The sequence below is a fragment of the Mustelus asterias genome, chromosome 26 (assembly GCF_964213995.1).
Source record: "Mustelus asterias chromosome 26, sMusAst1.hap1.1, whole genome shotgun sequence".
Lineage (NCBI taxonomy): Eukaryota > Metazoa > Chordata > Chondrichthyes > Carcharhiniformes > Triakidae > Mustelus > Mustelus asterias.
In genome coordinates, this window is record NC_135826.1 from 43,317,405 (window position 1) to 43,374,503 (window position 57,099).

The 57,099-nt window shown below is 47.4% G+C and overlaps 2 protein-coding genes across 13 annotated transcripts; one reads left to right on the plus strand and one right to left on the minus strand.

Annotated features, from left to right (window-relative positions):
- Positions 1 to 7,197: 7,197 nt before the first annotated feature.
- On the plus strand, positions 7,198 to 29,006 carry tmem221 (transmembrane protein 221). Its single transcript, XM_078198630.1, has 3 exons — positions 7,198 to 7,514; positions 19,990 to 20,075; positions 28,031 to 29,006. The coding sequence occupies exons 1-3, from the start codon at positions 7,201 to 7,203 to the stop codon at positions 28,525 to 28,527; spliced, it is 897 nt and encodes a 298-aa protein (XP_078054756.1). The 5' UTR covers positions 7,198 to 7,200; the 3' UTR covers positions 28,528 to 29,006.
- On the minus strand, positions 25,690 to 46,920 carry borcs8 (BLOC-1 related complex subunit 8). Of its 12 annotated transcripts, none has more exons than XR_013495551.1 (7): positions 46,847 to 46,920; positions 45,286 to 45,398; positions 40,284 to 40,348; positions 37,359 to 37,466; positions 34,038 to 34,065; positions 30,921 to 31,000; positions 25,690 to 26,328 (listed from the first exon to the last, which is right to left on the minus strand). XR_013495551.1 is itself a non-coding variant. In XM_078198633.1 (6 exons), the coding sequence occupies exons 1-6, from the start codon at positions 46,911 to 46,913 to the stop codon at positions 26,242 to 26,244; spliced, it is 462 nt and encodes a 153-aa protein (XP_078054759.1). In that variant the 5' UTR covers positions 46,914 to 46,920; the 3' UTR covers positions 25,690 to 26,241. The 12 variants fall into 12 exon arrangements, 8 of the variants coding, with proteins under 8 accessions (XP_078054759.1, XP_078054764.1, XP_078054762.1 ...); XR_013495550.1 differs by having other exon boundaries at positions 34,038 to 34,123; XR_013495549.1 differs by having other exon boundaries at positions 34,038 to 34,150.
- Positions 46,921 to 57,099: the final 10,179 nt, after the last annotated feature.

Below are 57,099 nucleotides of genomic sequence, written 5' to 3' on the forward strand. Positions count from 1 at the left end.
CGTCAACTCTGGAAGGAACTCTGTATCATTTCAGCAGCCTGGTCACAAAGAATCAGGCTGTCACATTTGGGGATGTGGGCAGCATTTAATGCCCATCCATAATCGATCTTGAGAAGATGGCAGTCAGCCGCCTTCTTGCACCACTGCAGTCCGTGTAGTGTAGGTGCACCCACAGTGCTGTTAAGGAGGGAGTTCCAGGATTTTGATTCAGTGAAGGAATGGTGAAATATTTCTAAGTCAGGCTGGTGAGTGGCTTGGAGGGGAACCTTCAGGTGGTGGTGTTCCCAGGGTATCTGCTGCCCTTGTCCTTCGAGATAATAGTGGTCGTGGAACATAAACAGAAAATGCTGGAAAATCTCAGCAGGTCTGACAGCATCTGTGGGTTGAGAATAGAGGCAACTTTTCGAGTCTAGGTAACCCTTCGTCAGAGCAGTTTGAGAAGTGCTGCCTAAGGAACCTTGGTGAGTTCCTGCAGTGCATCTTGTAGATGGTACACACGGCTGCCACTGTTCGTCGGTGGTGGAGAGAGTGGATGTTTGTGGATGGGATCAAATAGACCATTTTATCCTGGACGGTGTCGAGCTTCTCAAGTGTTGGAGCTGCACCCATCCAGGCAAGTGGGGAGTATTCAATCACACTCCTGACTTGCACCTTGTAGAGGCTGGGCAGGCATTAGGGAGTCAGGAGGTGAGTTTTACTCGCCCCCAGGATTCCCAGTCCCTGACCAGCTCTGGTAGCCACAGTACATGGGGCGATACAGTGGCACAGTGGTTAGCGCTGCTGCCTCACATCTCCAGGGACCCGGGTTCGATTCTTGGATTGGGTCACTGTCTGTGTTGAGTTTGCACATTCTCCCCATGTCTGCGTGGGTTTCCTCCAGGTGCTCCGGTTTCCTCCCACAGTCCAAATATATGCAGGTTAGGTGCATTGGCCATTGCCCCTTAGTGTCCTGGGATGTGTAGGTTAGCGGGGTAAATATGTGGGGTTGCAGGGATAGGGCCTGGGTGGAATTGTTGTCAGTGCAGACTCGATGGGCTGGATGGCCTCCTTCTGCACTGTAGGGTTTCTATGATTTATACGGTGAGTTCAGTTTCTGTGCCCAAATGACGAATGGCCAAAGTATCTGTGAAGGATGTCAGCATTTCTGGCATCGTATACCAGGCTGAGTTAGTGAACTAAGAAAAGATCGGAATAATTAGATGCCTTAGTAATTTCACCAACAGAGAAAACTGGGAAACAAAAACAGAAAATGCTGGAAAATCTCAGCAGGTCTGACAGCATCTGTGGAGAGAGAATAGAACCAACGTTTCACGTCTGGATGACCCTTCGTCAGAGCTGATTTGGATCCAGGTTTTGGGAAGCAGAAAGATTCTGGGTTTTGGTCCAATCCAATTTGAAAGGCATTGGATTTAATTTCCATTCAGATGTTGCTGCAACAGTTCTGCTTGGGTCCTTAAACAGTTAATGAAAATTCTCTCTGCTCCTCGGATCAGGTTCCCACAGTTTGCAGATATATGCTAATCTCTGTTGCTATGGAAACTCTGGGAAACTTAGGCGATGCAAATGAGAGAAGAATGGAAACTGCATCTGGGTCAGTGGCTGTTCATCAGTAACTGGAATCGTCATAATTAACGGGGAAGGAGAAAAGAGGGAATGGGAAAAGTGGGAGGAATGAGGGAATGGAGAAGGAAATGGAGGAGGGAGAATGGGGGAAAAGGGGAATGGGGAAAAGGGAATGGGGAAAAGGGGGAGAATGAGAGAAGTGGGGTAGTGGGAAAGAGGGGAAATGGGAAGAGGGGAATGGCAAGAGGAGGGATGGGAAGAGGGGGAATAGGAGAGAGGGGGAATTGGAAAAAGGAGGAAACTGGGGAAAGAGGGAGAATGGAGATGAGGAGGGAATGGGGGAAAGGTGGAATTAGGAAGAGGAGGGGAATGGGGACAAGGGGGAGAATGGGGAAAGTGGGAGAGAATGGGGAAAAAGAGAGAGAATGGGGAAGTGGGGATTGGGGATGAAGGGGAGAATGGGAAAGGGGGAATGAGGAGAGGGGGAGAGATGGGATGGGGAAAGGGGGAATGGGGAAGGGGGAATGGGGATGGGCGATTGGGGAAGAAGTGGAATGGGGAAGGGAGATTGGGGAGAGGGGGAATGGGGAAGAGGAGGAGAATAAAGGTGAGGGGAAGGGAGAGGAAGAATGAAGAAAGGGGATATGGGGGTGGGGAAACGACAAAGAGAGGCCGACTGGGGAAAGTGAGGGATGGGGATAGGGGAGGATTGAGGAAGAGGGGTATCAGGGCAAGAGACAAGGAACATGGAAACAGGAGGAATGGGGAAAGTGGGGGAGAGGAAAGGGAGAGAAGGAATGAAGAAAAGGAACATTGAAAGAGGAAGAATTAGGGAGAGGAAAAGATAAGGAATGGGAATCTCTTCCATTTCTGCTAATCACTACTGCAGTTGAACAGGCTAATTTGCTTGATTAGTGCTAACATTTCCAGTCTGGATGAGCCTTTGTCAGAGCGTAAAGTGTCACCCAGACTCGAAACGTTGGCTCTATTCTCTCCCCACAGATGCTGTCAGACCTGCTGAGATTTTCCAGCACTTTCTGTTTTTGTTTCAGATTCCAGCGTCCGCAGTATTTTGCTTTTGTCTAATTTGCTAGGCGATTGACTCAAACGCCGGGATTCTACTGCCTTGCCCGGCACAGGAGTCGGAGCGGGCGGGAGGTGGACAATGGGAAGATCCATTGAACTCGGTGGGATTTTCCAGTTGCGGGTCGGGCAAATGCGTAAAATCCCGGCCAAGGTATGTGATGTCAGTGAGGAAAACAACTCCTGTTTCAAACCCAGTGACCTTTTGGGATCAAGCTCTCATTTATAGTTTCAGTTCGCTGGAGTGTTACAGTGAGTTTATTGATTACAATTCTCATTCTAAATCACAAAACATTCTTCAAATCAGTTACAATAACATAAAGCAAGTAAATCTTTTATATTTATTCGACAGATCACTGACTTGGCCAGCATCTGTTGCCCATCCCTAATTGCCCCTTGAGAAGGTGAGCTGCTTTCTTGAACCACTGCACTCATAGAATAATAGAACCCCTACCGAAGGAGACCATTCGGCCCATCGAGTCTGCACCGACCACAATCCCACCCATGCCCTATCCCCGCAACCCCACATATTTACCCTGCTAATCCGCCTGACACTAAGGGTCAATTTAGCATGGCCAATCCACCTAACCCGCACATCTTTAGACTGTGGGAGGAAATCGGAGCACCCGGAGGAAACCCATGCAGGCACGGGGAGAGCGTGCAAACTCCGCATAGACAGTGACCCGAGGTAGAATTGAACCCGGGTCCCTGGTGCTGTGAGGCAGCAGTGCTGACCACTGTGTCACCATGCCGTCCATCTGGTGTAGGTGCACCTAAGGTGCTCTTAGGGAGGGAGTTTAGAATGAGATTTGCTCAGTTGGTTAGGGATGCAGAGTGACACCTTGGGTTCAATTCCCGTACCGGCTGAGGTTATTCATGAAGGCCCCACCTTCTCAAACTTGCCCCTTGCCTGAGGTCTGATGATCCTCAGGTTAAATCATGACCAGTTAGCTCCCCCCACCAAAGGGGAGGGCAGCCTATGGCCATCTGGGACTATGGCGACTTTACCTTTTTGCACAAGTGCCAGGCAATGTCGATCTCCAGCATCTGCAGCAAGAAAGAATCCAACCATCACCCCTTGACATTCAATTACCATCACTGAATTCTCCACTGTCAGCATCCTGGGGGTTACCGTTTACCAGAAGCTGATCTAGCCTAGCCAGAAGCAGGGAGGTTGTTTCCACTGGCAGGTGAAACTAGAACTAGGGGGCATAGCCTCAAAATAAGAAGGAGCAGATTTAGGACTGAGTTGAGGAGGAATTTCTTCACCCAAAGGGTTGTGAATCTGTGGAATTCCCTGCCCAGTGAAGCAGTTGAGGCTACCTCATTGCATGTCTTTAAGGCAAAGATAGATACATTTTTGAACAGTAAAGGAATTAAGGGTTATGGTGAGCGGGCGGGTAAGTGGAGCTGAGTCCACAAAAAGATCAGCCATGATCTTATTGAATGGCGGAGCAGGCTCGAGGGGCCAGATGGCCGACTCCTACCCCTGGTTCTTATATTCTTATGTTCTTATATAAAAACTGTGACTACAAGAGCAGGTCAATGGCTGGGAATTTTGTGGAGAATAACTCACCTCCTGACTCCCCAAAGCCTGTCCACCATCTACAAGGCACAAGTCAGAAGTGTGATGGAATACTCTCCCCTTGGAAAATAAGTGCAGTGTTGTAAGGTGTTGGATACTGTTTGGTAGGTCTTAATGTAGTCCTCATAGTTTTAAGTAGGTTAACTGTACGTATTTATTAATGACAAGAACTGTGCACATATATAGAGTAAAGCGTTTGAGCTGGGAGCTGTCCCCATGCTTGCCTGTACACACAGCTCTGTCCAACACTAGACTGACCCCTAGGTGCGGCTCACGTATCCTCTTACATCACAGTGTGGGCGGTACTGTACTCAGTCCCATGTTAACCCTATATGTGCCAGACCCTTACGTGACATGCAGCTCCAGTAACACCCAAGAAGCTCAACCCCACCCAGGGCAAAGCAGCCCACTTGATTGCATCCCTTCCACCGCCTTCAACATTCACCCCCCTCCACCTCCGATGCACACTGTGACTATCTACAGGATGCATCGCAGCAACTCATTTCTATAGAACCTTCTGAACCCATGGCCACTACCCCCCCCACCTACAAGGACAAGGGCAGCAGATGCCTGGCAACACCACCACCTGGAAATTCTCCTTCAAAACACAAACCATGCTGAGTTGGAAATATATCAGCTGGACCTTCCCTGTCACTGAGTCAAAATCCTGTAACTTCCCTCCTAACAGCACAGTGGGTGTACCTACACCAGGACTGCAGTGGTTCAAGAGGCAGCTCACCACCACCTTCTCAAGGGGTAATTAGGGATGGGCAATAAATGCTGGCCGTACCAGCGACACCCAAATCCTCAAACAAATAAGTAAAATGAAACAGCTTTTCCAGATTCCACTTAACCAAGTTCCTTCCTCCTTGTTCTATTTTGAATATCTACTTGAGAATGCCTCCTCCACAATAATTGACGGACATTCAAAGAACAAAATACAGCACAGGAACAGGCCCTTCGGCCCTCCAAGTCTGCGCTGATCATGATGCCTACCTAAACTAAAACCGTGTGCACTTACAGAGTCCGTATCCTTCCATTCCCATCCTATTCATGTATTCATCTAGATGCCCCTTAAATGCCGTTATCGTACCCGCTCCCACCACCTCCCCGGGCAGTGCGTTCCACACATTCACCACCCTCTGTGTAAGAAACTTGCCTCGCACATCTCCTCTAAACTTTTCCCCACGCACCTTAAACCTATGTCCCCTAGTGACTTGACTTTTCTACCCTAGGAAAGAACATCTATCCACTCTGTCCATGTCACTCATAATCTTGTAAACCTTTATCAGGTCGCCCCTCAACCTGTGCCGTTCCAGTGAGGACAAACCGAGTTTATCAGTTTATTCAGTTGTTCGTCATGCTCTGTCAGGCCTGGCTCAGTGGCATCAATCTTTTCTCTAAATCCAAAGATTGTGGTTTGAGTCCCACTCGAGCACAAAATTCAAGCCTGACATTCATTTCCCAAGGAAACTCAGGGTCATAGAGCTGTACAGTACAGGAGAGGTCCTTTGGCCCATTGAGTCTGCACCAACAAAGCTACACTAAGTCTACACTCATCCCACTTTCCAGCACTTGGCCCATAGCCATGAATGTTTTAACATTTCAAATGCTCATCCACGTACTCTACTACCCTTCCAGGCAGCGCATTCCAGACTCCCACCACGCTCTGGGTGAAAAGACTTTTCCTCAGGTCCTCCCTAAACCTCCTTCCCCTCACCTTAAAACTATGTCCCCTCATTATTAGCCCTTCAACTAAGGAGAACAGCTGTTTCCTATCCACCCTGCCCGTAGCCCTCATAATCTTATACACCTCAATCAGGTCTCCCTTCAGCCTTCTCTGCTCTAAGGAAAACAATGCCAGCCTCTCTTCAGAAGTCAAATGCTCCATCTCAGGCAACATCCTGGTCAATCTCCTCTGCAATCATATTCTTCCTATAGTGAGGTGACCAGAACTACCCACGGTTCTTCAGCTGTAGCCTAACCAATATTTTGTACAACTCCAACATGACCTCCCTGCTCTCATACTCTGTGCCATGACGGATAAAGGCATGTATCCCATGAGCCTTCTTAACTACCCTGTTAACCTGCCCTGCTGCCTTCAGGGATTTGTGGACAAGCACTCCCAGATCCCCGGTTCCCCTGAGCTTCCTAGTGTCCTGCTGGTTAGGTGCATTGGCCATGCTAAATTCTCCCTCAGTGTACCCAAACAGGCGCCGGAGTGTGGCAACCAGGGCATTTTCGCAGTAACTTCGTTGCAGTGTTAATGTAAGCCTACTTGTGACACTAATAAATAAACTTTAAAACACAGCAGCCAATTTTCACGCAAATAGCTTCTACAAACAGCAATGTTGCTTTATTTATTCATTGGGATGGGAGCATCACTGACCAATCTGAGATTTATTGCCCATCCCTAAATAGTGAAGAAGAAGTTCTTAGGCTGCAAGAAGAGGGGATTACGATGGCCTAGTGCTATTATTGCCAGACTAATAATCCAGAAACTCAGCTAATGTTCTGCGGACCAGGGTTTGAATCCCACCACAACAGATGGTGGAATTTGAATTCAATAAGGAAATATCTGGAATTGAGAATCTACTGATGACCACGAAACAAGGGTGTCTTTCAGACTGTGGGAGGAAACCAGAGCATCCAGAGGAAACCCAGGCAGAATGTACAAACTCCACACAGACAGTGACCTGAGCCAGGAACCGAACCCGGGTCCCTGGCACTGTGAGGCAGCAGTGCTAACCACTGGATTGCAAAATGCTTATGTGTAGGTTGGGAAATATGCCGAATACAAGTATTTTTTAAAAATGCAAGAAGGTTCAGGAAATGTATTGTATTTTGAGTTGTCACTTGGTGCAAATGTTCTATGTTTAAAATGCAATAAGTGACCGGAAATGACAGGTTTAAAGTGGAGTAGCAACTTGAGGACAGGTTGCTGCCAAGTTGTTGCCACTGAGGCAGTGATGCAGGCAGCGGACAGGAGGACGGCGGAGGTGACAGCTCCCAGCCCGGGGTGCCTGTCCCCGGACCGCTGCCTGGCCTCGCTGCTCCTACTGGCGGCCCTGGCCGCCCTCATGTCCCTGCTGGCCGCCAGCCTCTTGCTCCGGCAGCCGGGCGAGGGTCTGTCGCCGGTGCCCGGGGCGCTGCCTCGCCGCCCGCTACGCTCCGTCTCGCAGGGTCTGGCGTCTCTCTCGGTCACTCTGAACCTGTGCTGCCTGCTCCTGGCTCTGCTGCAAGGATACCTGGCCGCCGAGCTCTGCGGGGGAGAAGCCGACAGGTAAAAGGACACCAAAAAATGCTCCCAACAAAACACCCTGCACTGTCAGTGAGCAGGGAGATTGCCGTGTGTGTGAGACCCAGTTAATCTGCCTCCATTGATGCTGCAAAAACCGATACTGGAATCATAGAACGCAGGAGGAGGCCATTCGGTCCATCACGCCCGTGCTAGCTCTTTGAAATTGCCATCCTTTTTATTTCTAATCAAAAAGGGATATAGGGAACAGGTGGGGAGGTGGATTTGAGATCAGCCATGATCTGACTGAATGGCGGAGCAGGCTCGAAGGGTTGAATTTGCCTCCTTTTGCTCCTAATTCCTATATTCCTATCCAATCAGTGCCCAGTGGTTTGCATTTCTGTAGCACCTCTAACGTTGTAAAACGTCCCCAAGTTGCTTCATAACAGCGCTGAACATGGGGTGGCACAGTGGCACAATGGTTAGCACTGCTGCCTCACAGTGCCATGGACCCGGGCTCGATTCCAGCCTTGGGTCACTGTTTGTGTGGAGTTTGCGTGGAGTCTCCCCATGTCTCTGCGGGTTTCCTCTGGGTTCTCCGGTTTCGGCCCACGGGTTAAATAGATTGGCCATGCTAAATTGCCCCTTAGCGTCCCATGATGTGTAGGTCAGATGGATTAGCCATGGTAAATGGTAAGTGGGTTTCCTCCAGGTGCTCCAGTTTCCTCCCACAGTCTAAAAGATGTGCTGGCTAGTTGCTTTGACCTGAACAGGCGCCGGAGTGTGGTGACTAGGGGAATTTCACAGTAACTTCATTGCAATGTTAATATAAGCCTTACTTGTGACACTAATAAATAAACTTTATTTTATAAAAAGGGTTATGGGGATAGGAGCTGGGTGGGATTCTCTGTCAGAGTCGGTCCAGACTCAACGGGCCGAATGGCCTCTTCCTGGAGTCTATGGTTCATAAGGAGATATTAAGGGACAAGTGATCAAAAACCTGGTCAAAAAGGTCAGTTTTAAGGAGCATCTTAAAGGAGGCGAGAGAGGGAGGTGGGGAGGTGTACGCAGAGAAATCCAATGGTGCAGCGAGATCTTGTCAGCCTGGATCTTGTTCGTCTCTCTTGTGGGGACCTTGAATTGGATTCAATTGGGTTTTGAATTTGGTTTCTGGAGGAAGCAAGGAATGGATTCAAGTTTAAAAGCAAAGTACTGCAAATGCTGGAATCTGAAACAAAAACAGAAAATGCTGGATAATCTCAGCAGGTCTGATAGCCTCTGTGAAGAGAGAATAGAGGTCAAAACTGATGAAGGGTCATCTAGACTCGAAACCTTGGCTCTATTCTCTCCCCACAGATGCTGTCAGACCAGATGGATTTGGGTTTGCCCGGTCCACCCTGTGCACTGGCTTTGTAACTTTAAGGATTGAATTAAAAATTAAAATAAGAAAAAAATCTCTGAAGAGGCCAGATCAGGAGAAACTAGGAGACTCTGGAGAATTGTAATGCTGGAGGTTACAAGTTCGAGAGGGACACGGCAGTGGAGGGATTTGAGAGCAAGGATTGAAATTCTAAAGTTGAGGTGTTGCTTAACTGGGAGCCAATGTTGGTTAGCCAGCAGGTAACAGAAGCAGGGATGAGGGTTTCAGCAGCAGATGACAGTGGGGACAGAGTTGGACAATGTCACAGAGGTGAAAATAAGCAGTCTTACCGAGGGCGTGAAAGATCATTCTGAGGTCAAATATGACCAAGGTAATGAATGATGAGTACAAAGTTGTCCCTGCCCGGGCTTTGTAGTATTATGCACAGGATTACCAGATGTGGAGATGCCAACGTTGGACTGGGGTGGGCACAGTAAGAAGTCTCATAACACCAAGAAGAAGAAGGAGGCACATAACATGCATAGGCAGCTGGGATCAACTGAATCCTTTGAAGAGTATAGTGGGTGTAGGAGTAGAGTTAAGAGAGAAATCAGGAGGACAAAAAGGGCACACGAGATTTCTTTGGCAGATAAGGCAAAGGAGAACCCAAAGAGCTTCTACAAATACATAAAGGGCAAAAGAGTAACTTGGGAGAGAGTAGGGTCTCTTAAGGATCAACAAGGTCATCTATGTGCGAATCCACAAGAGATGGGTGAGATCCTAAATGAATATTTCTCATCGGTATTTACTGTTGAGAAAAGCATGGATGTTAGGGAACTTGGGGACATAAATAGTGATGTCTTGAGGAGTGTACATATTACAGAGAAGGAGGGGCTGGAAGTCTTAAAACGCATCAAGGTAGATAAATCCCGGGACCTGATGAAGTGTATTCCAGGACGTTGTGGGAGGCTAGGGAGGAAATTGCGGGTCCCCTAGCAGAGATATTTGAATCATTGATAGTCACAGGTAAGGTGCCTGAAGATTGGAGGATGGCAAATGTTGTGCCTTTGTTTAAAAAGGACTGCAGGGAAAAGCCTGGGAACTACAGGCCGGTGAGCCTCACATCTGTGGTGGGTAAATTGTTGGAAGGTATTTTGAGAGACAGGATCTACAGGCATTTAGAGACGCAAGGACTGATGAGAGACAGTCAGCATGGCTTTGTGAGTGGAAAATCATGTCTCACAAATTTGATTGAGTTTTTTGGAGGAGTAACCAAGAAGGAAGATGAGGGCAGTACAGTTGATGCTGTCTACATGGACTTTAGCAAGGCCTTTGACAAGGTATCACATGGTAGTTGTTGCATAAGGTTAAATCACACAAGATCCAGGGTGAGGTATCTAAATGGATACAAAATTGGCTTCTTGGCAAAAGCCAGAGGGTGGTTGTAGAGGGTTGTTTTTCAAACTGGAGACCTGTGACCAGCAGTGTGCCTCAGGGATCGGTGCTGGGTCCACTGTTATTTGTCATTTATATTAATGATTTGGATGAGAATATAGGAGGCATGGTTAGTAAGTTTGCAGATGACACCAAGATTGGTGGCATAGTGAACAGTGAAGAAGGTTATCTCCGATTGCAACGGGATCTTGATCAATTGGGCCAGTGGGCTGATGAATGGGAGATGGAGTTTAATTTAGATAAATGCGAGGTGATGCATTTTGGTAAATTGAACCAGGGCAGGACTTACTCAGTTAATGGCAGGGCTTTGGGGAGAGTTACAGAATAAAGAGATCTAGGGGTACATGTTCATAGCTCCTTGAAAGTGGAGTCACAGGTGGACAGAGTGGTGAAGAAGGCATTCGGCATGCTTGGTTTCATTGGTCAGAACATTGAATACGGGAGTTGGGACGTCTTAAGTTGTACAAGACATTGGTACGGCCACGCTTGGAATACTATGTGCAATTCTGGTCACCCTATTATAGAAAGAATATTATTAAACTAGAAAGAGTGCAGAAAAGATTTACGAGGATGCTACCGGGACTTGATGGATTGAGTTATAAGGAGAGGCTGGATAGACTGGGACTTTTTTCTCTGGAGCGTAGGAGGCTGAGGGCTGATCTTATAGAGGTCTATAAAATAATGAGGGGCATAGATCAGCTAGAAAGTCAATATCTTTTCTCAAAGGTAGGGGAGTCTAAAACTAGAGGGCATAGGTTTAAGGTGAGCGATACAAAAGTGTCCAGAGGGGCAATGTTTTCACACAGAGGGTGGTGAGTGTCTGGAACAAGCTGCCAGAGGTAGTAGTAGAGGCGGGTATAATTTTGTCTTTTAAAAAGCATTTAGATAGTTACATGGATAAGATGGAAATGGGCCAAATGCAGGCAATTGGGACTAGCTTAGGGGTTTAAAAAGAAAAGGGCGGTATGGACAAGTTGGGCCGAAGGGCCTGTTTCCATGTTGTAAACCTCTATGACTCTATGACCAGGTTAAAGTCCAATAGGTTTATTTGGAATCACGAGCTTTCGGAGCGCTTCTCCTTCATCAGGATTACCAGAGTTATTCTACTAGTACCGTGGGCGGCACAGAGGTTAGCACTGCTGCTTCACAGTGCCAGGGACCCGGGTTCGATTCCCGGCTTGGGTCACTATCTATATGGCGTTTGCACGTTCTCCCCGTGTCTGCGTGGGTTTCTTCCGGGTGCTCCGGTTTCCTCCCACAGTCCAAAGGATGTGCTGGTTAGGTGCATTGGCCATGCTAAACTCTCCCTCAGTGTACCCAAACAGGTGCCGGAGTGTTGCGACTAGGGAATTTTCACAGTAACTTCATTGCAGTGTTAATGTAAGCCTACTTGTGACATTAATAAATAAATAGCAGTGCGGAAACCTAGACTGATAATCCGGGATGTGAATCTCACCGTGCCGAGATGGGAATTTGAAGGTAGTTTTAAAAATGTAAAGTTGTACCATGAACCTGTTGCACTGATGAAGGTTCATTAGTGACCCTCAAGGAAGAAAACCTGCTCTCCTTACCCAGTCGGGTGATGTGACTCCAGTCCCACACCACAGAATCCCTACTGTACAGAAGGAGCTTGCACCGATGGTTCTCTGAAAGAGCAGCTTATCCAGGTTGGGGGAGTAAATATTGTTCAGGTCTCCAGGGATCACTGCACCACTATCTTCGAAATAGTGACCGTGGGATCTTTCATCTCCTTCTTTGAGGGTGGACAGTGTAGGTTTAATGTGTCATCTGACAGATGGCACCTCTGGCATTGCTTCCACTGAAGTGTGGTGCCTCAATTATTGCTGGTGTGTCACTTGACCGCAGCGGAGAGTGAATCCATGCACTGAGCCAGAAAAGGAAAGAAGTAAGCTTGTTAAAGAATGAAGTGCTTTGTGGCTTTCACCGAGACCTGATTCTATAATCAGGTCACTACGTGGGGGGAAAGCATTCCGTTGCGTGAGCAGCGAGTTTAATGAGTCACAGTCTTTGTGTGAGACTTTCTCCAATAGGAAGACCCCCCTCCCAGGACAGGCCTCTTACAATGGGAGCCAGGTTGGCTCAGATCAGAGAGAACGTGCCACCTTAAACCTGTCCATTCTGCAGCCAGTGCTGATTATGAATGAACCCTATTAAACAGAATATCAGTGCGTGCAAACTTCCTTCGATCCATCACCAATCACTGCTTTCCCACGGACTTTGTTTGACAGGAGTTCAATTTGAATCACAAGTTTTGCTGGGGATTGTCTTGGTTCCAGCTTAGAAGGGACCCGGAAAGAGGAGAATGAAACAGAGCTTATAAAAGAGAGAGTATTGGGTGAAAGGTCTCGTCTGGTCACAGTGTAAAGAGACGCTGTAAAAATATTTCTCCTCCCGAGTATTTTTGTAAACAATGTCCAGCACTGAAATGCATTTACGTAGCGCCTTCAACACAGTAAAATGTCCGAATGCACTTTAGAGGAGTGTCATTAGACAAAATTTTATAATGAACCCGTTAAAACGACTTGCCTTTATATCCTGCTTTTCGCAACCACTGATGTCTCAAATTACTTTACAGCCAATGAGGCACTTTCGGAGTGTAGTCACTATTATAATGCAAGAAACAGTAAGAAGTCTCACAGCACCAGGTTAAAGTCCAACAGGTTTATTTGGAATCACGAGCTTTCGGAGCGCTGCTCTTTCTTCTTAGCTGTCCACTAACCTGATGAAGGAGCAGCGGTCCGAAAGCTCGTGATTCCAAATATACCTGTTGAACTTTAACCTGGTGTTGTGGGACTTCTTACTGTGCCCACCTCAGTCCAACGCTGCCATCTCTGTATCAATGTAGGAAATGTGAGAGCCAATTTGCGCACAGCGACCTCCCACAAACAGTAATGCAATAACAACCAGACACTCTGTTTTTTGTGATGTTGAGAGAGGGGTAAATATTTTCCCAGACACCGGGGAGAACCTCGCTGTTCTTCTTTGAAATATTGCAATGGGATCTTTTTTTTATTCATTCGTGGGACATGGGCATCGCTGGCTGGCCAGCATTTATTGCCCATCCCTAGTTGCTCTTGTTCAGAGGGCAGTTGAAAATCAACCACATTGCTGTGGCTCTGGAGTCACATGTAGGCCAGACTGGTTAAGGACGGCAGATTTCCTTCCCTAAAGGACATTAGTGAACCAGATGGGTTTTTCCAACAATCGACAAATCGACATCTCAGATGTCAGTCTCCAGCCAATTCGATTCACTCCACGTGATATCAAGAAATGGTTGGAGGCACTGGATACTGCAAAGGCAATGGGCCCTGATAACATCCTGGCAATAGTACTGAAGACTTGTGCTCCAGAACTTGCTGCTCCCCTAGCCAAGCTCTCCCAGTGCTGTTACAACACTGGCATCTACCCAACAATGTGGAAAATTGCCCAGGTATGTCCTGTACACAAAAAGCAGGACAAGTCAAACCCGGCCAATTACCTCCCAATCAGTCTACTCTCGATCATCAGTAAAGTGATGGAAGGGGTCATCGACAGCGCTATCAAGCAGCACCTGCTCAGCAATAACCTGCTCAGTGATGCCCAGTTTGGGTTTCGCCAGGGTCACTCAGCTCCTGACCTCATTACAGCCTTTGTTCAAACATGGACAAAAGAGCTAAATTCCAGAGGTGAGGTGAGAGTGACAGCCCTTGACATCAAGGCCACATTTGACCGAGTGTGGCATCAAGGAGCCCTAGCGAAACTGGAATAAATGGCTATCAGCGGGCAAATTCTGTTGGTTGGAGTCATACTTGGCACATAGGAAGGTGGTTGTGGTTGTGGAGGATCAGTCAATATAGCTCCAGGAAATCTCTGCAGGAGTCGCTCAGGGTAGTGTCCTAGGCCCAACAACCTTCAGCTACTTCATCAATGACCTTCCCTCCGTCATAAGGTCAGAAGTGGGGCTGTTCGCTGATGATTGCACAATGTTCAGCACCATTCACAACTCCTCAGATACTGAAGCAGTCCATGTTCAAATGCAACAAGAGCTGGACAATATCCAGGCTTGGGCTGACAAGTGGCAAGTAACATTCGCGCCGCACAAATGCCAGGCAATGATCATCACACTCTAACCACCACCCCTTAACATCACTGAATCCCCCATTGTCAACATCCTTGGGGTTACCATTGACCAGAAACTCAACTGGACTCACCACATAAACACAGTGGCTACAAGAGCAGGTCAGAGGCTAGGAATACTGCAGCGAGTAACTCACCTCCTGACTCCCCAGAGCCGATCCATCATCTACAAGACACAAGTCAGGAGTGTGATGGAATGCTCCCCACTTGCCGGGATGGGTGCAGCTCCAATAACACTCAAGAAGCTTAACACTATCCAGGACAAAGCAGCCGGCTTGATTGGCACCACATCAACAAACATTCAATCCCTCCACCACCGACAATATTGCATATCTTGTAGTGTGCACTGTATACAAGATGCACTGCAGCAATTCACCAAAGGTCCTTAGACAGCATCTTCCAAATCCACGACCACTTCCATCTAGAAGGACAAGGGCAGCAGATACATGGGGAACATCACCACCTGCAAATTCCCCTCCAAGTTACTCACCATCCTAACTTGGAAATATATCGCCGTTCCTTCACAGTCGCTGGGTTAAAATCCTGGAACTCCCTCCCTAACGGCATTGTGGGTCAACCCACAGAACATAGACTGCAGCGATTCAAGAAGGCAGCTCACCACCACCTTCTCAAGGGCAACTAGGGATGGGCAATAAATATTGGCCAGCCAGCGACGCCCATGTCCCACAAATGAATTTTTTAAAAAGTAAATTCTTAGTTCCAGAGATTTTTTAGTGAATTCAAATTCCACCATCTGCCGTGGTGGGATCGAACTCAGGTCCCCAGGACATTAACTGACTTTCTGGATTAATTGTCCAGTGATAATACCACGAGGCCATCGCCTTCCCATCTACCCAGACAGGCAGATAGTACCTCAGTTTAAAATCTCATCCAAATGACTGCACCTCCAACTGTGCAGCACTCCCTCAGTACTGCACTGGAGTATCCGCCGTGATTTTTTTGTTTAAAGTCCTGGAGTAGGACTTGAACCTGGAACCTTGTGATTCAGAGGCAAGAGTGCTACCATCTGAATCACAGTTGACAAATATTAGGACAGGTGGTCAAAGCCTGGTCAAAGGGAAGGTTTAAGGAATATCTTAAAAGAGGATAAATAGGTTTAAGGAGGAGCCTGCGTGCAAAAATAGCTCTCCAAACCCAGAGCTGCATCCAAGTTGCCTAATCCAGATTTAATTTGTTCCTTGTTGTGTCCTGGGTTTTTGCCTATTGTACTGCTGTAATGTCCTAACTATGTGAGGGGTGTGAGTTTTGCACAGGAAGGAAAGACTTGGGTTGCATATGTAAATTCAAACTAACACACAACAGGTTATAGAGTCATAGAGTCATAGAGGTTTACAGCATGGAAACAGGCCCTTCGGCCCAACTTGTCCATGCCGCCTTTTTTAAAAAAAAACCCCTAAGCTAGTCCCAATTGCCTGCATTTGGCCCATATCCCTCTGTACCCATCGTACCCATGTAACTGTCTAAACGCTTTTTAAAAGACAAAATTGTACCCACCTCTACTACTACCTCTGGCAGCTTGTTCCAGACACTCACCACCCCGAGAGAGAAAAAATTGTCCCTCTGGACGCTTTTGTATCTCTCCCCTCTCACCTTAAACCGATGCCCTCTAGTTTTAGATTCCCCTACCTTTGGGAAAAGATATTGACTATCTAGCTGATCTATGCCCCTCATTATCTTATAGACCTCTATAAGATCACCCCTCAGCCTTCTATGCTCCAGAGAAAGAAGTCCCAGTGTATCCAGCCTCTCCTTATAATTAAAATCATCAAGTCCCAGTAGCATCCTAGTAAATCTCTTCCGCACTCTTTCTAGTTTAATAATATCCTTTCTATAATAGGGTGACCAGAATTGCACACAGTATTCCAAGTGTGGCCTTACCAATGTCTTGTACAACTTCAACAAGACGTCCCAATTCCTGTATTCAATGTTCTGACCAATGAAACCAAACATGCTGAATGCCTTCTTCACCACTCTGTCCACCTGTGACCCCACTATGAACATGTACCCCTAGATCTCTTTATTCTATAACTCTCACCAACGCCTCATTAACTGAGTAAGTCCTGCCCTGGTTCAATTGACCAAAATGCATCACCTCGCATTTATCTAAATAAAACTCCATCTGCCATTCATCAGCCCACTGGCCCAATTGATCAAGATTCCATTGCAATCTGAGGTAACCTTCTTCACTGTCCACTATGCTACCAATTTGGTGTCATCTGCAAACTTACTAACCATGCCTCCTATGTTCTCATCCAAATCATTAATATAAATGACAAATAACAGTGGACCCAGCACCGATCCCTGAGGTACACCACTGGCCACAGGTCTCCAGTTTGGAAAACAACCCTCTACAACCACCCGTCTTCTGTCATCAAGCCAATTTTGTATCCAATTGGCTACTTCACTCTGGACCCCATGAGATTTAACCTTATGCAACAACTTGCCATGCGTTACCTTGTCAAAGGCCTTGCTAAAGTCCATGTAGACAACATCAATTGCACTGCCCTCATCTACCTTCTTGGTTACCCCATCAAAAAACTCAAATCAAATTTGTGAGACATGATTTTCCACTCACAAAGCCACGCTGACTGTTCCTAATCAGTCCTTGCGCCCATCAACATAATCCTACCCAATAGATGGTGCATTCTCCTGTATTAGTTTACCCAACCACACCAGTGATACTGGTTCAGGGCACTCAGAGTCATAGAGGTTTACAGCATGGAAACAGGCATTTTGGCCCAACTTGTCCATGCTACCCCTTTTTTTTAAACCCCTAAGCGAGTCCCAATTGCCCGCGTTTGGCACTGTACCAAGGAAACAGTTTTTAAAAAACTGGCCAATTTCAGGGACAAATGTTAAGTGGAAACATTTTCCAATCAAATATTTTTTCAGGAGAGCATGACAGCCACGAGGTATCACGAGGAAAATTTATCTTTATCCACTCATTCAGGAGCTGGATCCTTCAAAAGGACCATTAAAAAAAATCTCATTGCACCTACAACCACTTTAAACCTCAACGGGACCACAGAAAACAGAGGAACACTGCTAATGAAAACAAGATGGAAGTTTTCAGGAAGTGTTAGCAAAGGATGAAACGGCTTTGTTTGCACAATCTCCGTTTAACGGCTTCTTTCATAATAATTAGGCCATAAAACAGCAATTGATAAAGGCTATGGTTTTAAAACAAGATATCTCTTCAAAACTTTCATATGGAGCCGAAGCAAGTCACGGCAAGATTCATAAGATAACACAGCTGGCACAGGGAGAGAACCAAGTTAAGCAACTTAACCATTTGAACAGAGTGCCCCCTGGGGCTTCCACAACAAGCATTCCACTGTATAACATGCAAAATCAGCCTCCAGTAAGATCTCCAGGCATTGAATTTCCCCTCTCTACCTCTTCTCTTTGCTCTTCTGAGAGTGCAGTCTCCTGCTGGGTACAGCTTGTAAAGGTTGGTAGGGGCTGAGTGAGTGCATGCAGCGTTTATTGAAGGAGCTGCTCTCTGCTCTGCACAGAATACAAAACTGAAAGTAAAACAGCAGCATGTGACAACACCCTAATGACATCACCTTCAAATCATGTGATCAGCTCTTAAAGCAACCTGCAACCCTTTTAAATATATAAAAACCATCATGTGAATGTTCAGTGTGGGTGTTCCTCACCATAATCCCATAATCAGGATATTGTACGTTCATTCCATCCGCCTGATCAGCCTCTCGGTGACCGAGCTTTAGTGGTCAGAATATATAGAATATCTTGCATATTTAAGTACAATATCCTAGATGCAGAGATATGAGTGACAATCCAACTAACCATGACAATGTGGAATTATGTTGTGGTTCAAGAGCATATAATCTGGGCTGACACTCCCAGTGCAGTGCTGGGGAAGTGCTGCACTGTCAGAGGTGCCGTGAGATATTATACCACTTACCCACTCAGATGGATATATAAAAATCCCATAGCATAATGAGTTCTCCCCAATGTCCTGGTCAATATTTATCCCTCAACAAACATCACAAAAACAGATTGTCTAATCATCATCCCATTGCATTTACAAATTGCTATCTTGTTTCCCAATGTGCAAGTGGCGACACATCATCAAGTACTGAATTGGCTGTTAAGCATCTTGGGATGGATGTCCTGATTTGTGAAGGGTGAAGGGTGTGACTCAGATAGATTCAGACTGTGGGTGGAAGCTGTCCTACTTGGAGCTCACCCGGGTGCCTGTTTAAACTAGGTGGGGGGGGTAGGGGGGTGAGGATTTTCGCTAATGTTCCAAGTGTTTTTGCTCCCTGAAACTCTGGTATTTCTAAGGGTAACGGGGGGGGGGGGGCATGAAGAGCAGGGGGATCAATTGGAAAAGGGGCTGAAATCATTTGGATAAAATGTTCTGCCTCATGTTCCATCTCCCACCCCCCCCCCCCCCTCCACCCCCTCACCCACCACCCCACACTCTGCATTGCAGAATTAACCTCCCATCTGAGGAGGTTCAAGTTGTTTCAGATTCCACAGGAATCAATCGAGTATGGATCCTAATATTTGTCCCTCAACAATCATCAAAACTGATTATCTGTTCATTGTAAGAAGTCTCACAACACCAGGTTAAAGTCCAATAGGTCTAGTTTTCGGAGCGCTGCTCCTTCATCAACGCTCAAATCCTTCCGTGGCCTCTCTCCTCCGAAAGCTCGTGAAACCAAATAAACCTGTTGGACTTTAACCTGGTGTTCTGAGGCTTCTTACTGTGCCCACTCCAGTCCAACGCCGGCATCTCCACATCATGGCTACTATCTGGTCATTATCACATCGCTGTTTGTGGGAGCTTGCTGTGCACAAATTGGCTGGCACCTTTCCTATATTACAACAGTGACTACACTTCAAAAGTGTTTGATGAACTGTGAAGTGTTTTTGGACCTCCTGAGGTTGTGAAAGGTACTATATAAATCTGTCTTTCGCCAGTCGTCACTTGGTGGCCTGGGCGATGCGAGGGCCACGAGCCTGGGAGGTGGAATGTGAGAGGGATGTTTAGTGACACCATCGAGGGAGGCTGTGAACTGCACTTTCCTGGGAAAGCACACACAGGATCACTTTGTGTTTAATGTCACACGGCACTTCACAAGAACATTACCTGACAAATTGGGCACCAGGCCATGGTAGGAGTAGGCCTGAAGAAGCATCTCCAAAAGAGGGAAAAGGTGAGGAGGCAGAGAGGCTTGAGGAAGGGATTCCAGAGCTTTGGGCTTCAGCAGCTGAAAACACGAGCACCAATGTTGGAGCAGTTAAAATTGTGGATGCCTAAGCGGCCAGGAATGGAGGAGAGAAAATATCTCAGAGGGTTGTTGGGTTTGAGGGGCTTAGAGATACAGCAAGGAGAGAGGCCATGGAAGGATTTGAAAACTAGAATTAAAATGTTAATAAAGTTCAGGAAGCTTGTTTGGCCCACACTATTGTAACCATTGGTTTTATAGTGATGGATTATAGATAATCGACCTCAGTAAGGTAGTCAGGATTTTCACCCTGGGTCCATTTCTCCTTTCTCTCCCATTCCAGAACTGGTTGGATTCTGCTGAATAGTCGATCTTCCCGCCATGTGGCCCTCAGCGCGTTCTGTCTGGGTGTCATCGTATATCTGGCAGGTAAGCTATGAAAAAGCAGGGACGGGATCTTTTAAACCTTCCTGTAGGCCACAACTACATCAGTTTGGATCTTTTTCAGGTGAAACACTTAACCAAGGTTCTCTCAGGTGGAAGTAAAAGATTCCATGACAATATTTTGAAGATGAGCAGAGTTCTCCCTGGTGTCCTGCGTCAATATGTATCCCTCGATTAGCATTGCTAAATCCAACGTCCTAACTAATTGGGCGGCACGGTGGCACAGTGATTAGCACTGCTGCCTCACAGCTCCAGGGACCTGGGTTCGATTCCCGGCTTGGGTCACTGAGTAGAATTTGCCCATCCTTCCCGTATTTGCGTGGGTTTCCTTCGGCTGCTCCGGTTTCCTCCCACAGTCCAAAGATGTGCAGGTTAGGTGCATTGGTCATGCTAGATTGCCCCTTAGTGTCCCGGAGTGCGCACATTAGAGGGATCAGCGGGATAAATTTGTCGGGTTACAGGGATTGTTGTTGTGCAGACCCGATGGGCTGAATGGCCTCCTTCTTCATTCTATGAACTATGTTAGTGGTTGGGGTTTTAAAGTAAAAGATATGTTTTGTACACATAGATTCAAAATAACAACAGGTTTATTTATTTTAGGAGATGTTGCTTGAACAGAGTAGAAAATGAAACTAAGGCAGGAGCATGAGGAAAACCCCAAAGGCATCACTATCAAATCATGCGACCGCCTCTTAAACCAATCATGCAACAAATTAAATACGTAGCACGAAAATAGATGCAAGATCATTATCCCAGTGTTGCTTGTGGGTGCTTGCAGTGTACAAATTAGGTCCTGTACATCCACATTACAAGTGACTACACTTCAAAAAGTCCTTCATTGTCTGCAAAGCGCTTTGGGGTGTTCTGAGGACAGGAAAGGAGTTAATAGAAATGCAAGTGTTTCTTCTTGAGTGGGTAACACTCTTACTTTGGAGTCAGCAGGTCAGTCCCACTCCAGACTTAATCCAAGCTGACACTAAGGGCACGACCAGAAGTACTGCTTTTCAGATGGGACATTAAACTGATCCTGTCTCCCTGTGAAAAACGCACCATCTTCCTCATCCCCTGGACAATACCCATCCCTCATTTGTCACCATCAGAACTGTGTGTGAACTATTCATTGGTAATGTGTGGGATCTTGCTGTGTGCACATTTCCAATACAGCAGTGGCCACAGTTCAGAAGTAATTCATTAGCTGTTCAGAATGTGGAAGGTATGATGTAAATGCAAGTTCTTTCTTCCTCCGAGCAACTATGTCACCGTGGGCAGCACGGTGGCACAGTGGTTAGCACTGCTGCCTCACAACGCCAGGGACCTGGGTTCGATTCTGGCCTTGGTCGCTATCTGTGCAGAGTCTGTTCTCCCCATGTCCGTGTGGGTTTCCTCCGGTTTCCTCTCTCAGCCCAGAGATGTGCAGGTTAGGTGGATTGGTTATGCTAAATTGCCTCCTAGGTGTCTTAAGATGCTTAGGTTAGATGGATTAGCCATGGTAAATGTGTGGGGTTATGGGGATAGGGTGGGGGAGAGGGCCTGGATAAGACACCATCAGAGTGTCCGTGCTGACTCGATGGGCTGAAGGGCCTCCTTCTGCACTGTAGGGATTCTATGAATTGTTTCAATGCCTCGTCCGACTGGTCATTTATCATACATGAGCCTGGACTTCAGGCAAGTAGGCTGTGTGGACGTGAGGGGTAAGAAGTAGAGTCACAGTCGATTCTAGTTCTGTGCTTACCTGACACACACACATGCACGAGTTGTTGGTTAGTGATCAAGGGCAGGATTCAGTGTCGCTCAGAGCTGGTCAACAAAGGTGGGTTTGACCAGTAAACCAGCAGATGGCCTTTGACCTTCATCACCCTATGACCAAATCTGGTGACCCCCACCGTTTCACTGAGGCCGATCTGAAAGCAAGCATCAGGGTGTGCTGAGGGGCAGATTTAGGGTTCGGAGCCCAACTGGCGCACTTCTACTAAGGCTGCCAATCACAACGGGGACCTTCAAGGCAATAGAATCTCACTGATGTTGTCCTTGGTCCTTTGCTCTAAAATCTGGACCTCAACGTGTGCAGGAAAATTGTGGGAACAGACCCACAGCCCGCCGCTGTGTGACACAACACCTTGATAAAATCATTACCCTGAAACAGGCTGGGACACTCGCCTCTAGAAATGGCTGAGACGGAATCTCACAGGGTAGATGTAGAGATGTTTCCACTTGAGGGGAAATCCAGAACTAGGAGGTCACAAATACAAGAGAGTCACCAATAAATTCAGGAGCAACCTCTGTACACAGAAAATGTATTTCCAGAGTGGATGGTTGGGATGAATAGCACAGATTGATTTACAGGTAAGCAAGATGAATGAATGAGATTCAACTTATTATTGTCACGTGTATTAGTACAGTAAAAAATATTGTTTCTTGCACACTATACAAAGCATACCATATATACAGAAGGAAAGAGTACAAATGTAGTGTTACAGACATAGCTAGGGTGTAGAGAAAGATCAACTTAATGCAAGGTAGGTCCATTCAAAAGTCTTAATTGCAGCAGGGAAGAAGCTGTTCTTGAGTCGGTTGGTACGTGACCTCAGACTTTTGTTTCTTTCTCCCGACGGAAGAAGGTGGAAGAGAGAATGTCCGGGTTGCATGGGATCCTTAATTATGCTGGCTGCTTTTCCGAGGCACTGAGAAGTGTAGACAGTGTCAATGAGTGGGAGGCTGGTTTGAGTGATGGACTGGGCTTTGTTCATGACCCTTTGTAGTTTCTTGCAGTCTTGGACAGAGCAGGAGCCGTACCAAGCTGTGATACAACCAGAAAGGATGCTTTCTATGGTGTATCTGTAAAAGTTGGAGAGAGTCGTAGCAGACATGCCAAATTTCCTTAGTCTTCTGAGAAAGTAGAGGTGTTGGTGGGCTTTCTTAACTATAGTGTCGGCATGGAGGGACCACGGCAGGTTGTTGGTGATCTGGACACCTAAAAACTTGAAGCTTTCGACCATTTCTACTTCGTCCCGTTGATGTAGACAGGGTCATGTTCTCCTCTACGCTTCCTGAAGTCGATGCCGATCTCCTTCGTTTTGTTGACATTGAGGGAGAGATTACTGTCATCGCACCAGTTCCTCTATCTCTTTCCTGTACTCCGTTTCGTCATTGTTTGAGATCCGACCCACAATGGTGGTGTCATCAGCAAACTTGAAAATCGAGTTGGAGGGGAATTTGGCCGCACAGTCATAGGTGTATAAGGAGTATAGTCAGGGGCTGAGGACACAGTCTTGTGGGGCACCGGTGTTGAAGATGATCGTGGAGGTGGTGTTGTTGCCTATCCTTACTGAGTGCAGTCTGTGGGTTAGGAAGTTCAGGGTCCATTTGCAAAGGGAGGTGCCGAGCCCCAGGCCACGGAGTTTGGAGATGAATTTTGTAGGAATAATGGTGTTGAAGGCTGAGCTGTAGTCGATAAATAGGAGTCTGACATAGGTGTCCTTATTATCTAGCTGTCCCAGGGTTGAGTGCAGGGCCAGGGAGATGGTATCTGATGTGGACCTGTTGCAGTGGTAGGTGAACTGTAGTGGATCCAAGCAGTCCAGGAGACTGGAATTGATTTGTGCCATGACTAACCTTTCAAAGCACTTCATAATGATGGATGTCAGAGCCACCGGCCGATAGTCATTAAGGCACGCTGCCTGGCTTTGCTTTGGTACCGGGATGATGGTCGTCTTTTTGAAACGGATAGGGACCTCAGATTGTTGTAAAGAGAGGTTGAAGATGTCTGCGAATACCCCCACCAGCTGATCCACGCAGGATCTGAGTGCTCGTCTGGGTACCCCATCCGGGCCAGTCGCTTTCCGTGGGTTGACCTTCGAGAAAGCTGCTCTGACGTCTGAATGGTGACCTCAGATACAGCTTCATTTGAGGCTTCTGGGATGGACGCTCGCTGACCTCTTGCTCAAAACGAGCATAGAATGTATTGAGCTCATTGGAGAGGGGTGCGATTTTACTAGCCTTCATCTTGTAGCCTGTTATATCATGCAGACTTTGCCATAGTCAGCGGGGGTCGATGTGGCTAGCCTGGGACTCTAGCTTGGTCCGGTACTGTCTTTTGGCATCTTTGATGGATCTCCTTAGATCAAATCTGTCTTTCTTGTATAGGTCACCTGACTTGGACGTCTCAGACCTGGACTTCAGCAAGCAGTGGATATCCCTGTTCAACCAGTTTCCGGTTGGGAAACATGCGGATTTACTTCTTTGGCACACAATCTTCTACACACTTACTAATGAAGTCAGTCGCTGCAGTGGCGTACTCGTTCAGGCTGGTTGCAGAGTTTTTAAATACTGACCAGTCCACTGACTCCAAGCAGCCCCGTAGGAGATCATCTGATTCCTCAGACCAACATTGCACAACTTTCTTTGATAGATTCTCCCGCTTCAGTTTTTGTTTGTAAACCGGGAGCAGGAGCACAGCCTTGTGGTCTGATTTACCAAAGTGTGGGCGGACAATAGAGTGGTAGGCATTATTGATATTTGTGTAGCAGTGGTTTAGGATGTTTGGGCCTCTGCTGGAACAGGAGACGTGTTGGTGGTATCTTGGTAGGACATGCTCGAGCTTCGCCTGATTGGAGTCCCCGGCCACGATGAAAAAGGCCTCGGGATGTTTCATCTCAAGGCTATTTGTAATGGTGTATAATTCGCCCAGCGGGGTCTTCACGTCCGCGTGGGGAGATTTAAACTGCTGTCAGGGTAACAGAGGTGAACTCCCACGGGAGGTAGTAGGGGTGGTATTTTAGTGCCAGGTATTCTAGGCCTGGGGAGCAGAAACTCAGTAAGAAGTCCCACAACACCAGGCTAAAGTCCAATAGGTTCATTTAGTAGCACAAGCCACTAGCTTTCGGAGCACTGCTCCTTCATCAGGTAAGTGGGAGTTCTGTACACAAACAGGGCATATAAAGACACAAACTCAATTTACAAAATAGTGGTTGGAATGCGAGTCTTTACAGGTAATCAAGTCTTAAAAGTAACCTGTAAAGACTCGCATTCCAACCATTATTTTGTAAATTGAGTTTGTGTCTTTATATGCCTTGTTTGTGAACAGAACTCCCACTTAACTGATGAAGGAGCAGCGCTCCGAAAACTAGTGGCTTGTGCCACCAAATAAACCCGTTTTATAACTTTAACCTGCTGTTGCGAGACTTCTGTGTTTACCCCAGTCCAACGACGGCATCTCCACATCAGAGCAGAAACTCGCCAGTGTTACTACGTCTAGGCAGCACAAGGTGTTGATTAGGAGGCAGATCCCATCTCCTCTAGCCTTGCCTGAGGCCGCTGTACGGTCCATTCGGTGGATTGAGAAGCCCTTTGGTTGTAGGGCACAGTGTGAAAGGGACAGCACAGGGTGATAGAGTCATGGTGGGGGAAAATTTAGCAGAAGCCTATTGCACTAAACAGCTTGTTTCTGTAAAATCTAAATCTAATTCTATGTAGTTCAGTGTACTGAACGCGAGGATTGGAGGGGGGGGGGGGGGGTGAAGAGGCCTAATGAGAAGTTCTCTAATGTGTGGAATGGGGTCGCCTGCACCAAAGATAGAAAACCATCTCGTTACCAAGGCAATTTGATATCTCCATTTATTTATTACAGTACGCATACAAAGGGTGCGAATGGTTAATGCAAACCCATAGAAGTAACGTCAGATATTCTCCCAAAGTCAGCCCCTTCTCTCAGCAGGCTCTACATCCCGAGATCGGGAGTGAGGATTTTTAAGCAAAGGAACCATAAAACCTCGTACAGGAAATAAAACTGTACACTGTGCCTTATGGACAGGCTGTAGATAACTCGGAAGGTAAAGGAAGCTGCTTTCCTTTACACAAACTCAAAACACAGAGCAGACAATGCCTTCTCCGTCCTCTTATACAATAGTGCAAGTTTTTTTTGGGACAGAGAGGCAGACTGCTGGGGTGGGTGCATCTCATCTGCACGTGTGACTTAACTTGTCCAAAATAGTGCTTCCATGCTGTTGTAAAGTGCTGATGGGAAGGATTCGAAGCAGTTTCCTGGTAAAAGCAATCTTCTGCAAAGTAACGAGGTTTTTTATGCGCTTGTGAAAACACATATACAAACAGACACACGTGTAAACACACCAGTGCCGACAACTGTCCATCTCCTTCAGAACCGTATCCCGTCTGATCCCTTTTCTTCGCATGACCCAGAATGAGCTTTGCGACCATTGTTCACTGAATACACCATCCAACACTGCGGAGAAACCAAACAATATATCAGCCCCATTAGTGTTAGACCCGGGGGGGTAAACATCTTGCTGGGTAGATACTGACCCCATAAAGACACAGTGTCCCTATCTCGGGTTGCGCCCGGCGCACCAGCTGGAGCACTAGAATTAGCCTCAGTACCTGTGCGCCGAGGGTGAGGGGGGAAGTCAACTAGGGTGAGTGCTTATGGAGTGTTAAACCTGCCACCTTCTGAGTCTGAGCGCTGACCAATCTCAGCCGGCATCTTTAAGTGATGAAAACTTTGAAATGATGCTTTGAGAGTTCAATTTAAAAAAATCTGGAATTAAGAATTATGAAACCATTGCTGATTGTCAGAAAAACCCATCTGGTTCAGTAATGTCCTATAGGGAAGGAAATCTGCCGTCCTTACCTGGTCTGGCCTATATGTGACTCCAGAGCCACAGCAATGTGGTTGACTCAACTGCCCTCCATTGCCTGCAACTAGGGATGGGCAATAAATGCTGACCAGCCAGCGATGCCCATGTCCCACAAATGAATAAAAAACAGCAGGAGGCCATTCAGCCCCTCGTGCCTGTTCTGCCATTCAATTAACTCATGGATGATCTGTCTTTGAACTCCATTTCCCTTGCCTTCATTCAGTCTCATTAATATCCTTACCAAACAAAAATCTCTCCATCACAAATTGACATTTTCAATTGGTTTCCAGCATCTGCAGCTTTCTGGGAGAGAGAGTTCCAGATTTTTTACAAGTCTTTGCATGAATTGCCTCCTGATATCACCCTTGAATGGCCTGGCTCTAATCTCAAGGTCATGTCCCCTTGTCTGGGCTTTCCCCACCAGGGAAATGGTTTCTCTCTATCTATCTTCTCAACTCCTTCAATCATCTTAAGCACCTCAATCAGATTCTCATACTCTAGCACACCAGAAAATAGAAGAGTAGTCTGTGCAACCCACATAATTTAACCATTTTCGCTCCCAGTTATATTCAGGTGAGTTTGCAGTGTAACCCATCAGGCAGTTTAGTGCCCAAGATTTAAGGTAGCACAAATGTACCCTTACTCACTCAAGGCATAGAGCTTTACTCCTAGATGGCCGCAAGTGTTACATGGGGATAATGTAGAGGGAGCTTTACTCTATCTAATCCTGTGCCGTACATGTCCTGGGAGTGTTTGATGGGGACAGTGTAGAAGGGGCTTTGTATCTAACCCTATGCTGTACCTGCTCTGAGGGTGATGAGGACAGTGTGGAGGGAGCTTTACTCTGTATCTAACCCCGTACTGTACATATACTGGGAGTATTAGATGGGGATAGTGTAGAGGAAGTTTTACTCTGTATCTAACCCCGTGCTGTACCTGTCCTGGAAGTGTTGAAGGCAGTATAGAGGGAGCTTTACTCTGTATTTAACTCCGTACTGTACCTGTACTGGGAGTGTGTGATGGGAACAGTGTAGAGGGAGCCTTACTCTCTATCTAAACCTATGCTATACCTGCCCTGGACGTGTTTAGTGAACAATGGAGAGGGTGTTTTCTCCTGTTATCGAACCTGGCAAGATGTGTCTGATGTTGCCATTCAGTAGACACAAAAACAATGGATTGAAAGTAGTAGCTTCTGGCCATTTTCCCCAGTGACAGTACTGGTGCTTGGAAATTTTGATTGTGCATTATTCTCAGCTCTGTGGGACTTTACATACTGCCCTTTTCTTCCAGCTCTCTCCATTTACGTGCTGTTGGAGTTTGAAAATGAGAGCGCAATAGCAAGCGCCAGTGTCCTCGCTGCTGGGGTGCTGATGCTCTTCTTCATCATCATCCAAACCCTGGTGAAGGCTTGGTGTGTTGGCAAGGCCAGACTCCCGGAGCGTGGCACCACTCTGTTCGAGAATAACCGGACTCCGAGAGGCGGCTGGCCCGAGAGTTCAGATCACAGGGAGGAGGAAGAGGAGGAGGAGGAAGATTCACACTTGCCCGCCTTCCACAGAGAGACCGCCTATGAGCGCTACCGGGAGCAGAAGGCCTTTTATGTGGCCACTTCGGCAAGACATGCTGGCCCTGCAGCAGCGGGGAGGGATGGATACGGGCGTACGCGGGCAGTGTCGGCGGAACGTAGCATGCCATGCGTCGGACCCTGGGACGGGGTGACGCATGAAATGAGGCGGGTACTGGCACGCAAGGGAAACGTCTGCAGGAAGGACTCGACGCTGGTCTGAGCCCAGTGTCCCCAGCAATGACCAGAGAGCAGCAATTGGCAATATTGGCACAGATTCCACAGGAACAGGCGTGACCCCGTTAGTGAAGCCTTTCCGCAACACCACCCCCCCCCCCCCCCCCCTCACCCTTTTGATCGGAGATAGATTTTGGTCTGAGTGTTTCAGGGTGTGCATGGCACAGGCAATGGGGCATCTGGTAACTCGGTGAATGATAGGATCAGGCATTGAGAAGGAAAACAGGGAGTGATGGAAAAGTAAATCGGTCCAGTTAAAGACAGAAAGAGAGGGGAAGGAAGATTGGATTAAGAAAAAAGCTTGGAAAAATATAGACCGAAAAGAAAGAAAAAGTTCACTTTTTAAAATTTCTAACAATTTACTACCGACAGGAACGGGACTCCACAGTTTCAATGGTTCCCTTTGAGGGCTAAAGTTGTTGATCAGGAATGTAAATTTTCTCATTAAAAGTTTCTTACATTATGTTGCAGTCTTAACTTTTTACAGCGAGTTTAATTAATTCATGGAATGCAGCAATTTCACAAAACTCATGGGGAAATGGCGGGTAAGCTACCATTTACATACAGCTAATGGCAGAGCTGTGCAAACTGACCAGCAACTCGTGGTGAACAGCAGTGCACTGGGTACCTCTTCCTCACCCCAAGTTGCTGGGACAATTTCCACTTCGATAAATGCGAACCCCATGAAATGCATCATTATTTTGGAAGCAGTGTTCGGACCAATTTCTTCACAGGCGAGAAATCCCACCTTTATCAGGAGTGAAAACAAGACAGAGCCAGCACTAACACAGGTGAAGAAATTTACCACCTTTGATGACTGACCAGGGCATCTTTTTTTAAACTTAAAACAAACGCAAGTAGAATTAATCGAATGAGGACAAGAAATGTCTGAGGGCTGCCACATTTTAATCAAAGATAACTGACTCCTTTTGCAAATCCTGCAAGATGTCAACACGCTGCTCGACTTTGGAAGGAATCACACCCCAACCCTTTCCCCAGCTGTTAGTGGGAATCTTTGGCAGCTTTTCAATTTTCACCCACCGCCCCCCCACCATCTCACAGCCCAGGGGGACTGAGGCTGATCTAGTGGGAATATCCCCATCACTTCCCCTGGGTGAGATGAACTATGATGTGGAGATGCTGGCGTTGGATTGGGGTAAACACAGTAAGAAGTCTCACAACATCAGGTTAAAGTCCCAACAGGTTTATTTGGTAGTACAAGCCACTAGCTTTCGGATCGCTGCTCCTTCGTCAGGTGAGTGGGAGTTCTGTTCACAAACAGGGCATATAAAGACACAAACACAAATTGAGTTTGTGTCTTTATATGCCCTGTTTGCGAACAGAACTCCCACTTACCTGACGAAGGAGCAGCGCTCTGAAAGCTAGTGGCTTTTGCTACCAAATAAACCCGTTGGACTTTAACCTGGTGTTGTGAGACTTCTTACTGTGCCCACCCCAGTCCAACGCCGGCACCTCCACATCATGGCTTAATCTCAGCCAGCAATCCACTGCTGTACACCATTATACCATACACTGTTACACACCCCACACAACTTTGTTATATCAAGTGGTAATAGGTTTGGGCTCATTTCAAGCTGTGTTTATTTGGAATTCCAATATCTTCTGCACCCCCCCCCCCCCATCTCAGGACTCTGACCTGGACTGCTGGGAAGCATAAGCATTTTATGGTTATTTGGCCTTGGAAGGCATTGTATCTGAGCGCCAGGCTTTTCCTCCAGTTTTTACACAGAGAGGTTGACATTTTCCAGCAGCAATTATTGAATATTGATCAAGAGCAGAACAGTCCCTAGCTGATGCCACCTTGACACTCCCAGAAACAGACAAAGGAAACGATTAGGTTTGGCTGTGATGCCCTGTGTAGTCAAACAGCCCACTAATTCTGTCAAAGTCAAAAGCTGGATCATAACTATTTGAGTGGGCTATTCTACATCATGGAGCATCACAATTTTGCACAGTTCTCTCACAATAGATACACACACGTTCCAGTAAGGTGGTGGGTGGGGGGGGGGGGGGAGAAGAGGTTTGAGGGTCATGCCAACAGTGATTGGCAGAAGCTCAGAGTCCAAATGTTCTGAACTAACTGATACCCTCCTCCCCAAGCCTAGGCCTTGTTGCAGGCCTGTGGAACCTGCCTGTCAATCTGGCTCAGTACTGTGGCAGGTGGTGAGCTCATGAGCCGTGTTGCCATGAATCCGAAGGAAGGGATTAATTCCTAAAATCGACACACAGGAGGGCCACACATCACTCAATGAACACCCAACCTTGTTCATCGGGTCAAGTGGAGATCAGGTATATTGTGGGTGAAGCGGGTGGTATTGGGAAGGGTTGATGACAAACAAATGGCTGCCTGTAGCTCACCTGGCTTTCTGAAGATGAGAATGATGCTCAGACGACTCATTCTCTTCAACCCAAGCCCAGGACATTCTTTACATCACTTCCTGCGATGGATAAAAAAAAATGGCATGGTAACTGCTGTCCAATCAGAAAATAAAACACCATGCATGTGCATAGGTTAAATTTCTTCCCTGTTGAAAGTGCCCTCATACTGATGTTTCCCCAATACTGAAAGTAAGGCAAAAGGGACGTTGCTAGCTGTGGACATCAAAAGAAGGAGAGATTGATCATTTGACCAGTCAGTGATTCTTGGACAGTGATAGGTTAGATCTGTTGGGTGACGATCAAGTTAGCCAGGAACCTTCAACTTATCACAACTGTCGCTGAGTTATCTTTCAAAAGGATTGACAGTGGTTTATAGATCTCCATTACAGCACAGATGGAGGCTATTCAGCCCAGCGAGTCCAAGCCAGTGCGCTGTGGAGCACTCAACCCCCTGCTCTATGCCTGTTTAAAGTAAAGTTTATTTGTTTATTAGTGTCACAAGCAGGCTTACATTAACACTGCAGTGAAGTTACTGTGAAAATCCCCTCGTCGCCACAATCCAGCGCCTGTTCGGGTACACTAAGGGAGAATTTAGCATGGCCAATGCACCTAACCAGCACGTCTTTTGGACTGTGGGAGGAAATCGGAGCACCCGGAGGAAACCCACGCAGACACAGGGAGAATGTGCAGACTCGGACAGACAGTGACTCAACATCTAAGAAAAGTAATATGGTGGTTATGTTCCTGGACAAGTAACCCAGAGGATTGAGCTAATGGTCGGATACTCCAGTTTAAAATCTCACAACAGCAACAGAGAAATTTATATTTAGTTAATTAAATACTAAATAAATGTAGTTAAATTGGAATTTTAAAAAATTAGTCTTAGTAATAGTGACCATGAAACTACCAGGATGCTGTTTTAAAAAAAACCCATCTGGTTCATTAATTTTCTTTTAGGGAAGGAAATCTGTATTCCTTACCCAGCTGGTCTAGAAGGGACTACAGAACCAGGCACAATGGTTAGCATTGCTAGCTTACAGCGCCAGAGACCCGGGTTCGATTCCCGGCTTGGGTCACTGTCTGTGTAGAGTCTGCACGTTCTCCCCATGTCTGCGTGGGTTTCCTCCAGGTGCTCCGGTTTCCCCTTTCAGTCTGAAAGAAGAGCTGGTTAGGTGCATTGGCCGTGTTAAATTTTCCCTTAGTGTACCCGAACAGGTGCCAGCATGTGGCGACTAGGATATTTTCACAGTAACTTCACTGCAGTCCTAATGTAAGCTTACTTGCGACTAATAAATAAACTTTAAACGTTAAGATCCACAGCAATGTGGCTGACTCTTAAACGCTTGCTGAAATGGCCCAGCAAGCCACTCAACAGACAAAAAAAATGGCTCACCTTCTCGAGGATAAAGAACATAAGAACTAGGAGCAGGAATTGGCCATCTGGCCTCTCGAGTCTACTCCACCATTCAATAAGATCATGGCTGATCTTTTGGTGGACTCAGTTCCAGTAACCCGCCTGCTCACCATAACCCTGAATAAGATGATGTTGAGGAACAGGCGATAACATTCACATTTGAGTTGATAACTTTCAGCTCATCTTGAATTCCAATGCTCCTTCCACAACCTCCTTCAGGATCTCAAAACTTCTCAGTCCTCCCTTTCTGGTTGAGCGGGTTCGGTCTAAACCCATTGGAGTTTAGAAGAATGAGAAGCGAGCTTGTTTAAACATACAAAATGGGCTTGACAGGGTAGATGCCAAGAGGACACTTTTCCTCGTGGGGGAATCTAGAACTAGGCAGCGCACTTTCAAAATGGAGGGTCTCCCATTTGAGGTGGAGATGGGGAGAAATTTCTTCTCTCAGAGGGTCATTAGCCTTTGGAATTCTCTTCCCCAGCCAACACTGAAACAATTCGAAGCTAAGTTAGACAGGTTTATGATTGCCAAGGCAGGCAAGGGTTATGGGGACTAGCAGGAAAGTACAGTTGAGACCACAATCAGATCAGCCAGGTACTTAATGCATGGCAGAGCAAGCACGAGGGGCCGAATGGCCTAGTCCTCTTCCTAATTCTTATGATCTAGTGTTCATCTTCCTTTTAGTGGCCTTTTGAAACCCGAGCATTATCTTACTACTTCTCGATTTGTCTCATCTTCTCAACTCCTTTCGAACTTTCCTGCCCCGCTTTGCAATTTAACATAATACAGTGGTGCCAGGCCCACTTGCTCAAGATGTCTAAATGCCTCAACGGTCCCTGTTAGGAGGTCAGCTGGGCTGTGCTGTTCTTGCTCCTGCACCCGCACACCCAGCTTACTGATCAGTGGAGAGTGTGGAGGTGATTAACAGCCTGTAGGGGGGAGGAAAATAGGAGAGAAAAATATAACTCTTGGCACTTTAGCAGACCTTCCAACTTTGAAGTAAATTTCACTGGAGTGGGTATTAGAGCCAAATGCCAAGGATTGAGGTGTGACCAAATTGACCAAGGATTCAAACATTGCTTTAGGCCCGCAGAAGTTTCAGCCTGCTAGTAATCATTCATTCGACTGGATCTGATGCAAAATTTCAACAAAGCAAAAATCAAATATACAACAAATAAAATTTGGCGGCACGGTGGCACAGTGGTTAGCACTGCTCCCTCACAGCGGCAAGGACCCAGGTTCAATTCCGGCCTCGGGTCACCATCTGTTTGGAGTTTGCACATTCTCCCCGTGTCTGCATGGGTTTCCCCCGGGTGCTCCGGTTTCCTCCCGCAGTCCAAAGATGTGCGGGTTAGGTGCATTGGCCATGCTAAAATTGCCCCTCAGTGTCAGGGAGATTAGCAGGGTAAATATGTGGGGCTGCGGGGATAGGGCCTTGGAGGGATTGTGGTCGGTGCAGACTCGATGGGCCGAATGGCCTCCTTCTGCGCTGTAGGGATTCTATAGGCATGGCAAAGGCACATTGACGGTAAAAAAAACATTTTAGGTCATTGCTCAAAAAATGTGACGAGTTGGAAGGTTTGCACGAGTCAAGTATTCAAGATTCAACCGTGCTTGAAGCTGTGGAGGCCCCAAGCCTGGCAATAGATTTTGGTTCGGCTTCCGATTTCAGCAATACTAACCTGGAAAGGGAGGGGTGCACGCTTGGCTCTGCACTCAGGAAGAAGAGAAGGAGGGAGGTTCAGGAACTGTCTGTGTAACAACGGAACTGTAACAGACACTCACATCACTAAAGCTGCATGCAGCGATGGGTAAAAAGAAAATAAAACACAAATGCAACACAAACGCTGGAGTACTGAGGATACATTTTAACATCGTGGAATTTAAATCAATTTATAAGCAGGGCACAAACTTGACCCTGCTGCACATCACAATCTAGTTAGCCCTTCAGATTCTGGCTGTCTCTCATCCCACAAATGCAAAGATAGATAGCTTTCTTTCGGAAAGTAACATTTTGTGACACAATGGAATAATTTGAGACATGAGGTGTGATGAGTGTAGCATGCTTGGGAAGAAAAAGCTAACTGCACCAATGGTTTTCTCAGCTCTCCACCACCGAGGGATTCCCTGCCTCATGTCAAAACAGACATACGGATAGCAGGAATAGGCCATACACCCCCCCACTCACCATTCAATAAAAGCACAGGCTCCACATTTCTGCCCTATCCCCACATCCCTCGATTCCCTTAATGTCCAAAAACCTCTGTATCGATCTCAGTACTGAACAATACTCAATGACTGAGGATTCACGGTTCTCTGGGTGAGAAAGTTCCAAAGATTCACAACCCTCCCGAGTGAAGAAATTTCTCCTCATCTCAGGCCAACTACTAGTAGGAAAAACTAGAACCAGAGGGCACAACCTCAGGCTAAAGGGACCGTCCTTTAAAACAGAGATGAGGAGGAATTTCGTCAGCCTGAGAGTGGTGAATCTGTGGAACTCTGCCGCAGAAGGCTGTGGAGGCCAGGTCATTGAGTGTCTTGAAGACAGAGATAGATAGGTTCTTGATTAATAAAGGATTCGGGGGTTATGGGGAAAGGCAGGAGAATGGGGATGAGAAAAAGAAATCAGCCATGATTGAATGGCAGAGCAAACTCGATGGGCCGAGTGGCCTAATTCTGCTCCTATGTCTTATGGTTATGGTCTAACCCCTTTTCCGGAGACCATGGCCTCCCAGTTCTAGGCTGTCGTGCCAGAACGAAAACTGCCTCTCAGCATCTACCCTGTCAAGCCTCCAAGTATCACCTTCTTTGCTTTGAAACTTCAGGAAATAAATGCTCATTCTACTCAATCTTTGGGTCTGTTGTGGCATCAAGAGACTGACTCCTCAGATTAGTCCATTCGTCAAAGACTCCCATTATCATCAGCCAGAAGTTCTGCACTATTTCCATTCAGTGGCCCTCTATTCCAAAGTTCAGGTAGACATAGACGTAGGAGAGGATGGCACTCTGGTGCGATGCCTCCCATAAAATAACTTCTTGGCACACACATTCGAGATTCGCTAATGAAGAATGACCACTTTTACTGCGGTATGAATGAACAGGGGAAGTTTCCCTTGAACAGGACCCCAGCAAAGTAGGGCTTATCAGACGTTGGATGAGGCTGTTGGGGCCGGGACAGGGTAAATCCTTAATTTCTTCAAAAGATGAAACTAAAAAGCTCCTGGTAGACGCACCATTAATCTCACACTGACTGCAAACAGCAGTTCCATCGTCTTCAATCACTGAAGATTGAGCAAAGCTTTGCCTGGCATGGAGAGTGTGAAAGTGCAGATGGTTTGACGCAATTGATCAGTCTCTGCATAGAGAAAGGTTAGAGGTTTCCCACGCACGCCCTCCACCCCAAACTACTTCATAGTCAGAACATTGAATACAGGAGTTGGGACGTCTTGAAGAAGTAGTACAAGACATTGGTAAGGCCACACTTGGAATACTGTGTGCAATTCTGGTCACCCTATTAGAGAAAGGATATTATTAAACTGGAAAGAGTGCAGAAAAGATTTACTAGGATGCTACCGGGACTTGATGGTTTGAGTTATAAGGAGAGGTTGAATAGACTGGGATTTTTTTTCTCTGGAGCATAGAAGGCTGAGGGGTGATCTTATAGAGGTCTATAAAATAATGAGGGGCATAGATTAGCTAGATAGTCAATATCTTTTCCCAAAGGTAGGGGAGCCTAAAACTAGAGGGCATAGGTTTAAGGGGAGAGATACAAAAGGGTCCAGAGGGGCAATTTTTTCCACACAGAGGGTGGTGAGTGTCTGGAACAAGCTGCAAGAGGTAGCAGTAGAGGCGGGTACAATTTTGTCTTTTAAAAAGCATTTAGACTGTTACATGAGTAAGATGGATATAGAGGGATATGGGCCAAATGCAGGCAATTGGGACTAGCTTAGGGGTTTAAAAAAAAAAGGGCAGTATGGACAATTTGGGCCGAAGGGCCTGTTTCCATGCTGTAAACTTCTATGACTCTATTTGATGCAGGGCCGCATCGTAAGGCCGATGGAGGCACAGGACATAGGTTAGAGGCGTCAATGGGAAGAGAGACACTATATAAAAAGAATGTCATCTGATGCCATAATAGACACTCAGTACTCACAGAACTTAAAACAACTACAAATAAAAACATTTCAAATCAAACATCAAACTATATAATCCCCCAGGAGGTTTCAGTAAATCAGCACTTCATCACCTTCATCTTGCTCATCTATTGCTCTCTGTATCTATTAAAAAGTCTAGTCCAGGTACCACACTTCCTGTCAAGAACTCACTTCCAATTGTTGAAAAGTGTAACCAAAAATAAGTGATATGCACAGTGGTTAACACTGCTGCCTCACAGCGCCAGGGACCTGGGTTCAATTCCAGCCTTGGGGCACTGACTGTGTGGAGTTTGCACGTTCTCCCCATGTCTGCGTGGGTTTCCTCCGGGTGCTGCAGTTTCCTCCCACAGTCCAAAGATGTGCGGGTTAGGTTGATTGGCCAGGCTCAATTTCACCTTAGTGTCTGGAGGATTAGTAGGGTAAATTGGTTATGGGGATAGGGTCGGGGTGGGATTGTTAGTGCAGGCTCAATGGGCCAAATGGCCTCCTTCTGCACTGTAGAGATTCTATTCTATTATCATTATTGTAAATTGCTATGTCAACATGCCCCATTCAATTTTCCTATCAAACTATAGGCTCTGGACACGAAGTGTACTGTGAAATGACTTGCTATCCCCCCTACACTGCCCCTCCCAAAGTTGTCAGGTCATTTTAGTCAAGTCAGTCAGTTTTGGCTAATGCAGTTTCTAACTTCACCTCAATACGCGAGGCTCCATGACTACCCAGGCCTGAGGTGCTGCTTTTAGTGATTCCCCCTGACACACACCCAAGCTGACAGTGAGATGATTGAAATTAAATGAGGCTGGAAAGAATGGGTGCACCAAGCAGAACCCATGACCCTCACAGTACCTGCGGCTCTGAAGAGAGCTCATCTGGTCCTTGATGCTGATGGCTCGTCGGAGCAGCCCCTCGATATTCTTGAAGTATGCCCCACTGTTGGACATGCTCTTAACAGCACTATACAGGGAGTGGGGAAAATAAAGCACAATTAATCCCTTCAGGATAGATGCCAGTAGCACCTTGTATGGAATCAAAGGCTTCAAGTCTCTGCTCTAAAAACTAGAGCAGGTAATCCAGGCTGACACGCTCCATGCAGCACTGAGGGAGTGCCGCCCTGCCGGAGGTCTTTTAGATGTGACATTAAACCAAGGTTCCGTATCTAACCCCATGCTGCACCTGTCCTGGGAGTGTTTGATGGGGACAGTGTAGAGGGAGCTTTACTCTGTATCTAACCCCATGCTGCACCTGTCCTGGGAGTGTTTGATGGGGACAGTGTAGGGGGAGCTTTACTCTGTATCTAACCCCGTGCTGTACCTGTCCTGGGACGGCACGGTAGCAGTGGTCAGCACTGCTGCTTCACAGCTCCAGGGACCTGGGTTCGATTCCCGGCTCGGGTCACTGTCTGTGTGGAGTTTGCACATTCTCCTCGTGTCTGCGTGGTTTCCTCCGGGTGCTCCGGTTTCCTCCCACAGTTCAAAGACGTGCGGGTTAGGTTGATTGGCCAAGATAAAATTGCCCCTTAGTTTCCTGAGATGCGTAGGTTAGAGGGATTAGTGGATAAAATATGTAGTGATATGGGGGTAGGGCCTGGGTGGGATTGTGGTCGGTGCAGACTCGATGGGCCGAATGGCCTCTTTCTGCACTGTAGGGTTCTATGATTCTATGGGAGTGTTTGATGGGGTCAGTGTAGAGGGAGCTTTACTCTGTATCTAACCCCGTGCTGTACCTGTCCTGGGAGTTTTTGATGGGGACAGTGTAGAGGGAGCTTTACTCTGTATCTAACCCCGTGCTGTACCTGTCCTGGGAGTGTTTGATGGGGACAATGTAGAGGGAGCTTTACTCTGTATCTAACCCCGTGCTGTACCTGTCCTGGGAGTGTTTGATGGGGGACAGTGTAGAGGGAGCTTTACTCTGTATCTAACCCCGTGCTGTACCTGCCCTGGGAGTGTTTGATGGGGGACAGTGCAGAGGGAGCTTTACTATGTATCTAACCCCGTGCTGTACCTGTCCTGGGAGTGTTTGATGGGGGACAGTGTAGAGGGAGCTTTACTCTGTATCTAACCCCGTGCTGTACCTGTCCTGGGAGTGTTTGATGGGGGACAGTGTAGAGGGAGCTTTACTCTGTATCTAACCCCGTGCTGTACCTGTCCTGGGAGTGTTTGATGGGGGACAGTGCAGAGGGAGCTTTACTCTGTATCTAACCCTGTGCTGTACCTGTCCTGGGAGTGTTTGATGGGGGACAGTGCAGAGGGAGCTTTACTCTGTATCTAACCCCGTGCTGTACCTGTCCTGGGAGTGTTTGATGGGGACAGTGTAGAGGGAGCTTTACTCTGTATCTAACCCATTCTGTAATTGATATGAGAATGCTGCCATTATATGCCCCTCTCAGGTGGTAAGAGATCCCACACTTTGAAGAGCAGAGGATTTCTCTCTGGTGTCTGTACAATAACTATCCAACTGACACCTGTAAAAGGTGCACATTACTGTTCAGAGTAAAGGTCACCTTCCTGATTGCAAATTGGTTGCTACATTTCAACAGTGACAACACTTCAGAAAAGTATTTCATTGCCTGTAAAATGCTTTGAAAGTTGCAAGTTTGCTTTTATTTTTTTCTAAAATGGTTACATTTCTCCAGCTGAAGAAATTTCACTTCAATGAAATAGTCAGACTCTGACTTTTCACCTCTAATACTAGAGTCGATGCTGGGACTGACAGCTGGGAGGAAAATTTACTCCTGTTTGGTGGCCACAAGGATGTCGCAATGTTAAATGAGTGTGGGTTTCAACTGAGGTATTAGCGGACATGGACACCCAGCATAAAACATGGACACTCAGCTCACTCAGAGGGAGACCATGGGCCAGGTGAGCTGGTGTGGCAACTGGAAAAATTGTGTAATTCAGAGGCATGGGACATGAATCTCTGGCCGTTCACCCAGCAGGATTCTCGGGTCCCGCTACAGTGAATGGTGATTTGGCTGAGCGCCAAATTCCCCGTCCTCACTGGCAGCAGCTGTGGGGCGCGAACGGCCGAAGAATTCTGGCCTTATTCTGTACCTGTCCTGGGAGTGTTTGATGGGGACAGTGTGGAGGGAGCTTTACTCTGTATCTAACCCCGTGCTGTACCTGTCCTGGGAGTGTTTGATGGGGGACAGTGTAGAGTGAGCTTTACTCTGTATCTAACCCCGTGCTGTACCTGTCCTGGGAGTGTTTGATGGGGACAGAGTCGAGCGAGCTTTACTCTGTATCTAACCCCGTGCTGGGAGTGTTTGATGGGGGCAGTGTAGGGGGAGCTTTACTCTGTATCTAACCCGTTCTGTAATTAATATGAGGGTGCTGCCATCATATGCCCAAAGTGGAAAAGCGTTCTATTCCCAGCACTAACAAGTCTCACCTACATCTGTTCACAATATGGTTTCTGTATATGGTTTGATGAGAAGGTGTTACATTTATTTATCCCCTGCTTCTTTGAAGGCAGTGGCCCCTGCTGGAGTAGGAGTGCTACCAATCTGGGCAGCACATCAATATCCCACTTAAGTATCCACGTCACATCCAGTCCGGTAATGTCAGCCAGCTACCTGGCAATGGGAGCTTCACAGGCTAGCAGCTGCCTTGTTCTAATGGCCGTATATACAAGGGTTCTCCAGCCAGGAATCTAGCTAGCGAGGGGCCCAGATCATTACAGCATCTCCCTTCATCAACACTGCTTCAATCAGCTCACAGACCAGGGTTGACACAGGCACCTTGCACTCAGCACTCGTTTAAAACATTATCTTACCTGCAGGCGTATTCGACGGTATATATGGCACCTTGGCACTGCTCCTCCACTCCTTGCATGTCTGTCTGTGAGGGGAACAAAAGGAAGAAAATCTATTTGACTGACACTGCTGATTAAACACAGCATTTTATTTCCAGGATGTGGAAATTCTTCCTTTTAGAACATAGAACATAGAACATTACAGCGCAGAACAGGCCCTTCGGCCCACGATGTTGCACCGACCAGTTAAAAAAAACAAAAAAAAAACTGTGACCCTCCAACCTAAACCAATTTCTTTTCGTCCATGAACCTATCTACGGATCTCTTAAACGCCCCCAAACTAGGCGCATTTACTACTGATGCTGGCAGGGCATTCCAATCCCTCACCACCCTCTGGGTAAAGAACCTACCCCTGACATCGGTTCTATAACTACCCCCCCTCAATTTAAAGCCATGCCCCCTCGTGCTGGATTTCTCCATCAGAGGAAAAAGGCTATCACTATCCACCCTATCTAAACCTCTAATCATCTTATATGTTTCAATAAGATCCCCTCTTAGCCGCCGCCTTTCCAGCGAAAACAATCCCAAATCCCTCAGCCTCTCCTCATAGGATCTCCCCTCCATACCAGGCAACATCCTGGTAAACCTCCTCTGCACCCTCTCCAAAGCCTCCACATCCTTCCTGTAATGTGGGGACCAGAACTGCACACAGTACTCCAAGTGCGGCCGCACCAGAGTTGTGTACAGTTGCAACATAACGCTACGACTCCTAAATTCAATCCCCCTACCAATAAACGCCAAGACACCATATGCCTTCTTAACAACCTTATCTACTTGATTCCCAACTTTCAGGGATCTATGCACACATACACCTAGATCCCTCTGCTCCTCCACACTATTCAAAGTCCTCCCGTTAGCCCTATACTCAACACATCTGTTATTCCTACCAAAGTGAATTACCTCACACTTCTCCGCATTAAACTCCATCCGCCACCTCTCGGCCCAACTTTGCAACCTGTCTAAGTCTTCCTGCAAACTACGACACCCTTCCTCACTGTCTACCACACCACCGACTTTGGTGTCATCAGCAAATTTGCTAATCCACCCAACTATACCCTCATCCAGATCATTAATAAATATTACAAACAGCAGTGGCCCCAAAACAGATCCCTGAGGTACACCACTTGTAACCGCACTCCATGATGAATATTTACTATCAACCACCACCCTCTGTTTCCTATCCGCTAGCCAATTCCTGATCCAATTTCCTAGATCACCCCCAATCCCATACATCTGCATTTTCTGCAGAAGCCTACCATGGTGAACCTTATCAAACGCCTTACTAAAATCCATATATACCACGTCCACTGCCTTGCCCCCATCCACCTCCTTGGTCACTTTCTCAAAAAACTCAATAAGGTTAGTAAGGCACGACCTACCTGCCACAAAACCATGCTGACTATCACCTATCAATTCATTACTCTCCAAATAACTATAAATCCTATCCCTTATAATTTTTTCCAACATCTTGCCGACAACAGAAGTGAGACTCACCGGTCTATAATTCCCGGGGAAGTCTCTGTTCCCCTTCTTAAACAATGGGACAACATTCGCTAACCTCCAATCTTCTGGTACTATACCAGAGGCCAACGACGACCTGAAGATCAGAGCCAGAGGCTCTGCAATCACTTCTCTTGCCTCCCAGAGAATCCTTGGATAAATCCCATCCGGACCAGGGGATTTATCTATTTTCAGACCCTCCAGAATATCCTGCACATCCTCCTTATCAACTGTAATACTGTCTATTCTACTCCCCTGCAACCCAGTGTCCTCCTCAGCTATATTCATGTCCCCTTGCGTGAACACCGAAGAGAAATATTGGTTCAATGCTTCACCAATCTCCTCCGGTTCCACACATAACTTCCCTCTGCCATCTATAACTGGCCCTAAACTTGCCCTAACCAACCTTCTGTTCTTGACATACCTATAGAACGCCTTAGGATTCTCTTTAACCCTATCCGCCAAAGTCTTCTCATGTCCCCTTTTAGCCCTTCTAAGCTCGCTCTTCAACTCCCTCTTAGCCAATCTAAAGCTTTCTAGTGCACTACCCGAGTGCTCACGTCTCATCCGAACATAAGCCTCCTTTTTCTTTTTAACCAACAAAGAAACTTTTTTGGTGCACCACGGTTCCCTAGCCCTACCAATTCCTCCTTGCCTGACAGGGACATACCTATCACAGACTCGCAGTAGCTGCTCCTTGAAAAAACTCCACATGTCGGACGTTCCCAGTCCCTGTAATCTCCTAGTCCAACCTATGTTTCCTAATTCTCTCCTAATAGCCTCATAATTACCCTTCCCCCAGCTAAAACCACTGGCCCGAGGTTCATGCCTATCCCTTTCCATCACTAAGGTGAACGTAACCGAATTGTGGTCACTATCACCAAAATGCACACCAACTTCCAAGTCTAGCACCTGGTCTGGCTCATTTCCCAGCACCAGATCCAATATAGCCTCACCTCTAGTTGGCCTGTCTACATACTGAGTCAAAAAACCTTCCTGCACGCTTTGAACAAAAACTGACCCCTCTAACGAGCTAGAGCTATAACAATTCCAGTCAATATTAGTCAAGTTAAAATCCCCCATAACAATTGCCCTATTACTTTCACTCCTAAGCAGGATTGACTCCGCAATCCTTTCCTCAACCTCTCTAGAACTTTTAGGAGGTCTATAAAAGACTCCCAACAGGGTGACCTCTCCTCTCCTATTTCTAATCTCCGCCCATACTACCTCAACAGATAAGTCCTCATCAAACCTCCTCTCTGACACTGTGATACAATCTCTGACCAATAATGCTACCCCTCCCCCTCTTCTACCTCCTTCCCTACTTCGACTAAAACATTTGAACCCCGGGACCTGCAGCATCCATTCCTGCCCCTGCTCTATCCATGTCTCTGAAATAGCCACAACATCGAAGTCCCAGGTACTGATCCACGCTGCAAGTTCACCCACTTTATTGCGAATACTCCTGGCATTGAAGTATACACATTTCAAACCCTGCTCCACCCCACCTCTGCAATGCCGTGCATTGCAGTCCCCATCCATGCATCCCTCACTTTCAGCCCCACTACTCAGGATCCCTCCCCCCCCCCCGAATCAGTTTAAACCTCCCTGCATGGCCTTAGCAAATTTACCCCCCAGGATATTGGTCCCCTTCTGATTAAGGTGTAGACCATCCTTCTCATAGAGGTCACACCTTCCCCAGTACGAGCCCCAATTGCTTAAGTACCTGAACCCCTCCCTCCTGCACCATCCCCTCAGCCATGAATTCAAACCTTCCCTCTCCCTATTCCTCTCTAAACTATCCCGTGGTACAGGCAAGAGTCCAGAGATAACCACTCTGTCAGTCTTGGCCTTTAGTTTCCACCCCAACTCCATAAATCCCTGCCTAATATCCCCTTCCCCTATCCTCCCTATGTCGTGTGTCCCCACATGTACAATAACTTGTGGTTTATCTCCCTCCCCCCTAAGAGTCCTGAATACCCTGTCAGACACATCCCGGACCCCAGCCCCTGGTAGGCAACACACCAACCCTGAGTCCCTACCTTTAGTTCCGACCCTCCTATCTGTCCCCTTAATTTTATGAAGCTGAACTGATCAAAATTGCACCTGCAATGCCCTTGGGGTTCCCTGTGCCATCGACACAGTAAAATGGGTGCAACGGGACTGGTACCAACACAAAAAGAAATTGCTGTGTGCATGTGGCTGGGCGAGGCTACCCACAAGTGACTGCATCACTTCCATGGGTAATAATTCAGGTCCAGTTTGTAAATGAGAGCGTACTCTGTTACCTGTTTGTGATTGTAAGCATCCTCATGTGATTGTATGAATTCTGTTCCCTGTGTGTTTGCTCTGTAAAAGGCGCTTTTAACACGAGGAATGAAGTCAACCCTATTTGTGCAGTTCTCCCTCCCTGGACAGCAAACTGATGTCAGTGGTGAACTAGAATAATCATAGAATCCTTCCAGTGCAGAAAGAGGCCATTTGGCCCATCAAGCCTGTATTGACAACAATCCCACCCAGGCCCTATCCCCGTAACCCCACACATATTGACTGTGCTAATCTCCTTAACACTAAGAGGCAATTTAGCATGGACAATCCACCTAACCCGCACATCTTCGGCGTGTGGGAGGAAATCGGAGCGCCCGGAGAAAACCCACACAGACACAGAGAACGTGCAAACTCTACAGTGACATTAACCCAAGGCCGGAGTTGAACCTGGGTCCCTGGAGCTGTGAGGCAGCAGTGCTAACCACTGTGCCACCGTGCCTCCCCCGCTGTGCCACCGTGCCGCCCACACTAGTGGAAGAGGAGAAAGCACCACTGCCAACCTCAACCCCCGTTGTTCTCCTGTTCCCCAGTCATAAACAAGGGGTGAGGAGGTGGGCAATCCGCTGGGTAAACATCTATAAATCAGGAGAAACCGAGGCAATCCGTGATGGCTCAATGGACTCTGTGATGGCTGTGCAGTGCAAAATAGAAGATCCAGTCTTCAAACTCTGTCAATCTGGCTGATCATGGCCAGAGGGCAACACCAAGGTCAACGTGACTGGGGTTTAGTGCCTCTGAGATAGGAAAATTGGGGGAAAGAGAGGATTTAAGGGGGGTGGGTGGAGGAGGTAGAGGAAAATAAAAAACAGAAACAATCCTTCTTGTGGGTACTACCTAGGAAGTCCCGATGGATAGCTCACAATTGTGTAGAGGAGGATTGGCCACATCAGCTCCTGCAGTCAAATAGCCTTTGTTGACAGCAAATATCTAGTATTGCTGATGAGGCAGTGGGGAGGAAGAGGAGTTTTTGTGGGGGGGGGGGGGGGGGGGAGAGGAGGGGGGGGGCAGGGGGAAGAATGGGAGATCTGCCGGGGAAGTTCCTATCGGCAATGGACAATGGGGATTGCACATTTGGAGCAGATATAATTCAATGACAATCCAACAATTCCCAGTAATTCACTCACCCTCCCCTCACCTTGTGCTGCACCAGCTCTGGGAGCGATCGGCGAACGTGCTCCTGCAGTCGGTACAGAGCCAGTGATGGCTCATTGGCCAAGAAGTACATACTTTCCGTGAATTTATCTGTAACTGCACAAAAGCTAGGGATTAGACCATGGTTGACTCACGGGGCTGCCCCTCGCTCAGGCAGCCACCTCGCTCGATTTATCCGACACAGGTTATCGAGATGACTTGTATTCATATAGCACCATTGAAGTAACAAAAATATCCTGAGGCGCTTCAATTTTAAAATTCTCATCCTTGTTTTCAAATTCTCGCTCCTCTCTATAATGTCCTCCTGGTGTACAATCCTGTGCAATATTTGCGCTCCTAAAATTCTGGCCTTCTAGCCACTCTCCATTTCCATTGTCCCAGCATTGACAGCTGTGTCTCCAGCTGCCTGGACCCCAAAGTTCTGGAATTCCCACCCTAAACCTCTCTACCTTACTCCCACCTAAAGACACTCCATAAAACCTACTTTATATAGGCTTCTGGTCATCTTCCCAGCACCTCCTGTGGCTTGGTGTCAAATTACATACAAACAAGGAGGAGTAGGCCATTCAGCCCCTCAAACCTGCTCTGCCATTTAATAAGGATGGTCTGATAGTAACTTCAAATCTGCATCCCATCTACCCTCGTTAACCCATCACCCCCTTGCTTTCCTTGAATCTCTCCACCTCTGCCTTAAAAATATTCAAAGACTCTGCTTCCACCACCTTTTCAGGAGGAGAATTCCAAAGACTCACGACCCTCTCAGTGGAAAAATCTCACCTCAACTCTGTTTTAAATGATGCGGAGATGCCAGTGTTGGACCAGGGTGGACACAGTAAGAAGTCTCACAACACCAGGTTAAAGTCCAACAGGTTTACTTGGTATCACAAGCCTTCGCAGTGCTGCTCCTTCATCAGGTGAGGGCTCAATTTCTGCCCAACACCAAAATGGACCCCATCAGTCTCGAGACGGAAAAATCACAGACTCACCTGATGAAGGAGCAACACTCCGAAAGCTCGTGATACTGTAACCCCGGCTATTTACCCTAGCTAATCCCCCTAACACTAAGGATAAATTCAGCATGGCCAATCCAACTAACCCACATATCTTTGGGAGGAAACCAGAGCACCCGGAGGAAACACAGGGAGAATGTGCAAACTCCACACAGACAGTGACCCAAGCCGGGAATCGAACCCGGGTCCCTGGCGCTGTGAGGCAGCAGCGCTAACCCACTGCGCCATCCCCATCACAACAAAAAAATAAACACATTTATCTGATGGTGGCCACATCACTGTTTGTGGGATCTTGCTGTGCGCGGACTGGCTGCCCTGTTACAGCAGGGGCGCCACTTCAGCGGCTGGAAAACACTCTGGGAGGGCCTGGGGACGTGACAGGCGCTATGTAAGGGCCAACTCCTCCCTTCTGATTTTCTGTTCCCTTTTTTAAGAGCCTTCCCTGCCCCTTTAATTCCGCCTCTAGCCGCTGCTGGGGGTTTTTTGGGGGGCGGGGAGGGGGTCTGTATGAAGAGGCCCAGTTCACACCCTCACCCTTCTTCACTTTCAGCTGCATCTCCTGTTCCTCCATCTTCCACCCTGAAGCCACTTCCGGCTTCATCCCCCGGAAGTGTGCACCCATCCTGCCTCCCCCTCTGGAAAACCCAAGACCAGCAACAACAGTTCCGCCTCCCCCCCCCCCCCCCCCCCCCCACCCCCCCCACAATGCCAGGGCTTCTCTTTGACCTGATTTTATTTATTTTAATTGAAGGGTTTATTCCAATTCATGGTGATTTTTGTTTTGGTGTGGAGGATTTTCTTTTAATAACCTCCCTCCCAAAAGGGAACTGAAGTCAAAACTCATTAACTGTAATGCCTTCTCATTGTGTGCCACCAGCACAGCTGGTGTTGCCAACCCTCCAGGACTGCCCTGGAGTCTCCAGGAATTAAAGAGACATTTCCAGGACACACCTAAGAAAAACAAGATAGAAGCATTAAAAAAAATGTGAATTTTGAATACTTTTATTCATTCATTTCTTTTTTAATGGAGCGGGCAAAGAATAGGCTGTTTTACTAACCATCAAACATCATCCAATCAAGTAATGGAGAGGCTGTTCATTTTTCAATTGGCTGGTGGAAAGTAGGGCATTGCCAAGGCAATCAATGATGGGAGAGGGGGCAGGCAGTTGGCTATGGAAAGCTTTGGGATAACAGTTCCAAGAATACATCCAACCAACAATGGCAAGCCTACTAATGCATCCCTTTTCACGTGGGAGTCAGCACAGAGTGGTCGTCAGCTGTTTGACCACGGGGAGCATCACATCATAGCATGATCTGGTTCCCACTTGATGTCCATATGGAGGCCTCTCTCTATGCTGTACTAGGTTGAAGCTACAGCATCAATTTGCAATTTATGTGACAGCTGTACCGCAGAAGAGCCTCCCACAGAGGGGTAATCAAACAACATAGAAACCAGAAGCCATTCGGCCCGTAGAGCCTACTCCGCCATTCATTTTGATCATGGCTGATTAACAAATTCAATAATCTATTCCCTAATCAATTCCCTAATCTCAACCCTGCTCCCCCCCCCCCCCATATCCCTTAGTAGAAAGATAGAAACCAGAAGCAGGAGTAGGCCATTTGGCCCTTCAAGCCTGCTGCGCCATTCATTTTGATCATGGCTGATCATTAAATTCAATATCCTGGTCTCCCCTTCCCCCCATATCCCTTGATAGAAACATGAATACTAAGTAAGGCGATATGAAGGGGATGACCAAAGCATTGGTCAAAGGGATGGATTTTAAGGAGGGATTTGAAGAGATAAATAGATAAAGGTGCTTTGGGAGGAAATTGTAGCTATGGGGCCCAGACGGCTGATGACATTGTCACCAAAACCAGAAGTAAAAAAATAAAAAGTTGAATATGTCTTCAGCTGGTCTTGTAAATGTTAAACCGGAATTCCAGACTGGAACAGTACCTGTCATCTCCATGTTTTACTGCCATTTCCTTCTCGATGGAGGGGGGGGCGGTTGGGTGGGGGGTTGGGGAGTGGCTAGGCAGCATGTTAAGAAGTCTAACAACACCAGGTTAAGGTCCAACAGGTTTATTTGGTAGCAAAAGTCACTGGTGGTTTGGTAGCAAAAGCCATTGGCTTTTGCTACCAAACCACCAGTGACTTTTGCTACCAAATAAACCTGTTGGACTTTAACCTGGTGTTGTTAGACTTCTTACTGTGTTTACCCCAGTCCAACGCCGGCATCTCCACATCATTTAGGCAGCATGTGCCAGATACTGGAGTCAGACATTGAGGGGGTTAATCTGAATCAATGGTGGAATGTGCTTGAGGGGCTGAATGGCCTCCTGTGGCTCGCCTTCTGTATAATGTTAACGGGAGTTGCAGAAAAAGGGAAAGTCAATCCCTTGTTGAGGCAAGTCTAGAACAAGGGAATATAATCTTAAAATGAGATCTAGGCCATTAAGGAGGGAAATCTGGAACTACTCTTACACAACGTTTTGCAGCAATCTAGAACCCATCTTCCCCTAAAGGCTGTGAATGCTGGAAGTCAATTTAAAATTTCAGGACTGAAGTCGATATATTTTGTTAGCTGAGAATATCAAGGGGTACAGAGCAAAGGTGCGAAAATGGAGTTGAAGTACCAATTAAGCATGATCCAATTGAATGGTGGAACAGACTCAAGGGGCTGAATGGCCTCCTTCTGTTCTAGTGTCATTGGAATTGTATGTCAAACAAAGGCAGGTGCCACACTTTAGTGTGAGAAGGCCAAAGTTTTGGCAGGTTCCAGGTCCAGTCCTTTGTCTGTGCGGAGTTCATTTATCCAGCACCTCATCTGGGTTTGAGAGGAATGAACCAGCGTGAGTTTGAGCGTGTGGTTGCTCTCCACTGCCCCTTGCTGGTGAAGGAGTATATATTTATGCAGTGAGTGAGGATTGATTCAGATTCAACTACCAAAGGCTCCCATGGTGGAAGAGCATTCCAACACACTCCTCTCCACACTCACAGATGAGCTATAAGAGAGCCCTTGCCAATTGTTCAATAGCCAACTGTGGGGCAACATGGTGACACAGTGGTTAGCACTGCTGCCCCGCAGCACAGTAAGAAGTCTCACAACACCAGGTTAAAGTCCAACAAGTTTATTTGGTAGCAAATACCATAAGCTTTCGGAGCTTGCTGCTCCTTCATCAGATGGAGTGGTCTCTGTTCTCCAACAGTGCACAGCCCCACAGCGCCAGGGACCCAGGTTCAATTCCGGCCATGGATCACTGTCTGTGTGGAGTTTGCACGTTCTCCCCGTGTCTGCATGGGTTTCCTCCGGGTGCTCTGGTTTCCTCCCACAGTCCGAAAGACGTGCTGGTTAGATGCATTGGCCATGCTAAATTTTCCCTCAGTGTACCTGAACAGGTGCCGGAGTGTGGCGACTAGGGGATTTTCACACTCACTTCATTGCAATGTTAATGTAAGCCTACTTGTGACACTAATGAATAAATCCCAGAATGATTCAATTCCTTTTGGCGATTTCAGCTGCTGAGATAGCTTATCCTCTTTGGGAGGCAGCATTTAAACAAGCAGTCAGGGTTCTCACTCCAGCAGTGGCAACATCATCTGAGCACACATTTGAGTTTGACTGTGATGCCTTGCCCGGTTGAGCATTCAATGGCATTAACATCACTGAATCCATCAAGATCAACATCCCGGGAGTTATGATCGACCAGAATCTGGCCCCACCATCTTCACCTGCTTCATTAATGACGTTTCTTCCAGATAAGCTCAGAAGTGGAGATGTTCGCTGATGACTGCATGATGTTCAGCACCATTCACAACTCCTCAGATATTGAAGCAATCCATATCTAAATGCAGCAAGACCTAGTCAATAGCCAGGCTTGGTTACTTGCCACTTGGACTGACAAGTGTCAAGTAATATTTGTGCCACACAAGTGCCAGGCAATGACCATCTCCAACAAGAAAGGATCTAACCTTGACATTCAATGGAATTACCATCACTGAACCACCCCCCCACACCCTCTTCCCCCACCGCCCCTTCCCCCCCACCCCACCCCCCACCTCCAAGGGGAGAGCAGCCTATGGTTACCTTGGGCGATGGCAACTATTCTTTTACAAGTCAGGAGTATGATGGAATACTCCCCTCTTGCCTGGATGGGTACAGCTCCAATAACACTCAGGAAGCTCAACACCACCACAAAGCAGCCTTTTGATTGGCACTCCATTAAAAAAAATACACTCCTTCCACCACCAATTCACAGTGGCAGCTTTGTGTACCATCGACACGAAGCACTGCAGCAACTCACCAATATTAAAGAGGAGATAGCAGGGCATCTGGATAGAAATGGTTCGATCAATCAGACGCAGCATGGATTCATGAGGGGAAAGTCGTGCTTGACGAACATGTTGGATTTTTATGAAGATGTGACTAGGGCGGTTGATGGAGGAGAACCGGTGGATGCGGTGTTTTTGGATTTCCAAAAGGCGTTTGATAAGGTGCCCCATAAAAGGCTGCTGAAGAAGATTAGGGCACACGGAGTTGGGGGTAGTGTGTTAAAGTGGATTGGGGACTGGCTATCCGACAGGAAGCAAAGAGTCGGAATAAATGGGTGTTTTTCCGGTTGGAGGAAGGTAACTAGTGGCGTGCCGCAGGGATCGGTACTCGGGCCGCAACTATTTACCATTTATATAGATGATCTGGAGGAGGGGACGGAGTGTAGGGTAACGAAGTTTGCAGACGACACAAAGATAAGTGGAAAAGTGAATTGTGTGGAGGACGGAGAAGATCTGCAGAGAGATTTGGACAGGCTGAGTGAGTGGGCGAGGATATGGCAAATGGAGTATAACGTTGATAAATGCGAGGTTATACACTTTGGAGGAAATAATAACAAATGGGATTACTATCTCAATGGAAACAAATTAAAACATGCTACCGTGCAAAGGGACCTGGGGGTCCTTGTGCATGAGACGCAAAAGCCCAGTCTGCAGGTACAACAGGTGATCAAGAAGGCAAATGGGATGTTGGCCTATATCGCGAGGGGGATAGAATATAAAAGCAGGGATGTCTTGATGCACCTGTACAGGGCATTGGTGAGGCCGCAGCTGGAATACTGTGTGCAGTATTGGTCTCCTTGTATGAGGAAGGATATATTGGCATTGGAGGGAGTGCAGAGAAGGTTCACCAGGTTGATACCGGAGATGAGGGGTTTGGATTATGAGGAGAGGCTGAGGAGATTGGGTTTGTACTCGTTGGAGTTTAGAAGGATGAGGGGGGATCTTATGGAGACTTATAAGATAATGCGGGGGCTGGATAGGGTGGAGGCGGAGAGATTCTTTCCACTTAGTAAGGAAGTTAAAACTAGAGGACACAGCCTCAAAATAAAGGGGGGTCGGTTTAAGACAGAGTTGAGGAGGAACTTCTTCTCCCAGAGGGTGGTGAATCTCTGGAATTCTCTGCCCACTGAGGTGGTGGAGGCTACCTCGCTGAATATGTTTAAAGCGCGGATGGATGGATTCCTGATCGGTAAGGGAATTAAGGGTTATGGGGATCAGGCGGGTAAGTGGTACTGATCCACGTCAGATCAGCCATGATCTTATTGAATGGCGGGGCAGGCTCGAGGGGCTAGATGGCCTACTCCTGCTCCTATTTCTTATGTTCTTATGTTCTTATGTACTCCTCATATAATATCTTCCAAGCCCGTGACCACTGGCATCTAGGACAGGAGTGACAGTTCCATGGGAACACCATCAGCTGCAGATTCCCTTCCAAGTCACACACCATCCTGACTTGGAAATATATCACCGTTCCTTCACTGTTGCTGGGTCAAAATTCTGGAACTTCCTCTCTAACAGCACTGTGGGTGTACCTACATCACATGGGGATAGCAGCAGTTCAAGAAGGCGGTTCACCACCACCTTCTCAAGGGCAATTAGGGATGGGCAATAAATGCTGGGCCTTGCCAGCGACGCCCACCTCCCTGAATTAAAAAATGCAGCCCAGTGCTACTTGTTGCCTCAGCGCCTGTGCGTGAACAATGACAATTTGCTCAAGTTTTGGTGGAAATCCAGACCACTGCAGAAATTGTTTCTCAGATTACCCCCTTCAGGTGGATATGTCTCCCTGCCCCCAACTCCCAGGAGGACGGCATGGTGGCACAGTGGTTAGCACTGCTGCTTCACGGTGCCAGGGATCCAGGTTCAATTCCGGCCTTGAGTCACTGTCTGTGTGGAGTTTGCACATTCTCCCCATGTCTGCGTGGGTTTCCTCCGGGTGCTCCTTTTTCCTACCACACTCCAAAGATGTGCGGGTTGGGTGGATTGGCCATGCTGAATTGCCCCATAGTGTCAGGGGGACCAGCTGGGGTAAACACGTGGCGTTATGGAGATAGGGCCTGGGTGGGATTGTGGTCGGTGCAGACTCGATGGGCCGAATGGCTTCCTTCTGCACTGTGGGATTCTATAATTCTCCTTGGAAAGTCAGCAACAAAGGGATCAGTTTCCCAGAGAGAATCAGCATCCACAGGGTGTCCTTGTCCCTCGGAGAGAGTCAGCACCTTCGGTACAGGAAGGTGGAAAACAGGAGGGAACAACTAATCATCAGAGAATCAACTCTGCACAAACCGTATCCTTCTCCCACGCCACCGCCCCCCCACCTCCCCCCACACTCCACAATCCAGGCGACCTCAAAACATCTCAGATGAAATACTAGCTCGTTTTAATGTTCCAGCGTTCAGAATGTCCTGCTGGGATGATTGAATGATCTGTGTGCATGAGCGGACTGGTTCTCTGCAACAGGCTTCAGCTGAATATTAATGATACCAAGTGGCAGTTGCTGCCAGTACTGTGCACGGGGCAGGATGCCAGTCTGGTAGGCTGCTGCCTGCATGTCACTGGCAGATAGTTTCACAATACTTTATTTTTCTTGTGTCTCATGTTTTTCTCCCTGCGTTTCTCACCATCTCTCCTTAGGTGCTGACTCTTGCTGGAGAAATGATTCCAGTGATAGTACATTACAGCAACATAAGAAATAGGAGCAGGAGTAGGCCATTCAGCACTTCCACCGTTCAAGGAGATCATGGCTGATCTTCTATTTCAACATTATTTTCCTGCACTCTCCTGGTATCCTTTGACATTTTTAATATGTAGATATTTATCGATCTCAGTTTATAATCGATCACTGAGCCTCCACAGCCCTCTGGGAGAGAGAATTCCAACGACTCACCACCCTCTGAGTGAAGAATTTCCTCCTCAACTCAGTCCTGAATTTCCTGTCCCTGATTCTGAGACTGTGTCCACTGGTTGTGGACTCCCCAACCTCCAACCAGCCAAGAGAAGCATCTTTCCATCATCTATCTTGTCAGGCACAGTAAGGATTTTGTATGTTTAAATGAACCACTCATTCTTCTAATCTTTTTTTTTACTTATTAGTGTCACAAGCAGGCTTACATTAACACTGCAATGAAGTTAAAGTGAAAATCCCCTAGTTGCCACACACAGGTGCCTGTTCGGGTACACTGACGGAGAATTTAGCACAGCCAGTGCACCCTAACCAACACGTTTTTTGGACTGTGGGAGGAAATCGGAGCACACGGAGGAAACCCACACAGACACGGGGAGAACGTGCAGACTCTGCACAGACAGTGACCCAAGCTGGGAATCGAACCCAGGTCCCTGGTGCTCTGAGGCAGCAGTGTTAACCACTGCACTGCCAATTTGCCTTCTTAATTGCCTGCTGTATCTGCATGTTAGCTTTCAGCGACTCATGAACAAGGTCACCCACTGCCTCACAGTGCCAGGGACCTAGGTTCAATTCCGGCCTTGGGTGACTGTGTGGAGTTTGCACGTTCTCCCCGTGTCTGCATGGGTTTCCTCCGGGTGCTCCAGTTTCCTCCCACAGTCCAAAGATGTGCAGGTTAGGTGGATTGGCCATGCTTAATTGCCCCTTAGAGTCCAAAGATGTGCAGGTTAGGTGGATTGGCCATGCTTAATTGCCCCTTAGAGTCCAAAGATGTGCAGGTTAGGTGGATTAGTGGTGTAAATACGTGGGGTTACGGGGAATAGGGTCTGGGTAAAGATGATCTATTGGAGAGAGTCGGTGCAGACTCCATGGGCTGAATAGCCTGCTTCTGCACTCCAGGGATTCTATGATTCATTCAAGTCTCCCCCTCATTCTTCTAAACTCCAGTGGACACAGGTCCAGCCTGCCAACCAATCCTCATAAGACAACCCCTTCACAAACACTTCACAAAGCCTGGACAGCAGCCCGTTTGCACCATCTCCCCAGGGAGAGCAAGGAAAACAGCCGCACTAGCACATCCTCACTATCTTGTACCTGCTCTGTATAATAATTGAGTCCCCCCCCCCAACCGACCTCTAGTCTTTCATACCCAGCAACCGAGCTGAACCTAAAGAACGTACCTACACACACAGACATTGTTTTAGAATCACAACCTTGCTCTCTGCTCATTTCCAAAGGAAGCAGCCTGGAAAGTAGGTCACATTCCTTGCAGCTCCTGCACTCTCCGACAGACCTATTGGGAGCATTTTTTTTTGCAGCCTGTTACTCTCCAGTTTCTGTTGAAGCTTTGCAATCTGTTCTGATGTTCAAAATAAAATTATCTTTGCTTGGCTTGTCTTAAAGGGCCATCAACATCCAACGGAACGGCACGGTGGCACAATGGTTAGCACTGTTGCCTCACAGAGCCAGGGACCCAGGTTCAATTCTCCGCTTGGGTCACTGTTTGCACATTCTCCCCGTATCTGCATGGGTTCCCTCCGGGTGCTCCGGTTTCCTCCCACACTCCAAAGACGTGCAGGTTAGGTTGATTGGCTATACTAGATTACCATACAAATCATAGAATCCCGACAATGCAGTAGAAGGCCATTCGGCCCATTGAGTCTGCACCGACAACAATCCCACCCAGGCCCTATCCCCGTAACCCCATATATTTACCCTGCTGATCCCTTTAGCCTACGCATCCCGGCACACTATGGGGCAATTTAGCATGGCCAAAGCACCTAACCCACGCATCTTTGGATTGTGGGAGGAAACCGGAGCACCCGGAGGAAACCTACGCAGACACGGGGAGAACTCCATACAGTCAGTGACCCAAGCCGGGAATCAAACCAGGTCCCTGGAGCTTTATCTCTTAGTATCCCAAGACATGTAGGTTAAGGGGGATTAGCAGGGTAAATATGTGGGGTTATGGAGATAGGGTGGGTAAAGATGATCTGTCGGAGAGTCGATACAAACCTGATGGGCCAAATGGTCTCCTGCTGCACTGTAGGGAGACAATGGGCGGGATTTTATGGCCTCACTCGAGTGAGACCTGAAATTCTCACCCGAGATCAACGGACATTTCCACTGTCCGCTCCTTGCCTGCCCCGATTCCGTGATGGGCAAGGTGTGTCTGCTTTAATTTTAAAAATATCGGCCTGAATTTGCTACTTTGGCCATAGTCAGCAATCAGGGAGGAAATTGAGCTCAAAATTGCCTTAGTTTTCCAAAGCGTTAAGTAAACAGACTCTGTCTGCTGAAAGATAAACTGCCATGAATGCCACCCCAGCTCCGACTCACTGGCTGGCACAGCCATGCCAATAATCACTTTGTTTTGTTCATGAATTCTGTTGGAGTGTGGGCATCATCAGCAAGGCTGATGTGAAGTCCCCATCAGTAGCTGCCCTGACTGAATGTCTTGCTCGGCCATTTCAGAGATCAGTCAATATATTGGCCAGGTCATGACACATTTCCTTCTCTAAACGACATCTACGCCGGAATTTTACCGCTACAGGGGTCGGAGCGGGCAAGGGACAGGCAATGGGAAGATCCGTTGACCTCGGGCAGGATTTTACAGTTTTGGGACGAATGAGGCCATAAAATCCTGCTACTAGTGTTGGATAAGCACTGTGAGGCAGTGGGCGGCACGGTGGCACAATGGTTAGCACTGCTGCCTCCCAGTGCCAGGGACCCGGGTTCAATTCCAGCCTCGGATCACTGTCTGTGTGGAGTTTGCACGTTCTCCCCGTATCTGTGTGGGTTTCCTCCGGGTATTCCGGTTTCCTCCAAAGGTGTGTGGGTTAGGTTGATTGGCCGTGCTAAATTAACCCTAGTGTCAGGGGGATCAGCAGGGTAAATTTGTGGGGTTACGAGGATAGGGCATGGGTGGGATTGTGGTCGGTGCAGACGCGATGGGCCAAATGGCCTCTTCTGCACTGTAGGGATTCTATGATTTTATGAAATTTCCTCCAATTATCTATTGGGGAAACTAAGGCCATTGTTTTTGGTCCCTGCTCTGTGCCCCAGCCACTGACCTTGCAACAATCTGAGATTAAATCAGTCTGTTCATGGTCTTGGTGTCACATTTGTCCCCAGTATGAGATTACAGCCTCATATTCATACCATCACTCAGAGCGCCTATTCCCACCTCTGTAACGTCGCTTGACTTTACCCTCTCTCTGCTCATCTGCTGCTGACATCCTTGTCCATGCCTTTGTTACCTCCAGGCTTAACCATTCCAATGTGTAACCCTGGCTGCTCAGCTGTAAGCTTAAGCTCAAAACTCTCGACCCGTATCTTAACTCGCCCCCAAGTCCCATTCCCCTGTCACCGCTGTGTACGGTGACCTAGGTTGACTCCAAGTCAAGCAACCTGTTGATTTTAAATTTCTCATCCTTGTTTTATAATCTCGCCGCGGCCTATCTCGGTAATCTCCTCCAGCCCACAAACCCACTGGAATCTCTGTGTTCCTTGAAGTCCAGCCCTTGGCCATCTCCAATTTTAATTCCTCCA

Coding starts and splice junctions, on each gene's coding strand:
- borcs8 (XM_078198632.1), bottom strand. CDS start 46,913: ATGAAGCCGGAAGTGGCTTCAGGGTGGAAGATGGAGGAACAGGAGATG. Junction 37,467..40,283: donor ACCGTCGAATACGCCTGCAG/GTAAGATAATGT, acceptor CTCCCTGTATAG/TGCTGTTAAGAGCATGTCCA. Junction 26,329..34,037: donor GTGCACCCCTCCCTTTCCAG/GTTAGTATTGCT, acceptor GTTTCTCCGCAG/TGTTGGATGGTGTATTCAGT.
- tmem221 (XM_078198630.1), top strand. CDS start 7,201: ATGCAGGCAGCGGACAGGAGGACGGCGGAGGTGACAGCTCCCAGCCCG. Junction 7,515..19,989: donor TGCGGGGGAGAAGCCGACAG/GTAAAAGGACAC, acceptor CTCCCATTCCAG/AACTGGTTGGATTCTGCTGA. Junction 20,076..28,030: donor TGTCATCGTATATCTGGCAG/GTAAGCTATGAA, acceptor CTTTTCTTCCAG/CTCTCTCCATTTACGTGCTG.